Source organism: Salmo salar, chromosome 07 (genome assembly GCF_965601325.2).
Source record: "Salmo salar chromosome 07, fSalSal1, whole genome shotgun sequence".
NCBI lineage: Eukaryota > Metazoa > Chordata > Actinopteri > Salmoniformes > Salmonidae > Salmo > Salmo salar.
In genome coordinates, this window is record NC_138297.1 from 31,434,810 (window position 1) to 31,495,757 (window position 60,948).

Sequence of the window (60,948 nt, forward strand, 5' to 3'; positions counted from 1 at the left end):
AGCCAGCGTGCACTAGCTAACCAGCCATGACTGTTTGTTTACATGGGAGGCTGTTGAACAGTGAGTTCGACTTTCACGATTACAACACTTCCTGGTGCAACAACCAACACACAGCTACACACACAGCCACCTAGCTACACCAACGACACCACTACTAGATATGTGCAATCTGATATCACCTTACATCCGGAGGCCTCCGTTTTTTTTGTTAAACGGGAAAAACAAGGACTAAGTCTAAATCAACCATATACAGTAACACACCACCTTGCACATTCTTTTTTTTTTAAACAACCTCTGCCTCCCAAATGGCACCCTATTCCCTATATAGTGCACTACATTTGACCTGGGCTCGTAGGGAATCCCATAGAGCTCTGGTCAAAAGGGATTAGGGTGCCATTTGGGACGCACAGCCAAAAACAGAACGATGTTTTGCCGCAATGCTACTACTGGTTTTAAATGCTTCTCCGTTGAATCGATGTACACCCAGTATAGTGACAATGCTATGAGGGTTTTGAGGAAGACACTGGATAGTGCTGGTGAGATGGACACAGTTACACACACACACACACGTGCACGTGCACGTGTGCACACACAGCTGTTGGGGAAATGATTAGGGATCTGCTTTGAGTTCAATCACAGTTGCCGTAGTAACGTACAGTCTCGCCTTCTTAACTGGACTCAGTGTTACATAGAGAACTTTGCGTAAGCAGTTTAGACCAAATCAACATAGTGACAAAGTCAAAACAACAAAGAGTGGGGAGGAGGGAAGCGTGGCAACGTAATTAAGCAACATAAAGATATCACCAGTGTTTCTTCCTCTAACCCCTACAAATCGCATTTCAAACTGAAACCCCCCCCCCCCCTGCATCACTTAATAATCATGACCATCGTCGTCATCATCTTCGTCTTCATCATAATAACACAACACACAAAACAGAACGCGGTCGGTCTACTCGTCATCCTCCTCCTCCTCCTCATCCTCCTCCTCATCTTCCTCGTCGTCATCATCATCATCGTCATCCATATTACTCTTCGTCATGGGTTTAGGGGCCATCACCATGCTCGGAGCACCCACCTTCCCCTTACCGGACTTATAGTCAGCCACGTCCTGGAAAGAGAGAGAGAGCGATAGAGAGAGAGGAGGGAGGGAGTCAAATGTGTTATTATCAGTATCATATTATATTACTATCTTGTTATCATGCGTTATCAGACAGAATAATACTGAATTAAGTTTACAAGCGACATGGATACATCTCTAAGGTGGCTTCCTCCCCTTATCTCCTTTCAAGATGAATCCATAGAAAGGTATAGCATCTTGGTTCTGTAGGTGTGTGGTTTATTTGCTTATTATTGTATTCTGTGTGGACCCCAAGGAAGAGCAGCTTTTCCTAAATGAAAGAGGATCTGAATAAAAAAAAATGCACTAATTAAATAACTAATACACAGGTGTTCTTCTACCTTCTGGTACTTGTCTTTGAGTTTGTTGGCCTTGATCAGGTAGGGCTGTTTAGTAGCATCAGTAAGGTTGTTCCACTGCTCGCCTAGTTTCTTGGCCACGTCCCCTATCCCCAGGCTGGGATGCTGGGCCTTGATCTTGGGCCGGTGGTCCGCGCAGAAGATGAAGAAACCAGATCTAGGGAGAAAGGATTTTTTTTTTAAAGGTACAATATTCATTTATTTACTAGTGTGGATTTTCTTTTGTCATTTTGGGTGATGTGACGACTTATGTGAGTATTGATATAAACACCAGCAAAGTAGTGTGCTGCGTGTCTGTCTGTCTGTCCGCCCATCTGTCCGTCCAGTCATATACAGTGCCTTCAGAAGGTATTCACACCCCTTCACTTTTTCCACATTTTGTTGTGTTACAGCCTGAACATAAAATGTATTAAATTGAGATGTTGTGTCACAGGCCTACACACAATACCCCGTAATGTAGAATTATGTTTTTAAGACATTTTAAGAAATTCATAAAAAATGAAAAGCTGAAATGTCTTGAGTCAATAAGTATTCAACCCTTTTTGTTGTGGTAAACCTAAATAAGTTCAGGAGTAAAAATTTGCTAAATGCCACTGGCCTACACACAATAACCCATCATGTCAAAGTGGAATAATACAAAAAAATGGCTTAATAAGTCACATAATAAGTTGCATGGACTCACTCTGTGTGCAATAATAGTGTTTAACATGATTTTGGAATGACTACCACATCTCTGTACCCCACACATACAATGATCTGTAAGGTCCCTTAGTCGAGCAGTGAATTTCAACCACAAAAAACTGGGAGATTTTCTAATGCCTCGCAAAGAAGGGCACCTATTGGTAGATGGATAAAAAATTAAATATCCCTTTGAGCATGGTGAAGTTGAATATTCCTTTGAGCATGATGAAGTTATTCATTCAAATTTGGATGGTGTATCAATACACCCAGTCACTACAAAGATACAGGCGTCCTTTCTAACTTTTTCAGATAAAAAGAACGGAATAGAACTAAGCACCGGCAAAATCCTAGAGGAAACCTGGTTCAGTCTGCTGTCCAACAGGGAGACCAATTCACCTTTCAGCAGGACAATAACCTAAAACACAAGGCCAAATCTACACTGGAGTTGCTTACCAAGATGACATTTAATGTTCCTGAGTGGCCTAGTTACAGTTTTGACTTAAATCGGATTGAAAATCTATGGCAAGACTTGAAAATGGCTGTCTAGCAATGATCAACAACCAACTTGACAGACCTCGAAGAATTTTTAAAAGAATAATGTGCAAATATTGTACAATCCTGGTGCGCAAGGCTCTTAGGAACTTATCCAGAAATCACTGCCAAAGGTGATTCTAACATGTATTGACTCAGGGGTGTGAATACTTATGTAAATGAGGTCATTCTGTATTTAATTTGCAATAGATTTTCAAATATTTCTATAAACATGTTTTTACTTTGTCATTATGGGTATTGTGTGAAGATGGGTGTAACAGGCTGTAACACAACAACATGTGGAATAAGTCACGGGGTAAGAATACTGTATGTGTGTATGTGGTACATACGGGGGCCTCTTTGGAGCATTGGGGTCCTTCTTCCTTCCCTTCTTGCCGCCAGGGGCAAAGTGCATCATCTCGTTGTCATAGCGCACCTTATCCTGCTTCGCCATGTCCTCAAACTTCCCCTTCTCTTTGCCAGACATCGTCTGCAAAAATCACATTTATACCACTTAAAACATTCCCACCAGTAGACGGACCCACGGGTTGTGTTCATTAAGCACCAAACAAAAAAAGGTCTTATGCAAGGTCGCTTGTGTTGTGAGTGAGCGTTTCATAGTATTTTTTTATACATGACAAATAGCCTTAACCCTGTACCCTTGAGGGGCTACCTGGACTTGTCCTTCAATATAAGACACCAGTAATTTTGTGTTTTCTGTTGCAATTTCTTTCTTTTTTTAACATAATTTACATTGCATGCTAAGTCAGTATGGCATCATTGAGTACATGTGTGGTCTTGTTGCGCCACCTGAAGTGAGGAATATGTAACTGCTCCTTTGTTAACAAATAACTTGCCATTCTTGACTTGTACAGTACCAACCAGCTTGTAGTCTACCAGCTGGTTTGTCAAACGTGTCCTTTATGGGAACAATAGATTTGGAAACAAAAGATTGATTGAATTTAATTTAGCTCCATCCCAATAACCAAATGTGTGCAGTGCACTATGTAGTATTAAGAGATGTAAACTCGAAAATTGACTATCTCATCTTGTCATCATCATGTCTACACAGTGACTTGTGAAAATAATTTCCTCTTGAAGAAAAAGAAATGTCATCATCATTCATCAATTACCAATCAAACAATCAATCAATCAACCAATCATCTGTCTACCCATCAATGAATCAATCAATCAACCATCCAACTACCCATCATCAATCAATCGCATTCTCGGAAGGACAATAAAGATCTATTCTATTATATTCTATCCTCACCTTCCATCGCCCGGAGCACTTCTTGGAAAACTCAGCAAAGTTGACAGGTATCTCGGGACTCTTCTTCTTGTGCTCCTCCCGGCAGGTCTGAACAAAGTAGGCGTAGGCAGACATCTTGCCTTTGGGCTTCCCAGGGGTGCCTTTAGCCATCCTGGTCACTGGGCGGGGCCTAGCAGTGTAGTGGAACTCGTTTATTGGTTAATTGGTCAGGTGGTTGGTTGGGTTAGTATCTGGAGAGGGGAGAGTGGAGAGAAGATGGATATCGGTTCATTCAATGGTGTGGTTCGATTTTTGCTGGGAAAGTAAACAAAATATATATTTTTTTAATCAGGTGATGCAACTGCCAAAGTATACTGAACAAAAATATAAACGCAACATGTAACAATTTAGTTACAGTTCATATAAGGAAATCAGTCAATTGAAATAAATAAATTAGGCCCTAATCTATGGATTTCCCTAATCTATGGACTTTGAATACAGATATGCATGTTGGTCACAAATACCTAAAAAAAAGTTAGGGGCATGGATCAGAAAACCAGTCAGTATCTGGTGTGACAACCATTTGCCTCATGCAGCGTGACACATCTCCTTCGTATACAGTTGATCAGGCTGTTGATTGTTGCCCGTGGAATGTTGTCCCACTCCTCTTCAATGGCTGTGCGAAGTTGCTGGATATTGGCGGGAACTGGAATACGCGATCCAGTGCATCCCAAACATGCTAAATAGGTGACATTTCTGGTGAGTATGCAGGCCATGGACGAACTGGGACATTTTCAGCTTCCAGTAATTGTGTACAGTTCCTTGCAACATGTGTCTTCTGCATTATCATGCTGAAACATGAGGTGAAGGCAGCGGAGGAATGGCACGACAATGGGCCTCAGGATCTCGTCACAGTATCTCTGTGCATTCAAATTGCCACCAGTTGGACGTACTGCCAAATTCTCTAAAACGGCATGGGACGCAGCTTATGGTAGAGAAATGTACATTAAATTCTCTGGAAACAGTTCTGGTGAATGTCCCTGCAGTCAGCATGCAAGTTGCACACTCCATCAAAACTTGTGGCATTGTGTTGGTGACAAAACTGCACATTTTAGAGTGGCCTCTTATCGTCCTCAGTACAAGGTGCACCTATGTAATTATTCGTGCTGTTTAATCAGCTTCTTGATATGCCACACCTGTCAAGTGGATGGATTATCTTGGCAAAGGAGAAATGCACACTAACAGGAATATAAACACATTTTCGAGCAAAATTTGAGAGAAATAAGCTTTTTGTGCGTATGGATTTTTTGGAACATGGGACCAACACTTTACATCTTGCATTTATATTTTTGTTCAGTGTTCAGTGTACATTGGCCATGGCATTTTAATTTTTTATGATTATTCAATCAAGGTTTGATAACATTTGTTAAAGTCCCTATATTGGTTTGTAAAAATGAATAGACTAATTTAGACATCATTTGATTACCCAACATCCATTATATTAATTTAACATCATTAGCCACCAAGTGAAGGTCAACTTCATAGTATGGTGGAACCATAGAAGGGAACCAGGGAATTAGAATTTAGAACGAGTTCTAGAATAAGAACGAGTTCTAGACTTAGAATGAGTTATAAAATCTGAATGTGTTCCAATTAGCTCTAGAATTAGAATTGGTTGGAATGAATTAGCATTCTGTGGGTGTGACACTGAAGAAGAAATTGCTCAAGGAGTCTTGGAATTAAGGAACATTTGGAATTAAGGAAATTATATGTATTTTTAAAAAATGTGTCCAGGAGTCTGTGTGCTGTTCTGATGTCTGTTTTTGATTAGTTATTATGTTGTACAGTGTACTATGTAATTACAATGTAATACGATTGCATTATTTAAAGTGTTGTCTTTTAATTTCTCAAAAATACTTAAAATTATTTAACTACTAACTATTTGAGAAATATGATATCATTGTTAGGAATGTGAATTCAAACTCTGATATAAATTCAATATTGGAAGAAAAAAAACGAATTCGAATTGAAAAAGGATTTTTGAATTTTTACAAAATACCTTACATTAAATCTCAATCTAATAAGGATGCCCCGCCATATTCTCCTCTCGCCACCGCCCACCTCCTTGTCATTAGCCATTTTCATGTTTTTAATTTCATATTTTTCAGCTCCCTAAACTTTACTTCACTGCATCCAACGCAACGCGAACTCAACTCTCTTCATACAAGCTATAGTATAGCGGGCGCTCCGACTCTGGTTACAATGTTGCGATAGAATGAGAAGCTTCAACTACACAGACAGAGAAAAACAAAGGTCATCAACGCGAATTATTCATCTTCCATTTTGTGAAATGCGTTCTCATGAGAGAAACTCCTGTTTATTTTCCACCACCTTGCATATTTCGATCTTACTTTGCCCAAAAATGTATGACTTTTTCTGCTTTTAATTCGCCGCTCCGTTCGGTTGCTTTCAGTCCCAGTTCATAGCGCCTTGTATTGGGTAGTACTAGCTGCTATACAGGCGAAGAGAGCTTGCTGTTCTTCGCTGGAGCTCCCATTGAATAAAATGGCTTCTGTAGATCTAGCGAGGGGAAGGCTTATGGGGTTGACTATGTAACAAAGCGATACACACCCCCTCCGGTTCCAAGGGCTATAACGACTAAATTTGACCGTTAATTAAAAACAAAATTACCTAGTCAGATAAAATAAAGACCGTTCTTTTTATTCAGGTTTAAACATTAAAACTGGCAATGCGTATTTCGTGACATTTCACTGTTTTCCGAAGTTATACCCCTGACGGTCGCTTGGTGCATTGCTATCCGTTAACAAAGACAGTGCGCCAGCCATTTCTTATGTGAGTCATCCTGGTGCAAGCGAGAAGTTGCGAAAATGAATAAAAAGGGGGGAAATAAAAATCCTTTACAGCAGAAAGTTAGAGATAAACATTTCGAATGGAAAACGATAAAGAGCGGTATTTTTCGTCCGTAGGAAATTGTTTTTTTCAAAAGAAAATCGCCGTCCCTTCTCCGTGTTAGAACTGCCTCTCTTCAATGGTTTAAATCGCCAGCCATTTTACTACATGGTGAGAGCGATCATTTGACTAAGCACGATACAAATCTCCAAAACTAATTTTCGACGATGACATTCACATTTTCTTTACATGGTTGAATAGAGATAATAAAGTTGGGCGGAAAACGAACATTTCCTCTGAAAATGTACGAGTATTTATGTAGATGACATCGAAATTGGTTCGCAATAGAAGGACAGTGTTATTCGTAGACAGGCTACAGCCAGCCATATTCAGTGTCACACAGCAGCGATGCGTGTGAGGAATACAAGCCTCAGAAAATGTACAGTTTAATAACTTTTGGTTACTTTAAAAATCTGGAAAAAACACAGAGTCAACGAAACAACAGTGACATGTTCATTTCGTTATAGTAAATGACCCTGTAAACGATAATAAAATAGATCAGGAACATTTTCGGCAGATTTCTGTCAATAACACAACACATCACACATTATAGGGAGGAAAATTATCAAACACTATTTGCCTGCAAGATGAATAACATCTAAACACATATAAACTATAATTGCACTAAAATACCACGTAAACACTTAAAAATAACACAATCTTACTTCAAATTATTAAAATGACAATCTAATTTAACACAAAACAATATTCTTAAGGTATTCCAATGGAAAAGTAAAAAAAAAAAAAATTCATGTCATGTTATTATTGCGTTATGAATAACATAACAGTGGAACGTACCTGTATTGTTAACGATCAGTCAGTCTGGATTCTGGAATCCTACAGTCTCGCCTTTACCCTATCTTCTCTATCCCCATGTAGACTACACAGCCTCGCGCTAGCTCAATACGAGAACGGCCTGATTGGCTAGCGGCCGGGTCGATTCAAAATAGCCTCTCAAACTGCTGATTGGACGTGTCTTCACACGCGCTCCGGATTTCTCGTTCGTTATTGGTCGTAACGGAGGCCTGGTCACACCCACCCCTTTGAAAAAGAGCCGCTGAGAAAAGTTTTAGACTAGTATAGAAATAAGTTCAGAGGGTGAGGATGGTAGGCAGTGTGTGCTGTAGTGCGTATGGGTACGGGCTGTATGCACTAGCGGTTCTGGGGGGCCATTGACCCTGTGACAACAATTTTGGAACCCCTTGTGGCCCCCCTAAATCTGGAGTATGAAATCATTTTTACATAACTAATTTTTGCTATCATTCTTTTTTTTTTTTTACATCTGTTATTAGACAGTGGCAACGATGATGATTATGAACATGGTCTTTTGCCTGCAATGCAGTGAAGAAAACGATATGACAACAATAACGTCTAATGTAACTGGCCCCTCTAACAGTACAACTGGCCCCAGCTTGGCCTCCCCAGTTGAAATGGTCTAGAACCGCCACTGGCTGTATACTGACATAGAGGTTCAATGGGAGATCTTTTTAGATGTTAGCAGACAGCTTTCTTTCTCAGGTGATAGGTTCAAATAGGACAGTAGGCTACAGATACAGATCTGAACACACCTGTAAAGTCATTGGATTGACAAAGGATGGATATACATAATACAATAATGAATACATTTTACTACAGTTTTGTATTTTACCTCATATGTAGTGATAAGATGTATAGTTTATTGGAATTGGTAGGCCTATATATAATTAAGCAATAAGGCCTGAGGAGGTGTGGTATTGTGGCCAATATACCACGGCTAAGGGCTGTTCTTAAGCACAACGCAACGAGGAGTGCCTGAACACAGCCCTTAGCCGTGGTATATTGGCCATATATCACAAACCAAAGAGGTGCCTTATTGCTAATTATCAACTGGTTACCAACGTAATTAGAGTAGTAAAAATAAATGATTTGTCATTCCCGTGGTATACGGTCTGATATACCATGGCTGTCAGCCAATCAGCATTCATGGCTCGAACCACCAAGTTTATAATATTTAATGAATCACTGTAGGATAATTACCATGTTGTAATCGTTTAATAAAATTGAGTTAGATGGTGCCTATATTTCTCATTAATTTGAGACTGAGACCTGCAGATTTCTCCTAATGCTTACAGTGGAATCTATAGAATAGATTATATGGAATGGTCTCTTGAGGAAAATGCTCTGATACATGTTTTACTTCCGACTGAACTATCCCTTTAAAGGGGGGTCCTCCAGATCTACTCCTTGTGGGCCACATCCTTTTGAGTGAACTGTCCCTTTAAACCAGATGCACATATTTCAGTGTTTGTTGATTTTTCGCCCTTTCCGTTTAATCATAGATAGATTTTTACCATGGCAACCAGGTGTTTAGACTCTTAAACCAATCAATCATATTGATCAATAAAGTGCTGGCGAGGGAAGAGATATGAAAATCAGCAGGACTGCATGCAACCCTCATGGACTGGAGTTGTGCATTGTTGTTTTACAGCAGGGGAGGCCAATGGTCCTCTTTGGGAGCTGTACCCAGTTGTGTTGTAGTAGGGAGAAGCTACCCTACTGCCTCCAGCTGCACCTACCCTAAAGTGGGCTATGTGTGTTATAGTAGGGCTGGACCAAAAGACTGCATACACACTGCACAAGAGACCCAAACAGTATCTGATCCCCAAGGTGAAGGAATGGCACACATCCAACTCCACACTTAAATATATGTGATTTGGGCTCAGTTCCATTTCCAAAAACGTGCATAATTTGTCATAGATCACTTGCTCCCTTGCTCCTTTCTCTATGCTTTTGACCCAAGGTGACAGTAGAGCAACAGAAACAGCCTCTGGTATCTGAGAACAGGGCTATAAAGCTATAATTCAATAGGAATTGATTATGGGCTATAGGTATAGCCATCACTACATTGTTAGTGCTGCACAGCTGTAATTACCCTTTTAGATCATGCAGCAGCTGTAGTCTGTAGCTGTAAAGTAATTAAACTTCTACATCATGCAGCAGCTGTAGCTGTAGGGCAATTACACCTCTACATCATGCAGCAGCTGTATCTGTCATTGTTAAGTAATTAAACTTCTACATCATGCAGCAGCTGTGGTCTTTAGCTGTAGGGTAATTCAACTTCTACATCATGCAGCAGCTGTAGTCTGTAGCTGCAGAGTAATTAAACCGTTTACTGCAGTAGGTTGAATCAGTGTCACATAGAGTGTTTCTTGGTAGTCTTAAACATATCTACTTTGAGACAAAAGTACACACCTCACACACATGGTTATGGGCTTAAAAAAAGAAGACACCTGTAGCATGTCAGATATAGAGTTGAAATGTACTACATTTTGAGTTTGCATCCCAATATTAAATGTTATATACATCACAGAAGACTGAAATACAACAAAACCATTTGACATAGAAACACCAGATTTTCAGCATTATATATAAAAAAAAAAGTTGATTAATTATTAAAAATATTAATAACATTCCACCCATGAGGCCACTAGGTCAATTGACTGCAAGAAAGGGCTACACTTCTACATCATGCAGCTGCTGTAGTCAGTAGCTGTAAAGTAATTAAACTTCTACATCATGCAGCTGCTGTAGTCAGTAGCTGTAAAGTAATTAAACTTCTACATCATGCAGCTGCTGTAGTCAGTAGCTGTAAAGTAATTAAACTTCTACATCATGCAGCAGCTGTAGTCTGTAGCTGTAAAGTAATTACACTTCTACATCATGCAGCTGCTGTAGTCTGTAAAGTAATTAAACTTCTACATCATGCAGCAGCTGTAGTCTGTAGCTGTAAAGTAATTACACTTCTACATCATGCAGCTGCTGTAGTCTGTAGCTGTAAAGTAATTACACTTCTACATCATGCAGCAGCTGTAGTCTGTAGCTGTAAAGTAATTACACTTCTACATCATGCAGCTGCTGTAGTCAGTAGCTGTAAAGTAATTAAACTTCTACATCATGCAGCTGCTGTAGTCTGTAGCTGTAAAGTAATTAAACTTCTACATCATGCACCTGCTATAGTCTGTAGCTGTAAAGTAATTAAACTTCTACATCATGCAGCTGCTGTAGTCTGTAGCTGTAAAGTAATTAAACTTCCATATCATGCAGCAGCTGTAGTCTGTAGCTGTAAAGTAATTAAACTTCTACATCATGCAGCTGCTGTATTCTGTAGCTGTAAAGTAATTAAACTTCTACATCATGCAGCTGCTGTATTCTGTAGCTGTAAAGTAATTAAACTTCTTCATCATGCAGCTGCTGTAGTCTGTAGCTGTAAAGTAATTACACTTCTACATCATGCAGCAGCTGTAGTCTGTAGCTGTAAAGTAATTACACTTCTACATCATGCAGCAGCTGTAGTCTGTAGCTGTAAAGTAATTACACTTCTACATCATGCAGCAGCTGTAGTCTGTAGCTGTAAAGTAATTAAACTTCTACATCATGCAGCAGCTGTAGTCTGTAGCTGTAAAGTAATTAAACTTCTACATCATGCAGCTGCTGTAGTCTGTAGCTGTAAAGTAATTACACTTCTACATCATGCACCTGCTATAGTCTGTAGCTGTAAAGTAATTAAACTTCTACATCATGCAGCTGCTGTAGTCTGTAGCTGTAAAGTAATTAAACTTCTACATCATGCAGCAGCTGTAGTCTGTAGCTGTAAAGTAATTAAACTTCCATATCATGCAGCAGCTGTAGTCTGTAGCTGTAAAGTAATTACACTTCTACATCATGCAGCAGCTGTAGTCTGTAGCTGTAAAGTAATTACACTTCTACATCATGCAGCAGCTGTAGTCTGTAGCTGTAAAGTAATTACACTTCTACATCATGCAGCAGCTGTAGTCTGTAGAGTAATTACACTTCTACATCATGCAGCAGCTGTAGTCTGTAGCTGTAGAGTAATTAAACTTCTACATCATGCAGCAGCTGTAGTCTGTAGAGTAATTACACTTCTACATCATGCAGCAGCTGTAGACTATAGAGTAATTAAACTTCTACATCATGCAGCAGCTGTAGTCTGTAGAGTAATTAAACTTCTACATCATGCAGCTGCTGTAGTCTGTAGCTGTAGAGTAATTAAACTTCTACATCATGCAGCAGCTGTAGTCTGTAGCTGTAGAGTAATTAAACTTCTACATCATGCAGCAGCTGTAGTCTGTAGCTGTAGAGTAATTAAACTTCTACATCATGCAGCAGCTGTAGTCTGTAGCTGTAGATTAATTAAACTTCTACATCATGCAGCAGCTGTACTCTGTAGAGTAATTACACTTCTGCATCCTGCAGCAGCTGTAGTCTGTAGAGTAATGACACTTCTACATCATGCAGCAGCTGTAGTCTGTAGAGTCATTACACTTCTACATCCTGCAGCAGCTGTAGTCTGTAGAGTAATTACACTTCTATGTCATTCAGCAGCTGTAGTCTGTAGAGTAATTACACTTCTAAGTCATTCAGCAGCTGTAGTCGAGCTGTAGGGCAATTCAACTTCTACATCATGCAGTGTCTATTACACACCATTTAAAACCAAGCTAGAGGCCATTCCTGAATATGCAATATGTCACTATCATCGGCTTTTTTTCGCCATTGGAAAGGGTAATTGAATTTATATCACCACCAATGTGTCTGCATGCCTGCCTGTCTGTCTGTCTGCCTGCCTCTGTAATAGCTGTAGGCTAATGAAAGTTCAACATAAAAAATTATTCTCTATTAGCCTACACAACCTCACTAAAAACCTAGCCTACAGGCCATTCCAGAATGTGCAATATGGAACAATCTTAGGCCTTTTTCGACATTGAAACAGGAAATAAGGTACGGGATTTAAATCACCACTGTGTCTGTGTGCTGTGTGTCTGTCTGTCTGTCTGTCTGCTGTCTGCCTGCATTGGTGTGTGTGTGTGCGTCTGTCTGCCTCTGTAATAGCTGTAGGCGAATGAAAGTTCAACATGATGCATAGTCTATTACACACCCTCACTAAAAAACAAGCTTACACGCGATTCCTGAATATGTAATATGGCACAATCACAGGCATTTACACCATTGGAATAGAAAATGACGGGATTTAAATCACCACTGTGTCTGTCTGTCTGCATCTGTAATAACCGAAAGGAACCGCCCTACGCCGCCGTTGTAACGTATGATTCCACCACGCTGTAGCTTGTGCTGCTGCGCCTACCAACCACCCCGTTTCTCCACCAACGCACAGCGCCATATTCGCACTGCAGACTTTTGGTTCAGTTGCAGCAAACTGTTTGCCACTGTCGCACGGGTGCCGCCAAATAAATCTTTTTTTGGAGATCAAACTAGCAAAAAACTGTTACATTGTAGCAACCAGACTCACGGATAAAAAGATACGTCGATTTATGGTTTTAGTGTAAAGTTATTGTATCACTCTCTTCAGAACCAGTGTCGATACAACACCGGGCGGACGAATTTCAAACATGGGCACATTTTCGGCATGGTCGAGCTTTCTGGTGGTCTCGCTGCTAGCTGTGAAAGGTAAGCGTTTCGCCCAACCCCTCTCTCTCTCTTCTTTGTTGCGGTTCACGCTATTGCATAGTTCATCCGTTTTTTGTTGCCTCGGTCTGTTGTTTGTAACCAGTAGGCCCTATTTCTTTATTCTAAAGAGAATAACGGTACACGGGCAGCAGCAACTAAGCCGCTGCATAGTTCATTAGTCTACAATCGAGGCTGGGTTGTTACATAGTTACGCGTTGCGGTCTAACATATGTTTTAGCCTAACTACCCAGTCATGCCTGTATGTAGCCTGCTACGTTAGTCTGGTTTGGACTTAGAGCCATATTGACCAGCCAGTCTGGCTGCGAACTGATGTTCCGTGTGTTTGATTCCAGAAACCAAATGAACCGCGTTCTAAATCACGCTTTTGCCGATGTGAATATTGTAATGAATCGAACAAGAGGGAGCTTTATGTGAAGATGTGGGGTGAAAAAACGTTCCCCGAGATGCTGATTTCGTTGCAGTCTAGTCACATAGCAGTCCGTATGATCAATAGAAATCATCTTATAGGCAAGACAATAAGAACTTATATTCAGGATTGATATAGGTGTTATTCTGGGGTAATATGGATGGATTTTTTTAAAGGGTAAAATTGTCTTTGTTGATCACAAATGATGGATGAATTAAATAAAGAGATATGCAAATGGAATATTGATGATGATGGTCTGAAAATATGTGATAGTCTTAGTTAACATTTTTGGTGGATCACGTAGGCAGTCGGGATACACTCATAAGACGGCATGGTTTTTGATTGAATGGTTAGATTGTGAGCTAAGGAGCTACGGTCTCGTTCAGTGAGTGGGGTGTCTTTCTTTCTCTTCCAAGGGTCGCTCTTTCGTTCTCTCCATCATGGCAGGTGCAGGTTCAAACCTCGAGGGTGCCAGTTTCCTCCCTCCCTTCACACACACACACACACACACACACACACACACACACACTGAGCGTGTCATTGTGAGACAATGAGACCTGTCAAGTCCTATTCTGTTATTCTGTTCTATTCAGATTATTACTGCATTAATGATCTGAATGTTCTATCCCAAATGGTACCCTATGCTATGCAGGGAATAGGGTGCCATTTGGGACAAACCCCCTGCATGTTTAAAGTTCAGTCTGCCAGCTCTGCCACCCTTCACAGATTAGTGCGTACTTGGCCAATTTTAGCTAGAGGGGTTTGGATTTTGGGATGAGGGGATGAAGGAGAGGGGAGAGAGGGAGGAAAGGAGGGGGGCATAACCTTAGCTGCAGTCTTTTCTTCGGGAGAGGGAGATGATGTGTGTGTGTGTGCGCGCGCGTGTGTGTGCGCGCGTGTGCGTGCGCGCGTGTGTGTGTGTGTGACAGAGAGAAAAAGAGAGCTGTTTGGGTTGTGTGTGCGTGTCTGTGGAGGGGGAGAGGAAGGGTGTGTGCAGTGGATCTGTGGAGACGGAGAGGGGTGTATGTGCATGAGCACACATGCGTGTGCGTCAACTTTTTTGGGGGGGGTTGTGTTACACCCTGCCACAGCCTTAATGAAGAGTAATACGATCAACCCCCTAGACCGGCGGTGAGACAGAGCCATGTGGTGGTCGTCAATGAACACAGGAATCGATTATTTATTCACTTTGATACACACCAGCTGGGGATCCAAACAGGTCTCTATAGACAACCGTTCATATTGTGAATTCAGTGTTGACCTGAGAAATGATAGCTAATTAACTGCTATGGTATAGAGAGGACTGTTGATGTCTAGGATGTAGAAAGTAGCTAGTTGTTAAGAGCAAGATCCATGTGGGGGGGGGGGGGGGGGGGGATGGCTTTAAATTGTAATCTTCGTCAAATAGCAGCGGAGGTCAAACGATTGCGTTCGCTGGACAAAGCCTTCATCGGCGTTTGAAGAACCGTCTACGCACGATCGCATCGCATGAGCAAGAGCGATGTCATGTGGTTGTTTCTGAGGTCGTCACCAAGCTCGTATGGAATCCGCACACACAGAACTCCTACGATAATCTGCAGAATTTCAAAATGCTGTTTTCCTCTAAAATACCCTTACACCCTGGGTGGGAGATAGCCTTGCATCGCTATAAGTAATATAAATAATGATAACGTAGCAATAGTAATATAGAGATTAATATTATAAAGACTAAAAGCTATGTTCTAGCATGGTATTTGGGGCGGCAGGGTAGCTTAATGGTTAGAGCGTTGGGCCAGTAACCGAAACATTGCAAGTTCAAATCCCCAAACTGACAAGGTAAAAATCTGTCGTTCTGCCCCTGAACAAGGCCGTCATTGGAAATAAGAATTTGTTCTTAACTGACTTGCCCAGTTAAATAAAGGTAAAATAGCCGTAGCTAAGAATTGGCAATAATGGAAGTCATATTTTAAGTTAGGGCTTCAGTCACAAGTTAGGGCTGCAGTCACATAGACAGTGGTCTTCTTAGCCTTGAATCTATTTTTAGTGTTACTGGCCAGTGTCACCCACAAGTTGCCTGCCAGATCCCAGAAGGGACAGGGAGAGGGCAGCAGTGGCTGTGTGTGTGTGTGTGTGTGTGTGTGTGTGTGCATGCATGTGTGTAACTAGGCAAGTGTGGCTACTCTGTGTTCTTGGTGCTAAGCATCTTTCTAATTTCGGAAGGGGAGGGAGAGAGGGTGCGACTTGCAACGAGAGAGGGTGGAGCACATACAGTATAGACCTCGAACTTAATCGAGCGGCTGACAAATTACACAAGACTTTAGTTCTGGGTTGACCAACATTATTCTTGGTCTAAAGGTTGAGCCTTCAGTACTTGGCTAGTAGGGTTAGCTGAGTCTGTGTTTCTACTTCCTCTCTCAGACCAGTGTGTGTGTGTGTGTGTGTGTGTGTGTGTGTGTGTGTGTGTGTGTGTGTGTGTGTGTGTGTGTGTGTGTGTGTGTGTGTGTGTGTGTGTGTGTGTGTGTGTGTGTGTGCTAGGATAGTTCCCTTCTCAGACCAGCATAGAATGCTGCTCTCTGACCCTTACAGATATTATTAGAAACAGGATGCTACCTTACGCTAACATGCCACCCTAATGAATTTCACTAATAAACACACAGGAAATGCAGTAGTTTCATAACGATCATTACGTAAATTGCACTGTAAATGTTTAGAAGGGTAGTAGGTGCCTGTAGACACAGATCTAGGATGATGTTATTATTCCCTGAAGCCTAACCCAGCACCGTTAGGGTGCACAATTATGAATGGACCTTAGATCAGTAGAGGGACAGCTTCCTCCTACTTCCACTTAGCCCTGCTAGAGATAACCTTTGACCCGTCTGATGATAATGAGACACACAAGATTGTATCTGCACTGATTGAAAACGTCCCAAATTATTTTGTTGGAGGGCAAAACCCCTTATGGGCTTTTTGAGATCTTTCATGATCACTCATTGTAGCAAGAAAAACTTGAAAAAGAGATGTGTGTGTGTGTGTGTCACTACATGGACACAATAGCTATTCTGTCCCATGTGCGGGAGGAACGCATTGGAGTCTGTCATGGGTTGTGTCGCAAATTACACCCTTATTACCTTTAAAATGTCCTACTTTTGACCAGAGCCAGTCATCTCAGTTGATATCTAGATCTGACAGAACGCAATGCATTCTTCACTACACTGCAAAGAAAGATGGGTCGGCTGCAGACCTGGGTTCAAATGCTATTTGAAATAATTTCAAATACTTTATCTGAACTATTGAACTCACCTGTTAAAACCCTGCCTCGTCTGTCACTCCAGGCAGGCTAGAGCAAACGCTCAATGTATTTGAGAGATTTCAAATACTATTTGAACCCAGGTCTGGTTGGTAGCGTTCCTGCACTCAGAACTAATGTGTTGTGCACATGTTATATACTACCACACCATTATTATGGCTGTAGTTTGGAAAGATTGTAGCACATTGTTGTAGATATAGTAGCAGAATCACTGATGTGGGACTTGGGGTAGCAAAATATTTGATTCAGATTCAGATTGTTTAATGGTCACATGTACAGGGTGACTAGAGCAAAGTTCCTGTCCTTTTCTCTGCAACGGATTGTGTAAAAACCCTCCACGCTTCTCCCTCCCTTCCTGTATTGCAGTCCTGTCCCAGGATTTTGGTGACTTCGACCTGTCTGATGCCTTGGATGATGGCGATGTCACTAAAGCACGTAAGTACAAAAAGACAATATCAAATCAAATCCAAAAAATGATTTGATTTGAGAAAGACAATATGACTGTAAAATATACAGTATTCATATGCTTTAGACCTACTGCTGTCTATTTCTGGCAAAACCTGGATTCATGCTTTAGGTCTATGGAATCATACATTTATTACGACGAAGTCATGAACAATGCATTCAGTTGACAATGTTTTTCTAACAGGGTTTGGGTCCATTCCATTTCAATTCAGTCAATTCAGGAAGTAAACTGAAATTCCAATTGTTTCTCATACAGAAGCATTGAGGATAACTGCATTTGAAATGTCAGTTTACTTCCTGAATTGACTGAATTATTTATTCTAACCCTGATTCCAGTATTTTGAGGACAAAGCTGTACATTCTGTGTAACATCGTTCTCTTCTCTTTTCCTCAGCAGCAGCAGCCACACCGAAACCCAAACCGGTTCCATCGGGAGCAGGTAAACGATCCCAGATTCACCTAGATATGGACTTTCTCTGTTATTGATTATATCTGCCTGTACCGTAGATACTGGGCTTACTAGTAAGCACAATGCTCCTAATGTATTACCATTTGTTAAATTGGCAGGCATTTAAGCCGGTATTGACCACTTGAAAGACAACTAATAAAGATGTAGTGTATTTTCTGCTAATGATTATATAAGGTTCTAATATTAGAATAAGCAGCATCTACTTCCAATTCTCCCTATATCAGCCTAATGCAGATACTGTGTGTGACAAGCTGTCTGATACCATGTCATCTAAAAGGCATAAAAGAGGAACTGAGAAATAGTCCTAAAAGTACTTTTTTTTAAAAAAACGGCTGATTTCCACTTCAACTCCACTATAGATGTCGCGCGCGTTGCTCTGCCCTCAGCGCCGCGTCAATGTGACATTCTACCTGCAACACGGAGCGCTGTTTTTTTTCTCTCATTATTTCAATTCACAATATAGAATGAACACATCGACAACTGATCCTCGGCGATTCTTGAGCTCGGACGCTGCCATCTTACGTGATGCAACACGAGCAGCACAGCGGCTTTTATTGAGTTCAAAGGAAGAATTCCCTTGATGGCTGATGGCAATGGCGGACGCCCGGTGGCTGTAGTGTCGCAAGGTCGTTACAAAGTAAACGCACATGACTGCCGGCTAAAACAAATGGCTCTCCCACAGTCAGGAAACACCTTTTCAAGAAAACACAAGCCCTGGTAACACATTGCAGGCACCTGTGCCAATGAGCAGCGCAATACAACAGAAAATGTTGGCAGCGATAGAAAGCAAAGGTTATGGATTAAATTAATGAATTTATACAGAGCATAAATAACATTGCATGATGTCAATCACTACTTTGAATTCCATATGTTTAAAAAGAGTAATATAGGACTTAGTGAACGGCTCTCCTTCACATTTCCTCCCCCTTGTCCAGTTTCACAAAGCTTGAATCAGTGAGACGGGAAGAGAAACAGCCACCCGTGTAGTTGCCATTGAGTTCACCTTAATTGAATTACTGTCCAACCTTCACCTTGCTATTGTGCATACTGAATGAATGAAATACACCTAAACCGGTGCTCTCTCCAGGCAGTAGCAGTAAACATTTACCCCAACCAAACAAGGGGTGTTCCCTGCTGCTCCTATACCAGGCTCCGCTGCTCTCCTCAGGGCTGAGCAACAGTCTACTCCTGCCCATCCTGGACTCTCCTCCAACGGAACACTTGCACCACTGTGGTTAGTTGACCTCCTCTGCTGCTGGTCTGCGTCCTCAGGACTGTATCTGCTCGAGGCCACTTATCACTGGCTGTTAATTCAGTCCATCCTGGAACCTCAGTCTTCTAAAAACCTTTTAAAACCATAGGTCACCCCAAAGGATAGGGGCTAATCCCAGTTCTGACACCAAATGTGATAGGCTGGCCGATACCTTCTCATCTAAAAGGCATAAAAGAGGAACTGAGAAATAAATAGCTATAAAATGACTTCATTTATTTTAAAAACTGCAGAATTACAAAGGAAACTTATTCTTCTTCTATGAGGTTTTACGGCGGTTGGCATCCAATATATGTTGCATTACCACCACCAACTAGACTTGGGTAAACACATTATAATTTGCTCCACAAAATAAAGACATTTAAAAAAGGCGAAAGGGAAAATGGGGAAAAAATAAACAAATCTCGTACCATCCCTGCAGTACAGTTGATAACCATTGCTTTGAATGCTAAGAAGCCAATCTTACCTGAAGCATATGTCACTCGTTGGCCTATCCCTCTTTGCTGCCACAGATCCACTACTCACACGGATCCTCTCAGGATCTTTCCCCCTTGACCCCTCTTCCTCTACTTTCTTCACTGTCTCAGCATATGACACCCCCTGGACTACTCCCTTGCACTGGCACTTCTGATCCCCAGCACCTTGGCCACCTTTACAATTAACACATACCGCTTCTTAGTAATCACAATAATCTATGGTTTAAACATGCCAGTAAGTACTTTGAATCCATATATTTAAAAATACTTTTACCCTCTACTGTAGCTACAGTGCCTTCAGAAAGTATTCATACCCCTTGACTTATTCCATATTTTGTTGTGTTACAGCCTGAATTCAAAATGGATTAAATATATATTTTTCTCACCCATCTACACACAATACCCCATAATGACAGAGTGAAAACATGTTTTTAGAAATATTAGCAAATTTATTGAAAATGAAATACAGAAATATCTAATTTACTTAGGTATTCACAACCTTGAGTCAATACATGTTAGAATCACCTTTGGCAGCGATTACAGCTGTGAGTCTTTCTGGGTAAGTCTCTTAACGGCTTTGCACACCTGGATTGTACAATATTTGCACATTTTGATAAAAAAATGTGCAAAGTTTTTCTAGTCGATTTAGGTCAAAACTGTAACTAGGCCACTCAGGAACATTAAATGTCATTTTGGTAAGCAACTCCAGTGTAGATTTGACCTTGTGTTTTAGGTTATTGTCCTGCTGAAAGGTAAATTTGTCTCCCAGCGTATTCAGGACATAAAGTTAAGTTCTTTGCCACATTTTTTACAATTTTACTTTAGTGTCTTATTGCAAACAGGATGCACGTTTTTGAATATTTTTATTCTGTACACGCTTCATTCTTTTCACTCTGTCCTTTAGGTTAGTATTGTGGAGTAACTACAATGCTGTTGATCCATCCTCAGTTTTCTTCTATCACAGCCTTTAAACTCCGTAACTGTTTTAAAGTCACTATTGTCCTCATGGTGAAATCCCTGAGTGGTTTCCTTGCTCTCCGGCAACTGAGTTGGAAGGACACCTGTATCTTTGTAGTGACTGGATGTATTGCTTCACCATCCAAAGTGTAATTAATAACTTCACCATGCTTTTTAATTTATTTGTTCCTATCTACCAATAGGTGCCCTTTGCGAGTCATTGGAAAACCTCCCTGGCCTTTGTGATTGAATCTGTGTTTTACATTCACAGATAATTGTTTGTGTGGGGTACTGAGATGAGGTAGTCATTCAAAAATAAATTTAAACACTATTATTGCACACAGAGTCCATGCAACTTATTATGTGACTTGTTAAGCAGACTTTTACTCCTGAACGTATTTAGGCTTGCCATCACAATATCTAAAAACATCATTCCACTTTGACATTATGGGGTATTGTGGGCCTGTCAGTGACAAAAAAAAACAAACTCAATTGAATCCATTTTATAACGCAACAAAATGTGAAAAAAGTTAAGGGGTGTGAATACGTACTTTTTCTTCTCCTTTTTTTTCTCTCCCAGTACTAATCAGGCCCGACCCTGAACAGGCGTGTTCAGGGTGGTATGGCCACAAGCGTATTTTGTTTATCCCGTTTTCTCCCTGAAGTTGGTCCCTTGGCTCATCTCTGTGTGAATACTTTCTGAAGGCACTGTATGTTCTAAAGGGCTACTTACCACATGCATGAAAATAATTCCTAGTGCAAATTTAGACAAATGACAAAGACCTATAGGTGTGCGGGCACAAAGCAGGCAAATAATCTCTTAAGCAGGTAGGCAATAATAAGTATGTCATATACGGCCTTTGTCTTGACGTGTATGCAATCTAGCCATGGTTTGACTGTACTGACTTCGGCCATTTTGATGTTGTGTTCTTCAGACCTGGACCTGTCAGACTTCTTTGGAGAGGGTGACAAGATTACTACCACCAAAGCTCCTTCTAAGGTTCCTCCTAAAGTCCCAGCAACCAAGGCCCCGCTCAAACCCAAACCCAAACCAGGTGAGACATGAGGGAAGAATCTACCATAACCATACAGGCTTTCTAATCAGACCCTTTACACTTAACAGGTGAATGGAGAAATCCCTGCAACGGCCTGCTTACTAAACCCGCATGCATTAAGTCTCTCGTTTAGGAGAGGCTTTTACCCTAAGTGACTCACAAGTAGCCTATGTAGAAGACAGGTGGTGTACTTAGCAAATGTAATGGCCGCAGTAGAGTCGTGTAGACGAGTGTAGAGTCAGCCAATACTGCTTGTCAATAGATATTGATTATAAGCAAAATGCAGTCTCGGGTTTGAGTCAGCTGGAACAGTTGACGGGTAAACTATTGACAACAAAGTCTAGACAATGCTTCAGATGGATCACTACACTCAAACCGTTTTGATAAACACTGCTATAAGACAGCACGGTATCTCTCTTGTGAAAAAGGCTGTCCCTTATTGGTTAGTCATAGTCTTGGCCTTGCACCTCTTGTTTATGTGGTGCAGAGGAGGCTGGTGGGCTGAGCTATCGGAGGACGGGCTCGATGTAAAGGCTGGAATATAATAGATGGAACAGAGTCAGATACGTTGTTTTTGTGTGTTTGATGTTTGGCACCGTTCCATTGATTCCATTCCAGCCATTACAATGAGCCCGTCCTCCTATAACTCCTCCCACCAGCCTCCTCTGATGTTGTGGTATTAACGTGTATGTACATTTGTAGTCACCATACTATTCTCAGATCATCTCTAGCTAAATCCTCTACAACTCACAAGCACCTCTACTATAGTACTGTATGTGATTCCATTAACCCTACTAGCTATCCCTAGAGTGATCACAGCACTAACAGATCTGTACAGAACTTGTCCTAACACCACTTAAACGAAGGGCTAGATTCAATCCGGAGCGTGGAAGAGCCGCGTTATAGCGTGATTTACATTTAAAGGGGATTTCCGATTGAGCCGGCATATGCAGCGTTTACTTTGAATGCAGTCCCTGCGAACGCAGAAACATTGCCTTTAAATTCCAATAACGCTATAGCCGAATCTTCCACGCTCTGGTTTGAATCTAGTCCTAAGCCTAGCATTACGCCTTATTAAACCAGACTGAACGCTAACTAGGCTATACTAATTCCTGAGCACTCACTACACTAACAGATGACACCCAGGCTGATTTTGACTTTGGGCCCGGCCTCCGCCCGGGCCTGCTCCCCCGCGCCACCAAGGGCCCCCGTAACCCACCTAGGCCCCAGCCCGGTTGGTACCGCTACCACTTAACGAACAGATGTGGGTTCAAATACTATTTGAAATGCTTCAAAACGTAAATACTTTTAGCGTTTACTCTAGCCCGCAGAAGTGCCAGATGGGCGGGAGCTTGCAGTCTTTGGACTGTTCTATTGGTCCATTAAGCTAGGCAAGCTCAAACAAGCACAGATAAAGTATTTCAAATGATTTTGAATAGGGTTTGTACCCAGGTCTGTTAACGAACCATTCCCATTCCGTAATTAGAACCACCATCCCACCCTCCCGTCCGTTTTCACATCTGCGTGTGTGTCCTAAATGGCACCCTGTTCCCTATACTGCACACCCTGTTCCCTATACTAAATGGCACCGTGTTCTGCACTACTTTTGACCAGGCCCATATGTGGGGAACAGGGTGTCATTTCAGATGCAGCCTATGTATCAGTGTCAATATTCAGTGAGGGAAAAAAGTATTTGATCCCCTGCTGATTTTGTACGTTTGCCCACTGATAAAGAAATGATCAGTCTATAATTTTAATGGTAGGTTTATTTGAACAGTGAGAGACAGAATAACAACAACAAAAATCCAGAAAAACGCATGTCAAAAATGTAAAAATTGATTTGCATTTTAATGAGGGAAATAAGTATTTGACCCCTCTGCAAAACATGACTTAGTACTTGGTGGTAAAACCCTTGTTGGCAATCACAGAGGTCAGACGTTTCTTGTAGTTGGCCACCAGGTTTGCACACATCTCAGGAGGGATTTTGTCCCACTCCTCTTTGCAGATCTTCTCCAAGTCATTAAGGTTTTGAGGCTGACGTTTGGCAACTCGAACCTTCGGCTCCCTCCACAGATTTTCTATGGGATTAAGGTCTGGAGACTGGCTAGGCCACTCCAGGACCTTAATGTGCTTCTTCTTGAGCCACTCCTTTGTTGCTTTGGCCGTGTGTTTTGGGTCATTGTCATGCTGGAATACCCATCAACGACCCATTTTCAATGCCCTGGCTGAGGGAAGGAGGTTCTCAACCAAGATTTGACGGTACATGGCCCTGTCCATTGTCCCTTTCATGCGGTGAAGTTGTCCTGTCCCCTTAGCAGAAAAACACCCCCAAAGCATAATGTTTCCACCTCCATGTTTGACGGTGGGGATGGTGTTCTTGGGGTCATAGGCAGCATTCCTCCTCCTCCAAACACGGCGAGTTGAGTTGATGCCAAAGAGCTCCATTTGGTCTCATCTGACCACAACACTTTCACCCAGTTGTCCTCTGAATCATTCAGATGTTCATTGGCAAACTTCAGACGGGCATGTATATGTGCTTTCTTGAGCAGGGGGACCTTGCGTGCGCTGCAGGATTTCAGTCCTTCATATAGTAGTTTGTTACCAATTGTTTTCTTGGTGACTCTGGTCCCAGCTGCCTTGAGATCATTGACAAGAATATCCCGTGTAGTTCTGGGCTGATTCCTCACCATTCTCATGATTATTGCAACTCCACGAGGTGAGATCTTGCATGCAGCCCCAGGCCGAGGGAGATTGACAGTTCTTTTGTGTTTCTTCCATTTGCGAATAATCGCACCAACTGTTGTCACCTTCTCACCAAGCTGCTTGGCGATGGTCTTGTAGCCCATTCCAGCCTTGTGGAGGTCTACTATCTTGTCCCTGACATCCTTGGAGAGCTCTTTGGTCTTGGCCATGGTGGAGAGTTTGGAATCTGATTGATTGATTGCTTCTGTGGACAGGTGTCTTTTATACAGGTAACAAACTGAGATTAGGAGCACTCCCTTTAAGAGTGTGCTCCTAATCTCAGCTCGTTACCTGTATAAAAGACACCTGGGAGCCAGAAATCTTTCTGATTGAGAGGGGGTCAAATACTTATTTCCCTCATTAAAATGCAAATCAATTATAACATTTTTGACATGCGTTTTTCAGGATTTTTTTGTTGTTATTCTGTCTCTCACTGTTCAAATAAACCTACCATTAAAATTATAGACTGATCATTTCTTTGTCAGTGGGCAAACGTACAAAATCAGCAGGGGATCAAATACTTTTTTCCCTCACTGTACATGTATATTCCCATTGTCTTACATCATCATCCCGTCTGCACTGTTGGTTCGAAAGACTAGCGCTGCTTATGGGTGACGTATGCCTCTTGTTGGAAGACAATGCCTATGTCCCGTCAGTCTAAAACAGAGGTGTAGATATACAGAGTTTGGCAAACTCAGTTTTAGATTTTAGAATTTATATAGGCACCATTTTGACACCATTCTAATTAGAATGCGTATTAGAACGTTAATGGCATAGAATGTTTGGAAACAACATGGAGGCTAGTTTGCCAAAATCTCTATACAATATCAATGGCTCTGGTCTAAACTAGCTTCCTTGTTCCTGGTCTCTGCTTTGCCTCATGAACACTGGTCTGATTAGACTGGACAGATGACAACTCCTAATGGTTATAATGGGGGAGAGGAGATGAGGAAAGGAAGCGAGTGAAGATTATTGGAACACACTCCATGTCTATATTCACACACATTATAGTGGTATCTTGTCTGCATCAATTACATCTTGTTCTCCTATAGCACACCATTGTAGACACACTGTAGACACACACACCATGTTGTTTTCATGTTGTTGTTGTTTGTCTGTTGTCTGTTGTCACACATGTTGTTGTGTGTGTAAATATTGTGTTTTGAGTCAGTATCTTCGTTTCACTGTTGGGCTTTTGAGCCATAGAACACTGTCACATTCTGGAATGCAACCAAGTGACCAAACAACAATTTGACCTTTGAATGACCTTTGGACCTATTTAGTACGTATTCAATCCCAAAATGTTTCGTTGTCCTCATTTGTGGTCATTGTAAGTTTGTCTATTTGATGTATACAACAGCTTGTTGTATATTGCTCTATTTCTAGAATGATTGGTATATTGTGACATAATTGTAGCCTAAGTGCATGTTTGGCTTGACAATGACAGCAATGGAATTGGCAAGAGCACAAACAGATCTTGGACCAGGCTAACAGAAGTCACTACTGCAGTGGTTTCCTCTCGGTTGAGGTGTGCTAGACGCATCGTAGCAGTGGTTTGTTCAGGCTCACCTTTGACACATTTTCCCCACATTTCCTGGTTTTCCAGAAATCCCAGTTGGAAGATTCCCAGAATAAGGAGAGAATAAGCACGAAATCCAGAATCCTCCAATGAGGATTTCTGGGAAAACTTGGGTATTTTGGGAAAGTTACTGTCATTTTGCAACTCTACCTTTGACCCCTGACCTTTCCCTGCAGCAGGTGATGAGTTTGACCTGAGTGACGCTCTGGACCCCAAAAACGACATTGGAGGGAAGGACAAGAACAAGGGACAAGCAGGTTACCTATTATTTTATTATTTGTCTATTTAAGTGTTTTGTATTTTTTTGTTAATTTATTTGTATATGACATACTTATAGTGGGGGTTTGCAATACATATGGTACAGGGCACAAGAATGAATCAGTTGGACGGGCATTTGATTTCCAGAGGGGGGGCGCGCTTTTTCACAGAACCTCCTATGTGTGAACGAACTTGGCATGAACACATCCAGTCATGATGTTTTCATCTGATTGTCAAACAAATCACTTAAAAAAGTAATTTATTTTCGCACATTCTTCCCGAAATAAGTCAAGCATCCGAACAGCGCATTCGCCAACTTTCCTTCAATTCGCTAGTGGCTGAAACTATCTCACCGGAGAAAGCATTCGATCGAGCGAAACAGCGCCCCTCGGTCTCACTATATGTTCATCAAATCAAATGTGGTCACATACACGTGTTTAGCAGATGTTATTGCGGGTGTAGCGAAAAGCCCATTTATCTGATGCCGTCTGACCTGTCATACTCTTTCTGGCCAGACAGCATCAGATACATGGGCTACATATAGTAACTAATCAAAAGAGAACCGGCGCGTTCTCCTAGAAGCTTGGCTGGTGCGTAAACCCGCGAATTCAGACAAACAAAGAGGTGTAATGGGTTCGCACTCCACAATTTTTTTTGTATTTTGTATTTTTTTAAATATATTTTACTGCATTTGCCAGCAGCATACCACCCTGCATCCCACTGCTGGCTTGCTTCTGAAGCTAAGCAGGGTTGGTCCTGGTCAGTCCCTGGATGGGAGACTAGATGCTGCTGGAAGTGGTGTTGGAGGGCCAGTAGGAGGCACTCTTACCTCTGCTCTAAAAAATATCCCAATGCCCCAGGGCAGTGATTGGGGACACTGCCCTGTGTAGGGTGCTGTCTTTCGGGTGGGATGTTAAATGGGTGTCCTGACTCTCTGAGGTCATTAAAGATCCCATTGCACTTATTGTAAGAGTAGGGGTGTTAACCCTGGTGTCCTGGCTAAATTCCCTATCTGGCCCTCATACCATCATGTCCACCTAATCATCCCCTGTTTTACAATTGGCTCATTCATCCCCCTCCTCTCCCCTGAAACTATTCCCCAGGTCTTTGCTGTAAATGAGATTGTGTTCTCAGTCAACTTACCTGGTAAAATAAAGGTAAAAAAATAAAATCAGGGATAGCGTACACAGATGTTTTGGCTTTACAGCCTTCTTCAGTGTGTAGGTACAAATATCTTTCATTCAAAACAGCATTTGCAAAGATCAACAGCTGTGCAGCAGGTGCATCTAATCAGAGGTTGCATTCATCTGCCAATCAGGGATATCGCTTTTCTGGTCTACCTGTATACAAATGAGACACAAAGAGGTACAGAATTATAGGACATGGGAGCGGGCACGGGCAACTCATAAATCAATCGCCCCCAGGTGTCCACTCACCTAAATACATCACATCAATTCATCAGATAGCCTACCACAAAGGACATCAGGCAAAGCCGTTCATAAATATGTCGGGCCAACTCATAAACGATATGCAAAATCTTGTATAACAGTCTAAATGTGGCTTATAGGAAGGAGGTGAAATCGAATTCATCGTTTAAACCGTGTGGAGATACAGAATTTGAATGTATACATTAAAAAATATATTTTGTTTTGTAAAGTGTTTCGCAACTGGCGAGGTGATATCCTGACGTCTAATAGCGGATGTATGTTCTCCAAGACGTAATTTCAAGGCACGGGATGTTTTTTTCCAATATAATTCTAATTGCAAGAATTTGATGGAGGATATTTCAGTTAGAATCGTCCCAGTGAACAAGCACCAAACCAGCGGTAGGGTGTTGGTTGCAAAGCACTGCACGTCAAAAGTGATTTTTATACTCCCAAGTGATGATGTAAATGTACAATTTATATCAATTTGTTTGTAAATGTTAATCGGACGTCACACATAAGATGCAGCGTTTTTTGGTGAATATTTGTTGTGCGTTTTGTTGTAGAGAATTCCAGCTAATGCTAGCTAGCAACTTACTGTGTCTGGTGGGGTCGTATATTTTGTACAGTGCGTGAGTGCAGAGTTGGATGGTGAGCCGTGCATTGCATGACGTGCAATTTTGTGCTGTTCCTATCAGGTACATTGTTAAAGATATTATATTGTAATTGTATTATTTTTGGTAACTACATTGCCCCAGTGAACAAGCACCAAACCAGCGTGCGTGAGTGCAGAGTTGGATGGTGAGCCGTGCATTGCATGACCTGCAATTTTGTGCTGTTCCTATCAGAATAAAGCTCCATGACTGGTGCTACAAGTTGGGAGTTCGTGTCGATGATTGATTGCACACAACGCAAGAAGAGTACTGTTACACTACAAGAGGTACATGGGAAGATCTACAGGGGGGAAGCATCCTTTTATGAATGCCTCTGACCACATCTGCTTTAACAAATACGTTTGATAGATTTCTTGATCGTTTATAGGTGAATAAAGATAGATTCTAAAAAGCAGAATTTAAAGAGGAGGCTGATGATAATGTACCTGTGTTTATTGACAATAGACTTGATGCCATTACGGCTATCATTGACAGTAACTATATAGTTTACAGGAAACAGTTTCTTCTTTTTTTGTGGGGATTTATTAAGTATCTGGCTTCTGTTCAAGCTTTTAACTTGTTTAGGAGCTTAATCAAGCCGGGTATCCTCACAAGCGGAAACGCTCAAGAAGATAGTTTGATTGTCTATCATATTCTTCGTTTGTGTCACAGATGCGACGCAGCCTATGAAGTTGGCTTACTGGTAAAACCTATTTTTAGGGGGAGAGGGTGATAACTGGCAATATAGTATTTTCTGTAAACTGTAGTGCTTAGATATTGTCCCTTTGCATCAAGTACATCTAAGAAATGTATAGAGTTAATGTTATTTTCCATAGTGAATGAAATTGATTGTACTCTAGAGTTAATGTAGTTAAGAAATTAATTAAATTTAATTTCGTAACCCGACCAGATCATAAATCAATCGTCTATATAGCTGGTCCAACATTTAACATGATCTTTGTAAGGATTGTTTTCATAAATAAAATCCAATTAGAATTTCCCCATAAAGGGATTTGCATAGTTAATGGAGTTCCCATTGCTGTTCCAAAAGTCTGTAGATAGTAATATTTATCAAATAATGTTTTTTCTTTTTATTAAATTAGTTATGCAAGCTCAATGATATTGTAATGAAACGGCAGGGAGCAGGTTTCGAACCCTCGACCTTCTAGCCCGAAGTCCAGCGCTCTATCGACTGTGCCGCAAAAGCATGCTCAAGCGGCAGAGTCGATTTCCACGCTTATAAACCTAGGGTCGTTACAATATAATTTGTTGGCACCTCGCTTAAGCGGTTGGAGAGGAAGAATTTGAGGGCCTCCATACCGCCATCATTTGGAATATTGGTATATATTAAGAGTGACTAACCAGTCTCCTTCAATAATGACTGGTATACTTTGTAGTTTCATTAGAACAAATGCTGTTTTGAATTAAAGAAAAGTGGACCCACACACTGAAGAAGGCTGTAAAGCCGAAACATCTGTGTACGCTATCCCTTGATACAGTAAACATTTTAAAAAATATGGAATATTGAAGTAAGCTTTATGCGACATATTTTTGAGTGCGAACCCATTAAACTTGTTTGTTTGCCTACATATAGTAAGACAGAGGGGCGCTGTTTCAGACACTTGCAAATTGAAGGAAAGTTGGCGAGTGCACTGTTCGGATGCTAGAATTATTTTGGACGCACGCCATCTTTCTGTTGGCGCGCGTCTCGGTCAAATAAATGATCAATATTCTATATTTTATTTGGACGGCAAGGAGGTACGGTAAGGCCGGCCAGATCCCCTAAAACCAGCCCATAACGCCGTCCCTGTCAAATCCAAGTTTATTGTTCGCGTACGCAGATTTGCAGATGTTATCGCAGGTGCAGCGAAGTAGTATGGTATTTACTAGGCCTAGATTCAATCCGGAGCTTGGAAGATCCGCGTTATGGTGCAATTGACATTTACAGGTAACTTCCGATTGAGCATATGCAGCGTTTACCATGAGTGAGTTCTCTGTAAAAGAGAAAACATTGCCTTTAATGTTGTAGTGTAGTAGCAAGTAGTATAGTCATAGTATAGCTGTACAATCGCAGTAATGTTCTAGACACCGGAAATAGTAGTATTAGTGGTAGTATTAGTTTAGTACCGCCTAGTACTGTAAAGTAGTAATAGTACAGTATAGTAGTAATATAGTAGAGCAGTAGTATTATTATAGTATTAGTATACAGAAGGTTGATGTGGTGTCATGTGCTCGTCAGATAAAGGTATCGGAGGCGGGGGCAAGGGTGCCGGAGCTTCCAACAACAGAGGGGGGAATGGGGGTAAGAACCCTGCCTGACCTACCCTATACCGTGCCTACCCTAACCAACATGGTCTACCTGACCGAACTAAACCCTACTGTGCCTGTCCTGCCTCTGTCTACTGGGCTGGGTACTAGCTTCTTGGATAAACCTTCTTGGATAATACCTCGTTCAATTTAACCTCATTCCTCTCTTTAATATCCAATATATCTGTCCTGTCTTTATGTCACTCTCTCTATCTTTTATGCCTGTCTCTCTCTCTCTTTATCTCTCTCTGTCTCTTACTTTCTGCCTCTCTATCTCCATTTATCCATCTCTCTATCCCCCCGATCTCTCTCTCACACCATTAACAAGGCCTACTGGGGAGTTATCGACTGGTCACACACTGAGCGTGTGTACTGCGTTTGGATGGGTACTGCGTTTGGATGTATTTACACATACTCTACTAAAAACTTCCTCTTGGCATGTTTGTACTGTGGGTGTACTGCGCACAAAGCAGGACTGATGGTCTATATCCAAAACCCACATCCTCAAAAAGGCACCACTTCCGATTTCCTGACAATGTGGTCATAACATCTGGCAACTTGCATGGGGATGGTAGCTGTAGTTTCACTCTGTCTGGGTCTTGTCAAAGGCTAATTTCCTCTTTTTCCTCCCCGGGTGAAATCTGGCAACCAGCACTTATCCTCTACATACTGTGATTGACCCCTCGTCTGCTGAACTTTGTCCTCTCTCTGGTGACCTTCCTTTGGAGACATTGGCGTTGTTTGTATGGGGGACCGTCCCTGGCTTGGAGCCTGGTGTGTCAGGTTAGGGTTGCCAGTTAATGTAGTCCTATATCCCGCATTTTAGGTGGATCCTTCTCGGACGACGATCTGTTTGACGTTGGAAAAGACAACACCTATAAACCCGACAAAGGGAAAGGTAATGATCTCAGATTTGGGAAACGACGAGATAAACAAACAAAAAAAAGAGCTTAAGGACAGACTTCTGTGTTCAGACCTTTGCTTGTATTTCTTATGATGAATTATTGACGGTACACTTGTTTTAATATGACAAATAAATATATTTACATCTGGGTTGTTAAGATTCTCTTGTCAGGACACAAGGTGTAAATACTGTCTATTTATTGACATTGGTTGCACGTGAATAAATAACGTGATAGACTACCTCGCAGTACATCTTTCAAATTTGTCCATGTAGGCGGACGTAATGGTGGCCCATCCACTGCTGATGACAACAACTATGGTATGATGACAACAACAACAATATTGGCTGACAACAACAACAACAGTATTTCTATGAAAAAAAAAGATTTACATGGTCTGTGTCTGATATTGATGGTTGATTATGAATTATACCTCTCGTGTGTTCTTCCTTCGTTCCAGACACCATGGCGGAGACCGGAACCATCGCAGGGATCGTCAGTGCCGTTGGCGTGGCGCTGGTTGGCGCGGTTACAAGCTACATCTCCTACCAGAAGAAGAAGTTCTGCTTCAGCATACAACGTAAGTGACCAGCTGGGACAACTGTCCTCTTTAATCTAGAGATAATAATACATGAATATTTAATAATTAATTAATTATAATAATCTAGATGTGAGATGATCTCAGACTGTTGTCTCCTCCCATCACAGAGAGCCTGAATGCAGACCTGGTGAAGACCGATAACCCGGACGCTGTGGTGGCCACAGAACCACAAGGTAACCACCCATAGAGAGCTAGAGCTCTATTCAATCAGATCCGCTTTAGCCCACATTTGCATAGCGGTTGTTTTTGCAGTGTCAGAGGCGGAACTGCGTTAGAGCTGACAAATCCACAAGCGGCTCCTCTGACATTATACCTAAAGCGTACATTGCCATTGGCTGCACGGAGTCGCATTACGAGAAATCCCATGCGTCCTTGTTTACAAGTTGGAACTCTGGAATGTGAGATGTAATCGACACCTTGATTAGGCTGATAGAAATCCTCATTATTTAGTGGAATGATTTTCAATTTCAGCGCCATTATTTCTATATACCACTTTCTCGTTCTTAACTTCTAATGCAAGTGGAACGGGCAGTGCTTAATTTGTAAATCAGGAGGTGCCGGAACCAAAAGCGAGTGCGAGAGGGGGGTGACCTGGGGAGCTCTGAGGTACTGAAAAAAGAAAAAAAATCACCTTGATAATAAAGCATATCATCACATTTGCGTAGTGACACAAAACAGTAGAGTAGAGGCACTTACAGAAGTTGCACACATGGGGAACATTGTAGTAGTAGGGTCTGGGAAAAATGTGTCCTTTTATAAACGCATTTCATGCAATTCTAAATAATCTTACATGACTGGAGACTTGGGCAGAATCTTTTTTTAATACCGCACAAATGATCGAAATGACAGGCTACTTTGACGCTGACAAACTGAGAATCTGAGATCAATTAAAACGACTTTAGGTCCGTCAACAGCATAGGCCTACGTGTGGGGAGACACATATAGGCTACAATATGAGGATGAAATTATAATCCTAAAAATGCTGTCCGGTTTCACTGACTCACCCAATGACGCGTTGCTCACTCGCTGGTGAGTATTGATAGTTTTGTGGTGTTGTTGGTCGACACGAGAGTGAAATATGAAACTGTATTCTCTCCAGTTAAAAGGGTCTGTCAGGGAGATGGAGAGGGAAGGAGAGGGAGGAAGTGGGAGGGAGATGGAGGGGGAGGATCTCATGTTTGTTTTGGTAACTCAATACTCTGGGAAGGAGACAAAAGAAAAGTGAGAGAAAGGTTTTCCTTACCCCGGGAACTTATACCATATATGACCAACACCTTTCTTATTATGGAATCCATGAGAAGAAGCGATCTTTGTGCTTGGACAATATGCAGCCTATTTTACTTTACTTCAAATGAAGTAGATTAGAGTAGATAAAATGACCTCCAATTGAAAATGGTCATAGGGCTAGTTCTGGTTGTAAAAGGTTTATGAAGGCATTATTAAGCTTTAGAAGTTTCAGTTTGTGGGCCCTACCGTCTGGCGCAGCGGTCTAAGGCACTGCATCGTAGTGTTGCGGCATCACTACAGCCTGGGGTTCGATCCCCGCGACTGGGAGTCTCATGGGGCGATGTCCGGGATAGGGGAGGGTTTGGCCAGGGGGGCTTTACTTGGCTCATCGTGCTCTAGCCACTCCTTGTGGCGTGCCCGGTGCCTGCAAGTTCAACAGTATTTCCTCCGACACTTTGGTGCAAGCTGACTTCTGGGTTAAGCGAGCGCTTGTCAACAGTGAAGAGGCGACTCCGGGATGCTGGCCTTCTAGGCAGAGTTGCAAAGAAAAAGCCATATCTCAGACTGGCCAATAAAAAGAAAAGATTAAGATGGGCAAAAGATACTGAACAGAGGAACTCTGCCTAGAATCCCGGAGCATCCCGGAGTCGCCTCTTCACTGTTGACGTTGAGACTGGTGTTTTTCGGGTACTATTTAATGAAGCTGCCAGTTGAGGACTTGTGAGGCGTCTGTTTCTCAAACTAGACACTCTAATGTACTTGTCCTCTTGCTCAGTTGTGCACCGGGGCCACTCCTCTTTCTATTCTGGTTAGCCAGTTTGCGCAGTTCTGTGAAGGGAGTAGTACACAGCGTTGTACGAGATCTTCAGTTTCTTGGCATTTTCTTGCATTCCTTCATTTCTCAGAACAAGAATAGATGGACGAGTTTCAGAAGAAAGTTCTTTGTTTCTGGCCATTTTGAACCTGTAATCAAACCCACAAATGCTGCTGCTCCAGATACTCAACTAGTCTAAACAAGGCCAGTTTTATTGCTTCTTTAATTAGCACAACAGTTTTCTGTGTGTAGACCTGTCTGTAGACCTGCAGATCTGTCTGTAGACCTGTGCTAACATAATTGCAAAAGGGTTTTCTAATGATCAATTAGCCTTTTAAAATGATAAACTTGGATTAGCTAACACAACGTGCCATTGGAAGTCAGGAGTGATGGTTGCTGATAATGGGCCTCTGTACACCTATGTAGATATTCCATATAAAATCTGCCGTTTCCAGCTACAATAGTTATTTACGACATTAACAATGTCTACACTGTATTTCTGATCAATTTGATGTTATTTTAACGGACAAAAAAAATGTGCTTTTCTTTCATAAACAAGTACATTTCTAAGTGACCCCAAACTTTTGAACGGTGGTGCATATATATATATAAAAAAGTTGCCGTTTGGGATCAGGATTATAACCATCAGTTTCATCTCTCCTCTCTTTCACCAACAGTTCAACAGACTCTTCTGGAGCCCCCCAATGCTGAGCCCCCTAGTGAGGAGAACGCTGTCTAACATCCCCCCGTTCTGCCTCGTCCCCCCGACCTACACACACGCACAAACAAAGAGGGCATGACAACACACACTTACATGCTCCCACCGTATGAAATATCTCTCTCCACCTGACACACACCAACACACACACACCACTTTTGAATGATAGTGCCCCCCCCCCCCCCCCCCCCCTTATACCTGGCTATACAGAGATCGGCAAAGTCTGTTTGTCATGTAGCGTTCCATGTTGACGCTGCCAACTTGCATGACATTTTAAGGTCAGAATGTCATTGTGACATAACTTGGTGCCAACATGGAGGGCAGTTTGCCGACCTCTGTAGACCTACCCCTGCCAAACTATGTGTAAATATAATTTTAATTTATTTGAACTGTTTTGAATACCACTAATATGCCTGTTTACTATATGATTATGTAGGAGATGTTAACCTGATCCCGGATCAGTTTGAGTTTGACAATGATAGTCAGAGGACTTGCTAAACTAAAACACATACAGATCTCGGACCAGGCTTCCATCTTGGTATTTCCTGAAGAGATAGTATAGGACATAGTATAGCCCACATACTTGTCCCGTAACTCTGTTTATCCAATCAAAAAGCTTATCTAATCGACACAAGCCCTATGATTGGTGTGGATTTGTTTGCTTAAGCATATTAAAAAGAAGTGATTTGAACTGTTTAACTGTTGACGCTAGAAATCAAACGTCGATTGATATCCGACCTGCACTTTCTATCTATTGGATTGCCTTCAATATTAGTTGAATTGGTTGAATTCAATTGGTTGTACGTATATCCCTCGTGTGATTTTGTACCATTTCTACCTTCATTGTATATACTCGTCTTGTCCTACAGACACAAAGCGTTTTGCAGTGGTTACTTACACAGGTTCATGTATAAAAGCTGCATTTTTATAGCCTTGATGCCAGTCTGTTTGTGCTTTTTAGGCACGTCCTTGTCACTCATTGTAATGCTAGCATTTTTATAGTGTTGATTTTGAGGATGGGGAAAAAATGAAGCAATTTGAACAACTTATTTGTTACCTACTAACCCCAGAGCTGCTGCTTATTGTCCATCATATAATTTGTGCTTTTTAAAGACACTGAAGAGAAAATAGTCTCTTTTCCAATATCCTTAATAGCATACTACTTAGGGAACGAACCAGTAGGGAATGAACCAGTGTATTGGGTCCTAGCATTCTAAGTAGTATTCCAGTATGGACATCGGAGGGTACACAAAGGCTCTGTTCCAATATCCACACTAGCACACTACTTAAGCTGCGTTTATACTGTCAGTCCAATTCTGATATTTTGCCCAATTATTGACAAAATATCTGATCTGATTAGTCAAAATACCAATTAGTGGCAAAAGATCAGAATTGGGATGCCTGTGTAAATGTAGCCTTAGGGAACGAGCCTGTGTATGAGGTCTTAGCATTCAAAGTAGTATGCTAGTATGGATATTGTAGCGTAGCCTTTAAGTCTACTTGTGTGGAAACGTGTTTGTGATGAAGATACTAATACTACTCTTTGTACGTTGTATATCTATTTTGTCTTATTGAGATAATGCCAGTGCTAGAGAAAGTTAAGTAAATGTGAAATCGAAGCCTAGTTGAGCTTTAAAACCTCTTGATATTGAAGTAACATAATGGTCGCGTTCCAGGCCAACTACAATGCAGACGTTGCAGATATTCCAAGGCATCAACCAATAGTTGCGTGCCACATCATCGACTTGGCAGTCAGGCATCAGGTTGCTATATCATAATGTGGTTAGCTGATGTGTTAAAGTCTTATCCAAGCATTGTGAGATCTGGAAGGCGTCTGCAATGTAGTCATTCTGTAACGCGCCCAGTGGCTATATAGAAAATGGAAGTTTGTTTTTGTAACAAAGTCATTTATGGCTATGTATAGACTTCTGAAGTCCTTCAGATTTAGCTCTTTGCTATATGAAAGCATAGTTAGTTATTAGTCTTAGGTTCTTTGGGTAGTCTTTATACTAGGTGTTGCTTTGCTGCAGTCAGTTGCTTGTTTGGATGATTGGGATCAATTCCATCTCAAACCAGCCAATTCGGGAAGGGATTTCAAATTCCATTTCAAGAATTGAGAAAATGCACAAGAATTTATAAAAATCCTTAATTGAAAAACAATGGCACATTTCAGTTCATGAATTGGGATTTGAAATCACTCCCTTGAATTGACTTAATTGAAATGGAATTGGCCCCAATCCTGGGTTAGGAGACTAGTAGTGAAAGTGAAGCTTGTAAATTGCGGTGTGAGTATACCTCTGTGTTTTTACTATTACTTGTTGTATGAGCATATTCCTTGATATTACGGTGTGTCCCGATGATCTATACACTCGTTCCTAAGTGTGTTTTTGCTAGAAAATAATTGCGTCTCTGCACCCCCACTCTTTCTACACTAACGTTTCCTAGAGTGGGTTTTGTCTTAACTTCTTAGCTCAAGTTATAACATTTATTTTAGATATAGAAGAACATTTGTTTCCAAGTGACTTTTATTCCAGAAATGAAAACCTTTTTAGGATGAATCTAAAATGGCCCCCTATTCCCTTTGTAGTGCACTACTATATAGGGAAGAGGATGGGATTTGGGATGTAGTCCTACTGTATGCTGCACCCTGTTCTGTTTGGCTCTCTTGTTGCCTTGGAAACGCAGCTCTAGAACCACTCCTGTGACGTTCCAGCACTCTCCCTACCTGTAGTAACTCACTGTCCCTAACAACTGCGCCAGGATCATTTGTATCATCTTACTTATAATGGGTAAGGTAACGATTTAGGTCGGAGGAACTGTTGTTAACCCGTTAAAAATACGGACGGAATATCCCGAAAAACACATTTCAGTTCAAGGCATTCAGTTGTACAACTGACTTAGGTATCCCCCTTTCCCTTTCTTTTCCATTCATTTTCAATCCTTCTAATTAATTCTAATCTATGACATAATAAAGGACCGTAGTATTGCGGAATACAACACAGGACAATACAACTGGCCAAAAATTATATTTCACAAAGGTTAAAAGGTCCAATGCAGCAGTTTATTATCTCAATATCAAATCATTTCTGGTTAACAATTGAGTACCTTACTAGCTAGGTTTCCATCCAATTGGTGATTTTCTTGCAAATATGCTAACGTCCACATGAAAACATTATGCACATTCTCCCACCAGAGATGTTTCCACCAAATTGACTTGTTGCAGATAAAAGGCTGTGTGTGATGACGTGGTGCACATGAAAATACCTTTTTGCGGTTAAATTCCCATGTACCGAATAAAGAAATCCAAGTTACTGTAAATGGGTTTCCATCGCATTTTCAACTCTATTGATGGTTTTCACCAAAGAAATTGCATTATATAGCGCGTGCCCACTCTGGTATTGGCATGTGCGCGCTAGCCAATAGCTTGCAGATAACTTTGCGGGTATAGCCTACATTATAAGATTATTATGGACAAACGGCAGCCAAGCATCGATGATCATGTCACCAGAATAAGACCCTATATATTTATTGGAAAGGAGCATCAAGCTCACCACCCTGTGAAGTTCATCCTAATTTATTTCATCTGTAGCCTAATGAACTGCATGCTTTCCCGACGAGTCGTAGTGGGACGACCACACAACATGTCATCGTGTGACTCCCATGTTTACTTCGATATGATGGTTATTATATCAATATTTGCGCATTAAAGCATTTCCACCAACATTTCTTGCATAATTATTTTTACAAACACAAAAAGATCCCACCATGTCTAGCGCATTTTGTTTTGTCGACATTTGAAAAGTTTACCGGCAAATTTTATGTTTCCATCAGACATGTTTTATTTGATGTACTTTACGCGCATAAAACTTTTGGATGGAAACCTGTTTATTGTGATTGGTTTCAATTAAAATAGTCAAAAGGAAACAAAATTAGCCATTTCTCAAGCAAGAATTTTGGTAGGAATGTCTGGGAGTGGTCTGAGTGGGGAGGGGAAAGCTGATGTCATCAGGCAGGCCAAAACTCCATCCCAACAAAACAGGACAACATTTCAGCTGGCCTTTTCAAACAGCTCTTACACTAAAAGGGCATTATCATCATTTTCACAATTTCACAGTATTATTCTAACCTTACAGTGGAAATATATATAAAACACAAGGAAAATCACGTTTTTGACTGCACTGGGCCTAACTAAGGGGCAGTGAGTAACTGGAGAACTGTAGTTAACACTTTCCTCTCCTGTCACCCAGATTCAGGTGTGCATTGCTAACCTCTCTCCTATGACACTGCTGTAGTAGTTATGGTGCTTCTCTATGCCTTATAACCTGCTAGCTCATGCTGGGTCCCCCAGTACTAACCACATAGATCTAGAATCAATAGAATGGACAACGTTTTCTCCGAGCATTTGGGATTGTTCTGTATGTAAACCCAAGACACTCCATTTAATATGCTACGTTACATTTCATATGGTATGTATTCATTTGTGGATGTCCTTCATCCATTTCATGATATGTTACGAATTGCGATGCGTCCAATATGTTACAAATTGCAATTCGTACAATATGTTACGAATTTGCATGGCGTACAATATGTTACAAATTCCAATTTGTTGTTGCTAATGTTAGCTAGCTGGCTAAATAGGGGTTAAGGTTAGGGATAGGAGTTAGGTTAAAGAGTTAAGGTTAGGGTTACGGGAAGGGTTAGCTAACATGCTAAGAAGTTGCTAATTAGCTTAAAATGCTAAAGTTGTCCGTGATGAGATTTGAACACAACCTTTGGGTTGCTAGATGTTCGCGTTATACCAAATGTAGCATCATACTAATTTCAGTGTATGGATTTGCATTTACTATGTTACGTCTAGTCTATGAGACCAGTCTGGAACGGAACATTCATTGGCTAGAATGGATAGAATTTTCTCAGTGTTCTACACATGCAACAATGGTGTGGGAACTAGAGATGATATTTCTATGGGAACTACCAATTGAATTCTGTGGTCTAAGGGCATGTGTCCATTCTATGCATTCTATTTCTATGTCTAAAACACCCCAGTGACTGAGATCTGTGCTTACACACAAAAAAAACAACAACGAATGTTAAACGAATGTAATCTTTCTCTTAACTCAGATGCGACAGCGCCTACCGCGGTGCTTTTCGCTCGTAGCAAAGATGTTTAAAAACCCACCAAAGATGTAGCATTGATGGATTTTCAGATTTTCAGATATTGGATCTTAGTGTTGTGCTTTGGGTTGAATGTTTCACTTTATAACTGCCACTAAATAGTAGAGGAAGGCACCCCCTTTCTTTTTACTACTGCTTGCGAGGTAGTTTTGGGCACAACCCAAAAAGAAAACATGTGAAGACATTCGATTCTGGACCAATTGAATGTTTAGGAGTGTCTTCCACATGATAACAACATCACATAGCTACATAAAAATCCCCAAAATAAAATTACATAGAAATTCCTCACAAATATTCACTTTTTTAAACGTGGATTGAGACTGTTAGGGCGAAGAATCCCACCATCCCGTCATAGACTTGTTATAGGCATGGTAGACATAAGAGAATTTGATTTGAAGAGCACAGAGTTGTGTGAGTCAGAATTGCCTGTGAGATGATTATCTTTTGGTACTATGGTGTACTCTCATGGTATGGTGTACTCTTGTGGTACTATGCTATACTATGTTGTACTATGGTTTTGAATGGTATTATTGTGCCTCTTGGATGCAGTATGGATAATTTGCCTCTTTTGGAAATTAGATCATGTAAAGTTTTCGAAGACGTAAGGAAACGTATATACAGTAGTGTACGAGTCAATGAACTAGGAGACGTTGCCCAGTAGTTTGCAGTCCTAAGGCTTCAACGTTTCCCTTGGTTTCTATGGTTTACGATAACTGGGAACTAAAGGTAACAGACATAATAGCAGTTGGATCACCTTAAATCTAGGGGCTCCTCTACTACACATACGACGGTATGGGCTATAATGGAACTGTACAAAAATACAATGCATGTTTTGGGATATTTAGCAGTAGTCTTTGGAAGTTTTCCCTCATTGGGTTTGCATTGAGAAAGCCTGGGCGCCAGTATGTTTCTGCTCTCTTGCCAACTCCTTATGACTTAACGCATGACAGCAATGGTGCTGGCAAGAGCACAAACAGATCTGGGACCAGGCTAGCATTGGTAGGCTTGGTCTGATGATAATGTATTTGGATCAGGAGTAGTAGTTGGTGGTTGAATGTGAAGGTATGTATGAACTGGCAGTGAAGTCCAGGATGAGAACAAGAAGGATCGGACCGGTATGATGTCATAATAGAAACCTGGAAGTACGCAAGAGTGCCAAGTTTTCCTATCCAGTTCCATTCACTGGTGGCTCTGTTCAAAAGTAGTGCACTAATATCTAGGAAATAGGGTGTTCTTTGAGACAGTTCAATTTGGTTCCAGTGCAGATATACTTCATTAAGAATGATTTATTACACAACTGTCTCATTCTTCTTTATCTCATTCTAGAGTGAAGTCATCCAGTCGTTGCACTAGCTGTCACTCCAACCCCACTGTCCAGTTAGAAGTAAGAACGCAGGGCTATTATGACATCACAATGTAAACAATGTATTCCAACTGTAGCATTCACTTCAGATATGTACTAACAATATGGCCTTCTGCATGCATAGAATCCACGCCTGATTCACTAGTGCCTGTCAACTGAACCACACACACACACACACACACACACACACACACACAATTTACGCACGCACGCACGTACATATGTATGCACAATCACACACAAAACACACATTTTACATGTATGCACACACACACAGTCAATGAAGGCCACTGGTTTGCTAACTAACAATGAGCATCTGAATGTTGGACAATCTTGGATAAATCTTATACTAACAACAGAAATGTGATGATTCCTACTGAGGCTTTCTATACTGCTGTAGTTCTATACTATATCTCACTGCTGTCTCTCACTCTCACTGGCAATACATTATGGAACAACATTCATCAATCAATGAAACCCAATAAAATAATTTGAAAAGAAAAGAAACCCCAAGACTCTGGACTCTGCTTTCATTTTTTATATCTGTGGAATGTCTGAAGGTTTTTATTGATAATGGCTCAAACACTGGACTGGGAGCAAGTCTGTTTCTGTTCTTGCCAACTCCATTGCTGTCGTCAAGACAAACAGTTTGGTGTGACAGGGAGTAGGCATGATAACACAAACAGACAGGCACTAAGGCTAGCTCATATACAGATATGACATGTTTCCGAGGGGGTTGGGATTCATTTAGAGTATTCACAGAAGCACCAAAGCATAATACCAAATGCTTGACATGTTAGATGACTGAAAAAAAAACACCTGGTAAAATACAGAATGCTAACAAATCTGTGAGCAGCAATGAACGGGGTTCACAGGATGACAGGAAAGACATAAGATCAGTTGGATAACAAAGCAATCACTCCATCATGTAGGACAGGGTTCCCCATCTGGTGGCCCGCAGGCTGAATTTGACCCACAGGTGATTTTATTTGGTCCCCCAAGTTTTCTGAGCAAAATGTTTTATTTAATTTTTTATTGTTGGACATAAAAAAACACCAAATCAGCTCCAAGTGATTTTAATTATGGAAATCTGTTCCAAAGTATTCCAGCGCATAACATGTGATCGTATACAATTGTAAGCAAAGTTTGAAATTATGTTTTAGTCAAGTATTATATTTGTTTGGGCTTCTTGCGGGCAATTTACAAAAGTATTTGTAATTGTGTTCCGGCCCCTGACCATCTGCTCAAGAAAAAAAATCAGCCCGCAGCTGAATCTAGTTGATGATCCCTGATGTAGGAACTATTTCCTTTATGTTCAATCAGTGAAAGCATACCACAAGGATGATGCAAGTGAAGTTTAGTCTAGTACTGTAGGTTGGCTATCTTTGAATGCAACAGGTAATCCTTCAAAACATTTTACTTAACGTAAAATAAAATAAATAGTTTATATAGAGTGGGGTCTGAAACGACTGACACCCTCGATAAGGATGAGCAATAATGAATTCTATAGATGCTTATCAATAAAGTAGTCAAAAGTTTAGCATTTGATCCCATATTCCTAGGAGGCAATGGCTACATCTAGCTTGTGAGTTCATTTTTGTTTCAGATTATTTTGTGCCCAATAGAAATGTATGGTAAATAATCAAGTGTAATTTAAGTCACTTTTATTATAAATAAGAATAGAAAATATTTCTAATCCAAATGAATGTGGATGCTACCATGAGTACGGATAATCCTGAAGGAATCAAAAATAATGATGAGTGAGAAAGAGGGTTAAAGATCATACCCCCTTCACAGCCGGGCCGTGACCGTGAGACCCATGAGGCGTCGCACAATTGGCCCAGCAAAGTCCGGGTTAGGGGAGGGTTTGGCTATGTTCCGACCACGTAATATGGCAACAATATGCAATATTTCACATTGTTTGTCTGCATAATTTAAATCTAACACATTTTTATGAGACAAAGTCCGCCTGACCAATAGTTATTGCTCTAGTATCCTATGGTGCCACTGACATCTATAGTCTCACCAACTGGTCTGGTGCAGCCAACTAAGGGCCGGTTGTGATACAGCATGGACGTGATATCACAACCCGCAGCGTCGTCCAGGTTTAGCAGGTGTAGGCCATCATTGTAAATAAGACTTTGTTCTTAATTTAGATAAAGGTTCAATAAAAATAAAAAATGTTTAAAGGTTGCAGTGACTTAATATTCACACAGCTTCTAAGGCCATATACATACGGTTTACAAATTCCATGGCCCCATGTCCATCGGTTCATTTCTTATAGCCCTGGTGTGGGCGAAGCAAACTCCTGTGACTGCCATAGGCCCCCAAAAGACATTTGCTTGAAAAACGAGAGAAGCTACAATATTACTGTTTGTCCCTCTTGAGACGCCATAGCAACAACATAGCCAGTATACACTTCTTCAAAAAAGTCAGAAATAATTCAAGATAAATCAAGAATTCTGTAATTAATGTTGACATTTTTGGTCTTAGTCGTGCAATTTTACATCTAACTAAGATGTTTGGTGCAGTATTTATCAAGTGATTTTTTTTCTCATGAAAACTAGTTGTCTCTCGTTGAATAAAAAACACTTAATTGAAGAATCCCGTCCGTAGTTCCCACTCCTACTACGAGTAGTACTGTTGACCATCAATGGGCGTAGACTTCGGCTACCAAACCGACTTGCCTCAAGAAACATTTTTGTGTGTGCGAACAGTTGGAAAAAAAAAAACTAAAACGGCAAAATATTTGCACAAACTGTTTTGACTGGGAAGCATGCGACAGGCTTTACGGTTCATGAGAAGATGATTTTTCAAGTATTTTTCTCATTAGCATATGTACATATGTAGTGTGGCCACATCTGAATGCGGCAACAATTTTTTCTCAAAACCATTAGACTGATGTAATGATGTAAATACAACATCTTGAGTGAATCTGCCGTACGGTTCATGAGAATATGAATGCAGATCATTCTGAGCATTAGTGTTACATATGCAAAGAATCTTGCCACCAACAAAATGTTGAATATTTGAGGCATAAAACCATCGAAGCTCTGCAGATTTTGTTGTGAGGATACAGAATCAATAGACCATTTATTTTGGTATTGCCTTCAGGTAGCCTGTTTCTGGTCTCAGGTTCAGGAATGGATGAAAATGCATAGCATTGATCTAAAATTGACCCTAGAAATTGTACTGTTAGGAGACCGGGTCAGTCAATTACTAATACTCTTAGTAAAAGTATTTATCTTTAACTCGCAATCTGTGGATTCTATTCGATTAGATAGTTTGAAATTGTACGTTAAACATCACAGCATAGTTGAAAGATATGTGTTGCGTAGAAACCCGAAGTGGGTGGCCAGCAGAGATAGATGGGATGGGCTGAGGGAAGCTGAGGGGTGGGATGTGGAATTGGAGACAAGTGGGAGTGGAGTTGCTGTGTGGGAGATAGAATGATGGTCAAAGATAAAAGTAAAAAATAAAAACCCATTAAAAAGTACATTTGAATGACACTGAGGGGCAGTGTTTTTACAACTAATGTCGGTTTGCCTGAGGCTGATGCCGTGCAGGTGTTTGTACACGCACACACACACACACACACACACACTCATTCAAATAAACGCATACAAGAACACACACATACATGTAATAGTGCCAGACATGCACACAAACATATACAGTAGGCATTGCTGTTATAATTTTAGTTGTCCTTGATGTCCTTTGTTTTAAATGTATTATTTTGTTTTATTATTTTAGCATTATTTTTGCTGTTTTCTTCTGTCTTTTCCTTTTTTCTCTTTAGTTCATTCTCTTGGTTGTTGGTGCATTGGGGGGTTCTCGGGAGTGGGGAATGGAATTAGTTGTATTTTTAATTGTACATTTTTCTTCCTGTGGGGGCTGTGGGAGGGGTCTCGAATGGTTGAGGGACAGCTATTGGGGAGCTGTGGGGGGGATCTTGGAGGCTTTGGGTTCATGTTTTTTGGCCTGGTGGTAGATCGGTCAACATGCCATTGAGCAGGGCATTGACCTGGATGCTTCTGTGTGTCGCTCTGAATGGCAATCTGTTGGATGACTGGTATGATGTAGTTGTTGAGTGGCTTCACTGCAAGTATATTGTATGTTTAGAATATTCAATAAAGAAAAAAAGAATATAGTTTCCTTGTTTAAAATATTAATACCAAATTCAGACATGAATACCAAAATAGCGACAAGTTTCAAGTTGATAGGCCACTGTGAAGTTTTGACCAATTCCTTAGCTTTTCTCAAACTATGGGCCTACATTCAATTTGGTCTCATATGATACCAATTTGGTGTCATATAGTTCAGGACAAGAAGATTAAGTATTTTTAGCATATTACCATATGTGCTAATAATATTTCTCAAACTCTTTAGGGACTATTGTGATGAGTACAAATACCAAATTGAGTTTATCAGAGAAGATCTATGATTATTTTATGCATTACCATTATATAGTCAAAAAAGTAAATTGTTAATAGTTTCCTTTTTTTATTATTTCAATGCCAAACTAAAACATTTCCAGTTGATTCCAGGCCATTGTGGAGTGGATTTACAAAGGATATAGACAGGTCAAATCAAATTTCCTGATTTATCAATAACTCAGCCATCTCTTTAGCTCAGGGGTGTCAAACTCATTACAGAGAGGGCCGAGTGGCTGTAGATTTTTGGTTTTTCCTTTCAATGAAGACCACCAGGTTCCTTAATAAAGGGAAAGGGGGATACCTAGTCAGTTGTCCAACAATGTATTCAACTGAAATGTGTCTTCCGCATTTAACCCAACCCATCTGAATCAGAGGTGTGTTGGGGCTGCCTTCATCGACAGCCACGTCTTCGGCGCCCAGGGAACAGTGGGTTAAGCGCCTTGCTCACCGGCAGAACGACAGATTTTTACCTTGTGAGCTCGGGATTCCATCCAGCAACCTTTCGATTACTGGCCCAACGCTCTAACCACTAGACTACCTGCCGGCCCTTAATTAGTGACCTTAATTCATCAATCAAGTACAAGGGTGGAGCGAAAACCTGCCGACACTCAGCCCTCCGTGGAATGAGTTTGACACAATGTACTTTTTGGTGTTATTTGTACATTTTCAAGATGGAGTCAAATCTATCCTGACCTTATGGGTCCTTGAAGCAAATGTGTTCACCTACATACAATGTTTCAAGTCTCTAGGTCAAACGGGGCGACGGATATGAGGGCGTAAGTGAGACTGCTTATAACAGCACCACCTATAGGCCAATTGATGCCATTTAAAAAAAAAATACATTTACATGCCAAGTTACTCATGGCCTCTAGGTTCTGTGTGCCAAAATAGAAAATATTTTACCAATCTATTCTTAAGTTATTTGACCATGTCAACCCAAAAAATAACTAAGAGGGAAAACAATAGGTTATAATAATTGGAAAATTAACAAATACATATCACATTTACCACAGAAGAGTTCAAGGAAGTTGCAGCACGGTAATGAGAACATAAGCTTGACACAGGAAACAGTGGTTATAATCATAACACAGGAAACAGTTATAACCACCATAATACAGTAGGAACCATACATAATGTCGAAGACATTATTAAGGTTAGTTAGGCTTAAATGATATTGATCTAATCCTCAAGGAAAAGGATATGGGTATCATAGGATATCAGTATTGCTGCTGTGTGTCTTCAAAGCCACAGAGGGGATATGAGCTCAGACCACATCACCATTGATTAACATCAGCAGAGGGCAAGGAGAGCATCTTGGTATGGTAACCTAAAATGAGGATTTGGCATCACCACAATGAAAGAAAAGTCACAAATAACGAGTACAAGACATAATACAGATCATATGAATATCACCATTGCATAGAAATGAAACGCACATCGGATTAAAAAAAAAGATCTAAAAATGCGGAGTAAAAAAAACAAGTGCACAGAGACTTTCAATGGAAGGTGTCAATAGGAACACAACATGCACAAAGGCAATCCTCCAGTCAGGGCACATTAAACGGATGGACAGGAAGAGGGGGCACATTATATTACAGAGTAATCGTTATGGCTGGATCATGTTAAGTTAGTACAGAGAGATAGAGATCTTATTCAGACTACACTCCAAATGGCACCCTATTCCCTACATAGTGCACTACTTTTGACCTGGCCCTATAGGGAATAGGCTGCCATTGAGTTGATATGACATACTTATTAATACATGCTTACTGGAATGTGGCAGTTAAGAAGTGCTGTTGATAGTTTAGAAATATGAATTCAATTCAATTCAATTAGAAACTGTTGTCATTCGTAAAGAGTATACTACTTTTGGTAGGTAGAAATATATTAGTTACATCTATTTACATTTACACTTTCAACGTTTGACAAAATATTATGGTGCATTTCTCTCAATACTGTAATATTTACTTCAACAATTTCATTACCCTATATCTTTTCTCTTATTTGAATACAACCAAGAACGAAACTTTGCTACAAGTGTGTACTTGTTTTCTATGATAAAAACACTTGATGTGAAAAACTAGAGGAATACAAAGACAAACGTGTTGGAAGGGGTATGTGTGTGTGTGTAAGACGGTGGTGTGTGTGTGTGTGTGTGTTCAGACGGTGGTGTGTAGGGGCGTGCCCCCGCTGTGTGACGGTGATGATGTGTGTTCTGATGAAGAGGAAAGAGAGCCGTGTGATGAAGATGCTTCTCTCTGTAACTCTTCAACCTTCCTCTGTAACTCAGCTTTCAGGAACAACAACTCCTTCAGGTTCTGGTGCACTGGCATCTGATGGGGAGAGATACATAGTTAGTAAGATATACACAAACATACAACGCATTTGGAAAGTATTCAGACCCCTTCGCTTTTTCCACATTTTGTTACGTTATTCTAAAATATATATATTTTTAAAATCTACTTTTTCTAAATAGTATATAGTACGATTAGTACACAGTAAGCAATTTATGTAAGTTTATGCAAGACAGATTTCAGACACCACACACTTTTCCTTCCTTCAACAAGGACACTACCACTCCCAACACCCCTACCTGCGGCCTCATACGGGGGTTCCATCGCACGTAATACCCGGTCCACAGCTCCAGGTGTCTAACACTAGCCAGAGGGTACAGGACGTGGTGCTCATAGTCCACATAGAACGGGTTGGTGAAGTCCTCCGGTTGACTGTTGATATAGGACCATAAAGAGACCGTCTTAGTCTGGACTTCCTGTGGAGGAAGAAGGAAGAAGAAGAGACGGACAGATGGGCAGGAGTCAATTAACATTCCATAGACAGTTTTACTGTAAGAGACCAGTTGAGAACTGTAACTCTCAGCCTCCCACCCCCGCCGGTGAAGAAATGACACTTACATTGGCGACTCTCTCCTGTTCGCTGTTGTAGAGGAACGTTCCAAAGAGACAGCTGTAGAGGTGGTCCAGAATGGTGATCAGGAACAACTCATTGAACTCAAATGCTGCAGGGAACTTGGAACAAATAAAGAGACAGAAAGACAGATTGAGTATAACTACACAATTACCTGTGTGTGTGTGTGTGTGTGTGTGTGTGTGTGTGTGTGTGTGTGTGTGTGTGTGTGTGTGTGTGTGTGTGTGTGTGTGTGTGTGTGTGTAGCAGGGAAATCTCACCAGATGTGTGTCTACATGTACGTACTGTGTGTGTCTATATGTGTGTGTTTGTGTCTGTCTGTGCGTTTGTGCGTCTCTATGTGTGTGTGTGTAACACCCACCTGCCGGGTCATCTGCCAGACACAGTCGATAAATTGGATGAAGAGAGGTGATCTCTCCGAGTTGGCATGGTTCTCATCCCCATGGCCCACACGCTGAGAAACACCCACACAGGTTATTAAACACACACACACACACACACACACACATCTTTAAGAAATCACACAAGAAACCACGCGGACACCACACACACTCCTCTCACCGCGGCGAACTTGTGTCCGAAGCTGAGCCACTCCTTCTCCAGCAGCACCTGAGAAGACACACCTCTTATACTTTACTCATAACACAAATGACGACCGAGACAAAGGTTTCCCTTCCTCACTCACCACAGTCTGCTCTCCCTCTCTCTTCCCTTCCTTCCCCCTTTCCCACCCTTCTTCTCACCTGGAAACCGCTGAGGGTGCTGTAGTGGTCGTCCCCTCTCCATCCCTTAAACTTTCTCTTCCTCCCACCCTCCCACCGTCTCCCCCTTCTCTCCCATCCCTCCTACTCACCTGAAAGCCCCTGAGGGTGCGGTAGTGGCTGTCCCCTCTTCATCACTTACCCTCTCTCTTGCTCCCACCCTCCCTCTCCCCTTTCCCCTTCTCTCCCATCCTTCTTACTCACCTGGAAGCCCCTGAGGGTACGGTAGTGGCTGTCCCCTCTTCATCACTTACCCTCTCTCTTGCTCCCACCCTCCCTCTCCCCTTCTCTCCCATCCTTCTTACTCACCTGGAAGCCCCTGAGGGTGCGGTAGTGGCTGTCCAGCATCAGCATGGCCAGAGAGGTGAGCTGGGCTGTCCGGTCCCACCCATCACTACAGTGGACCACCACAGAGGTTTTACCAGACTCCAGCTTGTCAGCTATACGCACTGCACCCGCAAGGAGGACCTGGGGGGGGGGTATGTAAGGACTTGTGAATGTGTTGTGTGCGTATCCATCTCTCTCCATTGAGCCAGTGTGTGTGTGTATGCGCGTGTGAGCAAAAGAGAGAGAGAGAGAGAAAGAGTCCTCACCCGCATGTACTCTAGCCAGTGTGTCTGGTCGACTGCAGAGTGCCAGCGAGCGTCATCTGTACTAGGGTAGACCACTTCCTTCAGTTTCCTCAATGACTCCCTCATCACGTGGATGTTGGGGATCTCCAGGAAGTTGAGTTCTACGTTGGGATAGAAACTCTCACTCTCATAACCACCATCCTTAGCCTAGAGGGAGAGAGGGATGGAAAGGGAATTTAGCAGAGTGAAAAAAGGAGGAGGGGCAAAAAGAGAAACAGAAGAGAAAATGTTAAGGGAGTAAAGAAGAGCGAGAAGAGGGAAAAAAAAGACGATTGAAAAAGGGAGAGGGTAGGAGAGAGATAAGAGAGGAATGAAGCAGCAGGTGAGGAAGAGATGGAAACAGACATGATGTAATCAATAGCCCTTGGAGAGCTGGTGGTGTGACATAAGAGTAACCTCACAAACAGGCAGACACAGTTACAGGACATTCACCAAAAATGCTCAAACACCGTACATACCAGACATTTACCATACCATCACTTTACGGTCACCATAAAACACATAGTGATATAGAACATAGCTGAGATTCAAGTCACACTCAGCTTGAACACCAATGCTTGCATCACGGTCTCCAGTTGACTACATCGGCCTTAGATTGTAATAGATCACCTTGTTGTTGTCTGCCACGCTGCTCTGTCGGGCGTCAAATATGGTGAGTTTGTGAGACTGTGCGTTAGCATCCATGATGGTCTGGAGGTATCTTTCGTCCTCCTTACAGCGCCGGTCAGAGGGTCCCACTAAAGGCTGACTGCTACGGACTATAGTGGCCTGGCTCTCCGGGTGGATCCATGACAATACCTAAAGAAGAGGACGGAGAGAGAGAACAAGCGAGAGAGCGAGGAAGGAAGGAAGAAAGGAAGGAGAGTTAGCTGGCTGCTAAGGACTATAGTGGCCTGGCTCTCTGGGTGGATTTATGGTAAACACCTAGCGGGGTACAAGGTAAGTTTCGGCATAATTTTGAAGATAACTTTGGAGGAAACTTTCAAAATAACAGCACATTTAAACATGTACACAAAGCTAGCACCAACAGGTACAACATTTGTTTATATATATATATATATATATATATATATATATATATATCGTTTTTTATTTTTTTTTATACACATACCATCCCCACACATCCCCAGACGTACCGGTATGCGGTGTCTGGCCCTGAAGGCCACAACTCGTTTGAGGTCGTCGTCCTTGATGCTAGTGGGGATGACCAGCAGGGCAGGGTAGGTGTCACACACCTCATAACTACTGTTCATCTTACTGATGGTCCAACTCTCGTTGGGAAGACCCTGGTGTGGGAAGAGCAGGAATACAATAACTCCTTAATGTACTGAAGAACAGTTCATTTATCAGTTCTTTAACTACAGCATTGTTTAAGACTATTTTCTGATTGGCAAGAAGGGCATTCTAGAAATGGGCATTAAAAACAGATATACGGGACAGTTGGATGTCTCTAGGACAGATACACTGCACACGCAAGACCATCCTTGCTACAAAGTTACAGAAAGCTAAACCAACAACCACACAAACGGATATTGGATACATTGTAAACGCAGGTCGAACGAGGAAAAACGTAGCTAGCTAGCTAGCATTCATTTGTTTTTGCAGAGACATCTGCACCTAACGTGGCGAGTAATGGGATGAACATGAATTTCCCCGGCCCTTCAATGTTGCAGTCATGACGCAAGTGGCGCTATGCTGTCAAATCCTCCCACATATTTGTAGTTTGACCAGCGGTTTTCAGCAACTGATATTGTTGAATTCAATTGTCACAACGTTTCCTAGCAACAAACTATTTAGCTAGCTTCTAGCCTACTGTTTGATATGCAATGTGAATGATATCCTCGTAATGAACAAAGTCCTGACAAGAAGACACTGAGCATTGCGCTGTGATTGGCTCAGTGTTCTGTCACTCAAGGGGACAGCGTCACCGCCAAGTCTAAGGGTAGAGCAAAACAATTCTAGCCCCTTGGGTGCTGTCATAGTTACATTAGAAGTGCCCATCCAAGAAGGCTCAAAGTTATTGGCCACAGATAAAATGACATCAAATCACATATCTACAGTAGCTTTGATTGGACTGATCATGTCAACATCGTACCTTCAAATCTTAGCTAGCAGTCATCATCATGAATCAACACTACTGGCAAATCCTTTTGAATCCTTGTCATATGAAGAGAAATGTTAGATAAAACATATCGGTGCTCATCGGCCATAAACATTACACAACAAGTTGGAAATTGCAAATTCAACAATGAGTGGTTTGGAAGGAATCAGTGTGGCTAACTGCAAGCATTGCAAAACAATCATTAGCCTGCTATTCAGTGGAGTAGCTATATGGTCCAAAGTCTAAGATTAAGGGTCTCTTAGTTTAAAATGATAAACATTCAACATTGGCCATGCGGTCAATGAAGCATGATTTGTGCCGCGCTCAAAAGAACTGTTAACTCGGAACTGCAAAATCTGACTTTAGTGAGTTCAAGATAACTGGAAACTCGGGTAAAACGAGCTACTACTGGGAAAATACGTTTTGAACTTTCATACAACTCGGAATTGTAAACAAGTTTGATGACAGAATTTGCCAACAAAGGGCTGCCGCGCCACCTTCCTGTTCAAGTAAACACAGCACAACACGGTGAGTCCAAAAATGTCTTGTATGCTATTGCATAAATTATTTTATATGTATACTGTAGCTAAGAAAGTAACATTAAGTGTATGTTGTGTAGTAAGCTGTTAGTAGCCCATGTGCTTCACCATAATAATTTGGTCTATTTTCACCTCTTAATTTCGCCTACTGTTCTAACTTGGTGGTGCACATGTAGCCTATAACCTGTTTTAGAGAAATGTAATCATCAAATATTGTAAGAGCTTTCGTTGTCTGCTTATATGCCCCCTTTATTTATCTTACGGTTCTGACTTGGTATACAGGAAGAACACTAGGAATGGCCCATGTTCTGAATTCTGTTGCTGTACATTTCAAAAGTGCTGAACAAATAGTTATATTGACTACGTACATCCTAACTCGCTCATTAATGTCTTAATCGAAATTACGGATTGCCTCTTATCCGCTTGCCGTCCCCTTATGCCATAGTTTGTACATCTCAATTGTCAGTAGAAACCACATTTGTTTAAGCAAGTCAGCCATATCAGCTATGTTTTTTTTAAAGGAAGTAAATGAGGCTGAATTAACTGTTTCGCTGCCAGATGCTGATAGCCAGGTGTAGCAGTGATAAGGTGTTGGGACTGCTGTTGGGACTCTGCTGTTGGGACAGCTTTATGTAGGCCCTAACAGTTTGTGGGCACCGTTTATCACCGTTCTAGTTCAATTAATGTATTGTTTAGTGTTGTGGCTTTGCTGGCATGCATCCCACGTTTTTTTGCCCCACCAAGATTTACATGCTAAAATTGCCACTGGAACTAACAAGCACCAGATTTTGTGGAAAAATGTGAAGTTATGTATTCACAAGTCAGAATGAAAATAGAATTTAAAACATGTTATTTCTTACGGTAAATGTGTGTTTAGTTGTCCATTACTTCCAAAGTAATGTACAGAACGTGTGCATTTATCCATTACATGTACGTTAGTCTTACATGAAACATTTCAAAGGACTTCAAGACTCAAAGCAAATAAATCTCAAGGGATTTCTCTAATTAATAACACAGGATTTCTCCAATTACACAGAAATTTCTGGTTTTCTAATGATGGAAAATCAGGAATATTATTTCTTATGTCATCTGTTCTCTTAGCTAATATCAGCCATGGTTACCTGTCTCTTGTACTCAGATATGGGATCGTACACCTTCCATCCGTCCACAAGAAACTTCTCCTTATACAGGAAGGCAAACAAGGGCTGCAAAGGGATAAAACGGGGAGAGTAAGTGACAGGTCTCAACAAATGAACAAGCAAGGATTTTAACTAAGAACCCAACCCATATTGAGTTACATGCTGGCACCTATCAGAATGCTAGGATCCTTAACTCCCGCCCTGTATTGGTTGATTGACAGTTCTTACCAGGCCATTTGATAGGGGGAAGGTGTGTTTTGTTAGAACCTCCACTATCTCTGGTTGGCTGGCGTCCTCCTTCTTATAGGCAAACCTGGGACTACGCATGTCCTGATGGGGGGGGGGGGGGGAAGAGAGAGAGAGAGAGAGAGAGAGAGAGAGAGAGAGAGAGAGAGAGAGAGAGAGAGAGAGAGAGAGAGAGAGAGAGAGAGAGAGAGAGAGAGAGAGAGAGAGAGAGAGAGAGAGAGAGAGAGAGAGAGAGAGAGAGAGAGAGAGAGAGAGAGAAAGAAGAGAGAGTTTTTATAAGTAAAAATCTATGAACACAAATTAAATCAGATATTCCAACAATCCTTAATTCGGAAACCTGTGGGAAAGCACATGCATTTTAACAGAGAATACTACGTGTGTGTAACTCCTGGGTTGTATTCCCTCTTACCTTACAGACTATCCCCATGTCCTATGTGTTCCCTCCACGACTCTGGCCACTGATGGCGGTTGTTATGACTACTTATAACAGCCTTGTGCAGGCTTAATAAACAGGCTTTATAACAGTAGTAGGGTGTGCTTTCTCACCTTACAGACTATCTCCATGCCCTGTGTGTTCTCTCCGTGACTCTGGACACTGATGGTCTCGAGACGACTGATCGCTCCCAGGTTCACATCCAGGATGAACGGAGTATCCTGGGAAAATTGTGGGATGAGAAAGGGACGGGAAATGAGACGGGAACAGGAAGTTTACATATAAAAGTTTTAAATAAAGAATTGGGTGAACAAGGGTCAGCCTTGAGTCAAACTTGAGTGTGTATGTGGGTGCTCTTACCCTCTCTAGGCTGATAAAGTATAGTTTATAGTCGGTGCTGGTGAGGGTTCCTGTCACCAAGCCAGTGAAGGGACAGATGTACATCACATCCTTGGCTGAGGGGACAAACAACAACAAAAACAAACAAACAGAAACATGTCAACAACTAGAGCTCCTGTCATAATAGGCTGAAGACAAGCGAGAGGAAAACAGAAAGGTATAGAAAATGGGAAAATAAGTCCAAATGGAGAAAAAGAGATCTAGAGGGAGAGAGAGGGAGAGGCACACAGAAAAGTAGTGGCTGGATTCGAGAGAGAGAAGGTGAGCGCGAGAGAGAGACAGAAGACAGAGACAAAGAATGGATGCCCACCCACAGCCTTGATGGTCTCTCCCGGAACCAGTGGAACCTCGTCCATCGGGACCTGCTGGGTTCCGTCTCTGAGAGCCTAGAACATAGAACCATAGAACCATCTCAGAGATCTAGAACTCTAAACAGAACATCTGGTTCTAAGCAGAACCATTTCTCACTGTCCGAGCAACAGCTACACAGTCAAAGAGAGGGGGAGGCAGAAGGAGAATGAAACTAAGGTTGTAGGTGGAAGAGAAGGAATGGAGAGAGAGAGGAGGGAAAAGAAAGAGAGCGGAAGCGACAGAGGAATAGACAAGGGGAAAGGGGCAGATAAGGAACAGAGGAGGCCGAAGGGGGCAGGAGAGAGGGATGGAGGGAGTGCTGGACAGAGAGCGAAACTTGCCAAAGCGTGGGGGGGAAGCTCAGAGTCACTATCGCCTTGGTAACAATGTCCCCTTTCCGTAAAGTCCTGGACCAAGATGGGAGGCAAGGCAAGCGTGGAAGCAGAGAGAAAGAGAGAGCGAAGGGAAGAGTTAATTCTCTTACAGTTGCACGTTATCGTGAGAGAACAAGAGAGAAAATGAGAGAGAGAACGAGCGAGAAAGAGAGAATGCAGAAATGGCAGAGTGGTTGATAAAAGGGTCTTTGAGGCTTAGAAGGTCACAGAGACCGGACATGAGCATTAAGTGGGTGAAGCACTGTGGAGAAATTAGAATCAGTAGAGTTCTAACAGGAAGTGAAGGGAGCAAAGCCGCGACCTCACTATGGGAAAAAAAGTGATGTAATCAACGGCTAATGTTTAGTATATTGCAAATCAGTCTGACAGTACTTTTGACAGCATTTCAATATGTAGGAAGTATGGTTTGAAATGACAAATGCATCAAAAATGGTATAGAGAAGTTGAGAAGATCATCAGTTAATGAGTTTGTAGGATCTTCTGTGTATAAAAGAACATCATCATTAGCCTGGTTTCCATCCAATTGGCAACAGATTTTAATGAGAAAATTCTAAAATCTGCATAAAACAATATGTACATTTTCCCACCAGAGAGGTGCTTACACCAAATTGACTTGTTTAACTAGGCAAGTCAGTTAAGAACAAATTCTTATTTACAATGACGGCCTACCCCGGCCAAACCCTAACCCGGAGGACGCTGGGCCAATTGTGCGCCGCCCTATGGGACTCCCAATCACATCCGGTTGTGATACAGCCTGGAATCAAACCAGGGTCTGTAGTGACGCCTCTAGCATTGAGATGCAGTGCTTTAGACTGCTGCGCCACTCGGGAGCCCACTAAATTCCACTGATGGTTTTGTCACACAAATTGTTGCGTTATATAGCGAGTGTGTCCTCTCTGGTATTGGCACGTGTGCTCTAGCCAACAGCTCACAGATACAGTGCGGGTATAGCCTACTTCACGATGAGATTATTATGGACAGAAAAGCGAGATTCTTTTTATTTGTCAAACGGCAAATAGTTATTGGAAAGGAGCATCAAGCTCATCACTGTGCACTTTCACCACCCTGTGAAGAAACTTATTTCATCTGCAGCCTAATAAACTGCACGCTTTCACAAGTCGTAGTGGGAGGACCACAACACATTATCTTGTGACTCCAAGTTCACTTCGATACGACGGTTATTATATCAATATATGCGCATAAAGGCGATTCCACACATAACACATTTTACCGACACAAAAAGATTTTGTTGACATTTGGAAAGTTAAGCGACAAATTTGCTGTTTCCATCAGGCCTGTCGTGACATTTTTTTATCCGGCATTTACCTTACTGTAATAATAAGGTTGGATGGAAACCTGGTTATTGATTCTATTATTTTTTCCCCCCAGTTTGACTTAGAAAAGAGAGAGCCACATTTGTAGGAAGTAAACAGAAACTGCTCTGTTTATTACAACTACTGACGAAACCAGGGTTCCATGAATGAAGCACAATGAAAAAAAAAATATTTCGGACTTTCTCTCGCGACAAATCAGACGAGCCCACACGGGGTCGCGACCTCTGGTTTAGGAAACGCTGGCCTTGACCTTGAAGGCTGTTGACCCCGCAGTATCTTTATCCTTGAAAGTAATAGCTACAGGTACAAACAGCATGACAGCTCCTACGCGAAACTACTACACAGACAACTAGCTGACCACCATAAAAATAGCAGTAGAACATCACAAATAAACAATATATAGGTAATCACAAAGAAACACACTGTGCTGTATTTTACACACTCCTTGACAGGTTGTCAAGTACTAAGATAACTCAACAAATGTTAAAAAGGCTGTTGGGTGGACGCCACCAGTCTTCAAATCTTACCCTGAGAACAGGCCTCTTGGACACCTGTGGGTTACAGACAACCGCACACACCGAGTTACTACACACACAACCACACTCTCCGGGATAACACTCACATACACAAAACACACAGAGCTAAAGGATAGGCCTGGAAGACCCCTGAACAGTGGTGTATCACCGGAAGCCAAAGCAGCAACAGACGGCGAGAGAAGAATTGACACGCTGAATACAAAAGCTAGAACCTCAATTCAGAAACAGATTAAAATAATGCTTTCTGAACGGTGCAGAGAGAGAGACAGACAAAAGGTTGACTGTGGCCTTTGCAAAAAGAATGACATTGCATGACTGAGTCAATTGCTATAGAAAAGACTCAGCATAGGAACACTACCCAAATCACTCTACACAGGGTACATAGAGCGTGTAAGCACACACACAAGCAACACTGCTGCTGCTATGGTTAGCCTTACCCTTGGGAGATCTGTCCTTCTCCCAACCTGTCAGTCAGAAAACACAGGTTATGACGTGTGTGTCTGAACCTGTTACTGTGTGTGCATTCGTGTGTGTTGTCATAAGCCTGCTATTACAAACAGCAAGTGTGTGTGTGTGTGTGTATCAGTGCTTGTGCGTGCGACCGTGTGTGATCAACCACGCGTGTTTCCCCCACCTTGAAGTCTCTGGATGCAGTGTCTGGGGTTATGGATGATATCTGGCTGGAGATGGTAGCTGCTATCAGCTGCTTACACCACTCCACATGAGAACCTGTAGGACTGGGCGAGGGATGAAGGGAGAGGGGGGTGAGAGAAACAGACACACGAAGGTATATAGGGGATATACAGAAAGACAGAGAGAGAGAGAGAGAGAGAGAGAGAGAGACAGACAGACAGATAGACAAAGGAATATGGGGGATATACAGAAAGAGAATGAGAGACATGAGGGAGAGGGGAATAGGCAGAGAGAGTTCAAAGGAGAGAGGGACAAGGGGACACAAAAACAAAGAGACAGAGGGGGACAGAGGGCTCAATAGTGGTTTCAAGGGAGGGAGAAAGAGAGCAATGTTTAAGAGATACCAGAGGTAGGCAGTCAGTCACGCACAGTAGTAGGCTACATCACATTAAAAAAGCCTGTTTGCAACATCTGGGCAAAAATAGGTCGCGGTTAGGCTGATTCCTGCTGGGCAAAGCCCTGCTTTATAACAGGGGCGTGTTCACTTGGCACAGATTAGTGATGGGCATTCCGAGTCTTTTCGGTGAGCCGGCTCATTTGGCTCCCAAACGGCTCTTTATTCAAAATGCTTAAAAAAACGACCTAGAACAATTTTTTTTTTTTTTTACTAATCTCCAATGTGACGCCCAAAAGTCTGCCATTATGTCAGCTCGTGAAATGCGCATTCAAATACATTTTTAACTGTCCAAATATGGAATATTACGTTTTTCTTAACGCACTGCAAAAAAGAGCGTGGACCAGATTGACTTGCTCTCCCCACTATTTATTGTTTATGCAGTGAGGATTCATCCTCATTCTTTTGTAACGTATCTGTACAAAATCTTTTGCGCTCAAAAAGCAGTGTGCAAAATCAGGGAGCCAAATGAACGGCTCTTTCACCGATGCGATTCAGTTCCCGACCCATTACTGGCACAAATCCCTACGCCCATCTGGCGCTCTCGTTGTCGAATGACGAAATACATAAGAGACACAGTAGCGTACTGTGAATTTACTGCATGTTACAGCACAATGAAACGCTTTGAAGATCAAACGTTAAACTCGTTGAAAATAACACTAACAACATATGTCAAACAAGTACCTAAATGCATGCAGGCAGGCTATTGCCTACGAAAGAGCAAGTCACCTTTCTACAACTATAGGCCTATACACGACACCGCCCAAGAGCCAATACACAAACATAACTAACGCTGTAGTAACATTCTAAACGTTTAGTAACAACACATGACAAGCAATGTCAAACAACTGCAGCCTACGAAAGGGAAATTCGCTTTTATATTTATACTGCCCAGTGCAAAATCATCACAACAGTGTAACTAGTAACACTGTAACAGTTTTGTAGCGAGACCGGAAAAGCTATATATTCACCTGTCCAACGTCTCCACGCTAGCCTGTGTCGATCCAGAGTTGGCCAGCGTTCGTGGCTTGTTGTTTCGATTCGGTACTCCCGGCAGCGCAGGGTTATCTCCTCCTCCAACCGACTGCTTTTCCATTTTAGTCTTCACTCAATCCCGTTTCCTTCCCGTTAGATGACGGATCAAATATGCTTCCTTTCTGAATGTCGACAAATCTGTGTCGCGGCAACGTGTTTAAGAATTGACGTTGTTTTATACCGATGAGACGGACTCTTTCCGCTAGCTAGCTCACAGCACGGGAGAGAATACGGATGTTCGCTAGCTTCCGAGTCTCATTCTGTAATGAAATAGAGCCGGTGTGCTTATTTTGCAGACTTGATGAAGCAGTCAGTGAGCTCAACCCTGGTGCAGGACAGCACACACCTTGCCCAGGCGAACCATTAAGATCACCCAAAATGCTCACATCCTTACTAACCAGCCTCAGCAACACTTAGATTGAGGATAAATTTGAGGCCTGCTTCCAATATATGGTTATTACATTGTTAGTGTTCCTGCAAATGTAGGTCACAAGAGGCCTACTACATGTTGCCTATTGTAATTAACGACTGACTGAGGGCAAATGGCATCAACCAGCCTCATCAGCAACAGACGCCTAGACAGGAAAATGTAAAAGGGTGTAGGGATTTTATAGTAAGCCTGGAAAATTAATAGCCTAGATCATAAGGATGTTACTACAACATATAGCCTGATGTAGCACTGGGGGGATATTAAACATATTGATCACTTGAAAGGTCACTGGGTCGTTCCAGGAAATCAGTCCCATTTCGGTAATGTAAGTTTATTTCACATAATTTAACATTCGGTTATATAGAGCAGAGAATTTTCCTATCTCAAGAGGTTAAATAAAAAATGGCTATATTAAAGTGCTAAATAAAGTAAAAGGGTTGACGATTTCATCTTAATTCATCCAAAAATCCCCATGTGAGAGGAGAAATGGAAGCTTATTGTGTGCAACATGGAGGGGCAAGCATAGTTTTCTACCATAAAACACCAGAAGTTTGCCAGAAAGAGTAGAACCAGCTTATCTGCATTTACAATGTGATTGTTGTTCAACGTTTCTTTTGAAAATAATATTT

General features: G+C 41.6%; 3 protein-coding genes across 14 annotated transcripts in view; 1 reads left to right on the forward strand and 2 right to left on the reverse strand.

Moving 5' to 3' along the window:
• Window positions 1-7,860, reverse strand: part of hmgb3a (high mobility group box 3a) — an 8,209-nt gene extending 349 nt beyond the window's left edge. Inside the window, exons 1-5 of the mRNA XM_014207170.3 lie at window positions 7,709-7,860; window positions 3,962-4,191; window positions 3,039-3,178; window positions 1,459-1,633; window positions 1-1,108 (exon numbers count right to left, since the gene is read on the reverse strand). The exon at window positions 1-1,108 is cut by the window's left edge and continues 349 nt beyond it. Coding sequence (XP_014062645.1) covers window positions 950-1,108; window positions 1,459-1,633; window positions 3,039-3,178; window positions 3,962-4,111 — 624 coding nt within the window. The 5' untranslated portion in view covers window positions 4,112-4,191; window positions 7,709-7,860 and the 3' untranslated portion in view covers window positions 1-949. The remainder of the gene's footprint in view (window positions 1,109-1,458; window positions 1,634-3,038; window positions 3,179-3,961; window positions 4,192-7,708) is intronic.
• A 5,160-nt stretch (window positions 7,861-13,020) lies between these two features.
• LOC106608929 (CD99 molecule-like 2) lies at window positions 13,021-42,047 on the forward strand. 7 transcript variants are annotated; one of them, XM_014207162.3, is made up of 12 exons: window positions 13,021-13,372; window positions 17,452-17,520; window positions 17,945-17,989; window positions 21,658-21,777; window positions 22,913-23,011; window positions 26,275-26,355; window positions 30,673-30,735; window positions 31,567-31,638; window positions 31,918-31,962; window positions 32,103-32,222; window positions 32,351-32,416; window positions 41,504-42,047. In XM_014207162.3, the coding sequence occupies exons 1-12, from the start codon at window positions 13,315-13,317 to the stop codon at window positions 41,506-41,508; spliced, it is 843 nt and encodes a 280-aa protein (XP_014062637.1). In that variant the 5' UTR covers window positions 13,021-13,314; the 3' UTR covers window positions 41,509-42,047. The 7 variants fall into 7 exon arrangements, with proteins under 7 accessions (XP_014062637.1, XP_014062635.1, XP_014062638.1 ...); XM_014207160.3 differs by having other exon boundaries at window positions 13,024-13,372; window positions 34,962-42,047; XM_014207163.3 differs by lacking the exon at window positions 30,673-30,735 and having other exon boundaries at window positions 13,026-13,372; window positions 34,962-42,047.
• A 3,976-nt stretch (window positions 42,048-46,023) lies between these two features.
• Window positions 46,024-60,162, reverse strand: LOC106608928 (phosphatidylinositol-3-phosphate phosphatase MTMR1). 6 transcript variants are annotated; one of them, XM_014207156.3, is made up of 18 exons: window positions 59,826-60,162; window positions 58,402-58,504; window positions 58,205-58,231; window positions 57,759-57,782; window positions 55,462-55,537; window positions 55,113-55,207; window positions 54,866-54,973; window positions 54,302-54,403; window positions 54,056-54,139; window positions 51,431-51,580; window positions 50,904-51,092; window positions 50,256-50,441; window positions 49,972-50,130; window positions 49,463-49,510; window positions 49,263-49,355; window positions 48,889-49,002; window positions 48,570-48,746; window positions 46,024-48,309 (listed from the first exon to the last, which is right to left on the reverse strand). In XM_014207156.3, the coding sequence occupies exons 1-18, from the start codon at window positions 59,948-59,950 to the stop codon at window positions 48,136-48,138; spliced, it is 2,034 nt and encodes a 677-aa protein (XP_014062631.3). In that variant the 5' UTR covers window positions 59,951-60,162; the 3' UTR covers window positions 46,024-48,135. The 6 variants fall into 6 exon arrangements, with proteins under 6 accessions (XP_014062631.3, XP_014062633.3, XP_045577808.2 ...); XM_014207158.3 differs by lacking the exon at window positions 57,759-57,782; XM_045721852.2 differs by lacking the exon at window positions 59,826-60,162 and having other exon boundaries at window positions 55,466-55,537.
• Between the last annotated feature and the right edge of the window lie 786 nt (window positions 60,163-60,948).

Coding starts and splice junctions, on each gene's coding strand:
- LOC106608929 (XM_014207160.3), top strand. CDS start 13,315: ATGGGCACATTTTCGGCATGGTCGAGCTTTCTGGTGGTCTCGCTGCTA. Junction 31,639..31,917: donor TAAACCCGACAAAGGGAAAG/GTAATGATCTCA, acceptor TTGTCCATGTAG/GCGGACGTAATGGTGGCCCA. Junction 31,963..32,102: donor TGCTGATGACAACAACTATG/GTATGATGACAA, acceptor CCTTCGTTCCAG/ACACCATGGCGGAGACCGGA.
- LOC106608928 (XM_014207156.3), bottom strand. CDS start 59,950: ATGGAAAAGCAGTCGGTTGGAGGAGGAGATAACCCTGCGCTGCCGGGA. Junction 58,232..58,401: donor CTGCATCCAGAGACTTCAAG/GTGGGGGAAACA, acceptor TCTGACTGACAG/GTTGGGAGAAGGACAGATCT. Junction 57,783..58,204: donor GAAGGACAGATCTCCCAAGG/GTAAGGCTAACC, acceptor TGTAACCCACAG/GTGTCCAAGAGGCCTGTTCT.